Source organism: Erinaceus europaeus, chromosome 15, assembly GCF_950295315.1.
Source record: "Erinaceus europaeus chromosome 15, mEriEur2.1, whole genome shotgun sequence".
Lineage (NCBI taxonomy): Eukaryota > Metazoa > Chordata > Mammalia > Eulipotyphla > Erinaceidae > Erinaceus > Erinaceus europaeus.
This window is the reverse complement of record NC_080176.1, coordinates 78,569,802-78,641,890: the sequence shown is the minus strand read 5'-3', so window position 1 is coordinate 78,641,890 and position 72,089 is coordinate 78,569,802. Positions and strand designations below refer to the sequence as shown.

Genomic DNA, 72,089 nt, shown 5'->3' with positions numbered 1-72,089 from the left:
TGAAATATATTTAACCAGTTAGGTACCAGTATGGTTCTGTTGCCTTGTGCACACAACTAGGACTATTATGTAAATGATGACAGAGTAGGAAAGGATCAGATCAGTTCAAGAAAATAGAAGTAGAGAGGCCAGGTTGTGGCACACCTGGTTGAGCACATATGTTACAGTGCACATGGACCTGAGTTCAAGGCCCCCTACAGGGGGAAGACTTTGCAGGTGGTGAAGCAGTACTGCAGGTGTCCCTCTTTCCCATTACTATTCAATATAGTGTTGGAATTGCTCGCCATAGCAATGTCAAGAAAGTAATTAAAGGGTACAGACTGGAAGAGAGGTGAAGCTATCACTATTTGTAGACAATGTAATAGTATACACAGGGAAAAACTAAAGAGTCTGAGAGGAAGCTCCTGGAAATTATCAAGAAATAAAATAAGGTGTCAGTCTATAAAATTAATATACAAATTCAGTGGCATTCCTTTATTCAAAAACTAAGTCAGAAGAAGAAATCCAGAAATTTGTTCCACTCATTAAAGCAACAAAAACAATAAAAGATCTAGGAATAAATCTAACAAAAGGAATGTAAGACTTGTATACTGAAAATTATGAATCACTATTCAAGGAAATAGAAAAGCATACAAAGAAGTGGAGAGACATCCCATGTTCATGGACTGGAAGAATTAACATCATCAAAATGAATGTTCTGCCCAGAGTCATATACAATTTCAGTGAAATCAGTACCAAGTTCCCCCCATTTTTTAAAAAGAGAACAAAATTCTGTAACCAAAAAATACCTAGAATTTCCAAAGAAATCTTGAGAAAAGAATAGAACTTGAGTTATCATACTCCCAAATCCCAAACTGTATTATAGGCCCATTGCAATCAAAACTGCTTGGTACTGGAACAAAAAATAGACACATGGACCAGTAGAATCAAACTGAGATCCCATAAATAAGCCCCCACACTTATGGACATCTAATTTTTGACAAGGAGACCAAAACTATTAAATGGAGAAAGAGTTTCTTCAACAAATGGTTTTGAGTAAGTTTAGCTGAAACATTCAGAAGAACGAAACTGAACTACTAAATTTTTCCACACAAAAAATAAACTCCAAATGGATCAAAAAGTTGGATGTTGGACCAGACACTATGAAATACTTACAGAAAAATATTAGCAGATTCTTGTTCATCTAAGTTTTACAGTCATCTTCAGTAACAAATATCCAATTACAAGGGAGACAAAAACAAATATAAACCAATGGGACTATGTAAAATTGAAATGCTTCAACACAGCAAAATAAACCACTACCCAAAAAAAGAAATTCCTTACAGACTAGAATGGGAGGAAATATTTATATGCTGTCTATCAGACAAAAGGCTAATAACAAAAATATATAAAGAGCTCACCAAACTCAGCAAAAAAAAAAAAGTGGAAAGAGTATGAATAGTATATGAAAAATGCTCCAAGTCACTGGTTGTCAGAGAAATGCAAATAAAGACAACAATGAGACACTATTTCATCCCTGTGAGAATGTCATACATTAGAAAAGATAGTAACAATAAATACTGGAGAGGTTGTAGGGGTAAGGGAGTCCTCCTGCACTGCTGTTGGCAATGAAAATCGGTCCAACCTCTGTGGAGAGCAATCTAGAGAACTCTTAGGAGGCCAGAAATGGACCTACTCTAAGACCCTGCAATTTCTCTCCTGGGGAATATATCCTAAGGTATCAAACATACCAACTCAAAAAGATGTGTGTCTATCTGTATTCATAGCAGTACAATTCATAGTAGCCAAAACCTGGAAGCAGCCTAGGTGTCCAACAACATGAGTGGCTAATAAAGTTGTGGTCTATATACACAATGGCATACTACTCAGCTATTAATAATTATGAATTTACCTTCTTCATCTGATCTTGCACAGAGTTTGAAGAAATCATGTTAAGTGAGATAAGCCAGAAAAAGGAGAATGAATATAGGATAATCTCACTCATGAACAGAAGTTGAGAAATAACAACAAAATTGGGAAACATAAAGCAGAACTTGTACTAGGTTTGGTATATAACACCAAAGCAAAAGACTCTGAGGGCAAGGGGAATTTCAGGTCCTGGTGCATGATGGTAGAGGAGGATCTAGGTGGTGGTGGTGGGAGGGAATTGAGAGTTTTTGTTTTTCAGTAAACTATTAAATTCTACACGTTTCAACAACTGTGTTTATTATAAACCACAAATTTCCCCGATAAAAAAAGGGGCAAAATTTAATGCCTGACAGGGCTGTTGTGCTCGTCAGTGTGACCTTAATAAAAAAAACTTCTGAGTAGAAACATTATTCAGTTATATTATCCCCTTTCTTCCTTCCAGAGAATATAGATCTGACTCAATGAAAAGTGAGAGATTTGAGAAGAAAAGTGCCAAGTCTTCAATTAACTCAGCAAGTGGGGAGGCTGAAAAGTGACCTTTCAAGGATTAGAACATTTTATTCAGGTTCACATAGTTAGAAAGTACCTAGTACACAAGGAAACTCCAGTTTCTCAGATTGCCTAGTCATCACCTATCCCTCTTATTTCCATATACGTAACCATTAAAAAAAACCTACATTTTTATATCACATTTTATAATTTCTTCTTAGGTAATTATAGACATTTATAAGCAAATTTCTCACTCAGTCTCAGGTCACCATCATTAGTCTGCCAATAAAAATTGATAATAGGAATAGCTTTCTACAGTCTTGGAAACCATGAAAGTCTCAGTCAAGGAGTCGGGCGGTAGCACAGCGGGTTAAGCGCACGTGGAGCAAAGCACAAGGACCAGCATAAGGATCCCTGTTCAAGCCCCCAGCTCCCCACCTGTAGGGGAGTTGCTTCACAGGTGGTGAAGCAGGTCTGCAGGTGTCTATCTTTCTCTCCCCCTCTCTGTCTTCCCCTCCTTTCTCCATTTCTCTCTGTCCTATCCAACAACGACGACATCAATAACAACAACAATAATAACTACACAATGAAAAACAACAAGGGCAGCAAAAGGGAAAATAAATAAATAAATAAACATTAAAAAAATACTTATAAAAAAAGAAAGTCTCAGTCAATGATATGAATACAGAAAAGAACCACACTGCCTTGTTTTAAGTGTGTACCTTTTTACCTCCAGCCCCAAAGCAAACACCTTTCACCGTTGTTTTCTTTGGTTAAGATTAAATAATTCCCCTTCACATTCTGATAAAACCCATCCAATTACATACAGGCAAGTCAAAGAAGGTCCAGTTCAGTATTTGTACATTTACCCTTTCTTCTGTTTAGTCAAAGTTCTACTTGGTAAGCCCAGAGCTATGTCTGTTCTCATAGACAAGTACAGCACTCAGCATAGTCCTCCAGTCTTTTCAGAATTTGGTTGCACAAGTCATTTTTCTTTGCACTGTGAGTTGACTGAAAGTGGTTTTACAGGGAGATAAAGCACGAATCTCCTGACATGTTCATTATCAAATAGACCACATCCTTAGGTCAACAAAATGACCAAAACACACAGAAAAAAAATTAAGAGACACTTAATGCCATAAGTTTTGTATAGTAAAGTGAGTGATCTTTTATAGCTACAAAATATATTAAACATTTGCAAACCAAATTCAATATATAGTATATATTACATACCTTCTCTGGCTATGACAAAAAGTTACTGATGTTTACTGAAAAAAAATAGAGTGGAGGAACTTGTCTTGGGAACTGGTAGCCGGTTGCTTTTCCTGACTTCTGAGATAAGACATGGTGAGTGGAATGTTCTTCTCTCTGACAGATATCTCTCAGAGAGATAGCAAAGTACGCTGAGTAAGAATTTCAAACATGTCTCATGGCAAATGCAGGCAGGGTTTCCACACAAGCAAAAGACAGAACTGTAGCCTCAACTTAAAGAGAGAACCATACTTTGTCTTATAATATTTTGAAATGAAGAAAGGAAGGATTTTCAACCCCAATGAGGAGCACCCTTTACACTATGATCCAGAATGTACTCAAAGCTGAAATCTGAGCTTCATAAAAGCTACTTAGCTTTACTACACAAGATGCTTTCTGCTATTTTTTTCTACTTTCTCTTTTATTTTTCAACTACCAAAGACAATTTACTAAATTGCTTTACAACCCATTGAGTCCCACCTCACAGTTAGCAAACATCAGTCTGAGAATGATTTAGATTCAAAAAAGAAAAGGGGAGAAGTATTCAATATGAAAAAAAAAAAGCTAACTTTATGGACCTTTTGATTCATAAAATAATGTTGTTCCCAGAGACTCAAAGAATAGTTAATCATTCACTGAAGTGCTATTCACGGATCCAGGTAGCTATTTGCAATGAGATGGTTAAGTATGCTTAATGATTGCCATGCTATAGCTAGAAGCATTCTATTAACAAAAGAACATTTACTGGTTTCTTTCATGCATGGATTCTCTAGTCTATAAAGTCTCTGATTAATAGCTAGGAGTGAGGGTGTGTCTCCCTGTCTATTGTCCTAGATGTTTCAAGTACTAGGTCATTGCATGTGAATACACCTTAAAGCCCTAGTTCCATAGAAATTATACCCATCTAGTGGCTCATGGTGGTGGCACTTGATTTCCTTTGTGCTACAATGCAGAGTTTTCATTCAGCATACTCTCACTTCGGTATAAAAGCAAGATTATTTTTTCCTGTGTTTATTGAGGAAGTGATGGCTTACAGTACCATGGTTGGCACATGGGTACAGTTTCTTGTCTCACCATGGTCCATGTCTACAAGACACTGTCACTCCCAAATTAGGTCCATTATTCTCTACCAGGACTTGAAAGCACACCATCCCTTCTTCACTAGAGTTCTTTGTCTTGGTATACTACACCAGTCCAAAGTTTACTTAGTGTTTTCATTTTCTGTTCTTGTATCTTAAATTCTGCCCATGTAAGATCATCCCATATATTTTTTTCTCCTTCCAGCTTACCTTACTTAACATGATTTCTTCAAGCTCTATCCAAGTTAAGGTGAAAAAAGGTGATTTCATCATTCTTAATAGCTGAACAGCATTCCACTATGTTTATGTACCACAACTTCCTCAGATACTAATCTGTTGTTGGACACCTAGGTTGTTTCCAAGTTTGGGATGTTCTAAGAAGACAAAAAATGGAGCTACTCTATGACCTGGCAATTCCTCTCCTGGGAATATATCCTAAGGAAGCAAGCACAACTATCCAGAGATCTACGTATACATAAGTTCATAGCATCACAATATATAATAGCAAACATTTTTAACCTGGTGAACCTAGGGATGAAAGTCAAGATAACTTTGAGTAGATGTGTGTGTGTGTGTGTGTGTGTGTGTGTGTGTGTGTGTGTGTGTGTGTGTTTGTGTGTGTGTGTGTGTGTGTGTGTGTGTGTATGTGTGTATATGCTTTGCTAAGGTTAGTTTTGGAGTGAGTGAGAGAACTGTAATAGGAAGTAGGTGAGTAGGGTATCTAAGTCTAATTAGATACTATTTCATTAGGAACTTTATACTGACTCACTGCAGACTACTGTGTCTGCATATGACCATGTTTTGAACCTCTTAAATCTGTCAAAGACAGTACTTATTTCAAAAAGTAAAAAAAAAAAAAAAAACTGCAATAAAAGCTCTCTGTGGATCCAAGTTATTTTCTGGGGAGATGATGTCATGACTGGAAAAGGAAGAGAAAGCTGAGTTGAGAAGAGAGTAGCTCCCTAATATGGAAAAGGGGTATAAATATTGTTGACTGTAAACCCCATAAATTTGATTTGGTCTAGGGGCCCATATTCAGCGTAGGAGCCTATGTGACCTCTGCATCCCTGTAGCTCTGAACTCACATTCTGTGGTCATGAGTAAAAAGAAACATTCCAAGCTGCCCCAGTATTGACCCATCTTCCTCAGGTGTAGCATAGAGTATATTGTCCATCCTCCCTTCGGAGGATGGAGCATTCTCTACCATTGTTGAACCAAGTTGAGGGCAAGGTCCTATGGGGGTCCCACAAAGGGGTCTATTTTGTTGTTCCTGATAGAGATTACCAGTAACAATGGAGAGAGGGATTTGTTTGAGGTCTAGGCCCATCATGTCTGTTTGGGAATCTCAGGACTCCCCTAATAGGGACCCAGCTGGTGGGGTGGCCTGATAGTGAGTAAAGAGTCATCGTTAAAGTATGCCAGTCTCTTGCCCTTATTCAGCTTTTGCAGCCCTTTCTTTGCTAAGGTTAGTTTTGGAGTGAGTGAGAGAACTGTAATAGGAAGTAGGTGAGTAGGGTATCTAAGTCTAATTAGATACTATTTCATTAGGAACTTTATACTGACTCACTGCAGACTATTGTATACTTTTGCTTTCAGATAATTTCAGGCTCAGGGAAAAAAAATAAAAAAACTAATATAGCCACAGGCCCTTTGGAATATAACTAAAATATGCCTACTAGCTATCTACAAAATGGAGAACCCCCCCCCCAACTCTTCATCTGCACTATTCCAGCCTTTAGGCCCATGATTTTTCCACAATTTGTTTGGCTTTGCATGTTAACTCTTTCCAGCCACCATATTCCAGATGCTAGCATGATGCAGACCAGACTTCTCTGGACAGATGACCCCACCAAATGTGTCCTGGAGCTCAGATTCCCCAGAGTCCCAACCTACTAGAGAAAGAGAGAGGCAGGCTGGGAGTATGGACAGACCAGTCAACACCCATTACAGAAACCAGACCTTCTACCTTCTGCATCTCACAATGGTCCATACTCCCAGAGGGATAAAGAATAGGAAAGCTATCAGGGGAGGGGATGGGATAAGGAGATCTGGTGGTGAGAATTTTGTGGAGTTGTACCCCTCTTATCCTATGGCTTTGTCAATGCTTCCTTTTTATAAATAAAAGATTAAATAAAATAAAAAATTTAAAAAGCAGTCTATCTTACATATTCTTGAAACTCAACTTCTACTTTTCTCTGACATGCTCTCTCTTTGCTCTGCTTATATTACTGCCATTTAAAGATTGCTAAGTTGGGCTAAGAGATAGTTCACCCAGTAGAGCACACAGCTTAGCAGGTGCAAGGCCCTGGAGTTCAGCCTCTGTACATATGGCACCATAGGTGATCCAGATGTATCTTCATACATGGTGTAGTTCTCTCTTTCTCTCTTCTGTTTGCTTCTCTCTCTCTCTCTCTCTCTCTCTCTCTCTCTTTTGTGTGCATGCGCTTTCAAAAAAACTAGGTTGGTTGAAGAGGCAACCCAAAGATGAATAAATGTTAAATGCTGCTAATTCGAAGTAATTGTGCTATGTGAAATAGTCAAGAAGTGAAAGGTTATTATCAGATGGCTTCATTCATGCATAGACTATAAATAACCCAAATGGCAATACACACACATACACATACATAAGACTCAATAAATTCAGCAAGCAAGTAGAAAGACCTAGAGAAGACACCATGAAGTTACTAATAAAATATTTACTACTTAGATCTAGAAATCCTCCTCTCCTACCCCCTACTTCACTTCTCTCAATCACTTGAAGTCTAATCTTGTCAGATAAAATAGGGACTATAAAGCTGGGTAAAGGCAAGTGACTGGTACATTTTAAAGATGGCCTTTTTGGTCAATATCAGACACTCACTCCATTATCTAGACCTCTAATCAGTGAATATTTGATTTCCCACAGAGATATGATGGGCCTAGACCTCTAATAGATCTCTCTCTCCACCTCACTGGTCAATTCCATTAGGAATATCAATATAAGCGATACTGTGGACCTCTCTAGGACCCTGCCCTCATAGCAGAGCAGCAATGGTAGGGACGTCCCCACTCTCTGAAGGCAGGCTCAATCAACCTTCTGTGCCACTTGAAGAAGACTGGTTCTGAAATGAGTGCATCCTAGAATGTTCCCAGCTGTGACCATGGACTGTGAGCTTAGACTGACAGCGACTCAGAGGTCACACAGTCTCCTGTACTAAATATGAATAGACATGGGCCTTAGGTCAGGTTGATAGGGGTTAACAATTAATGGTAGTTATCTTATATTTGGGAGCTACTCTCTGCTCTTATCCAGGATTTTAGTCCTGCTGTCAATTCTGACACCATTTTTCCAGACAACAATTTTAGTCTACCTGCATGCTAGCTTAACAGGCTCAATCTAAAATTACTAAAGTCATGAGCCACATGGAATATACCTAAAATAGACTTCACAGCTTCTTTCCACAGGAAGACCCCCTAGTTTCATTTGTTCTTCTCCTAACTTTGGGTTCCTGCTTACTGAAAAATTTGCTTTATATATTATTACCTTTCTGTCAACAAATTGCTGACACTGCCATGACACCATCCTGACCTTCCCAAGCAGACGGCCTCAACAATGTGTCCCAGAACATCACCTCTCCAGAGCCCTACCCCCATACGGAAAGATATAAATAGGCTGGGGGCATGTATTGAGCTGCCAAAGTCCATGTCCAGCAAAGAAGTAATTATAGAAGCCAGATCTTCCACCTTCAGCGCCCCAATAAAGAGTTTGGAGTCAGGGGTGCAGGTGGTAGTGCACCAAGTTAAGCTCAGATGGCATGAAGCACAAGGATGGGTGTAGGGATCCTGGTTGTAGCCCCTGGCTCTCCACCTGCAGAAGGGTCACTTCACAGGTGGTGAAGCATGTCTTCAAGTGTCTTTCTCCCCCACCTCTGTCTTCCTTTCCTCTCTCGATTTCTCTCTGTCCTATCCAGCAACAGCAATGGTAACAAGGGCAACACAATAAGGAAAATGACCACCCGGAGCAGTGGATTTATAATACAGGCACCGAGCCCCAGCAATAACCCTGGAGGCCAAAAAAAAAAAAAAAAAAAAGAATTTCGGTTCATACCCACAGAGAGGGATAAAGAATAGGAAAACTTCCAATGCAGAGGATGGGACTTGGAACTCTAGTGGTGGGAATTGTTTGAAATTGTACCCCTGTTATCTTACAATCTTGTTTTTCACTATTAATTCACCAAAAAAAGAGTAAAACAACAAAAAAAAAGAGGTTGAGGTAATAATTACGAATGTAATCTTTAGCGATGATCTCACTCACAGGCAGAAGTTGAAAAACAAGATCAGAAGAGAAAATACTAAGTGAAACTTGAGCTGGAGTTAGCGTATTGCACTAAAATAAAGGATTCTGGGGTGGGGGTGGGGGTTCAGGTCCTGGAACAGGATGGCAGAGGGCCTAGTGGAGGTTGTATTGGTATATGGAAAACTGGGAAATGTTATGCATGTACAAATTATTGTATTTACTGTCGACTGTAAAACATTAATCCTTCAGTAAAAAATAAATTTAAAAATAGTGTAATCTTTAAGTAAAACATAAGAGAGAGAATCAGAATCACTTGGATGCATGTAATATAGGAGATCAAAACTCAAGACCAAAGCACCACCTCCTGGATCATAAGGAATAATCTTAAGAGCTTTGTGTTTCTCCAGATCAAATGACAATGAATTCCCTAAACTCTTTATGGTATGGCTGTCATTGGAACTTTGCTAATGGATATGGTAAGGCTTATACATTTTAGAGGTATAGATCTGTATTCTGAAATTTAATAGTACTATAGACTAATATTTTGTTTGTTTGTTTGTTTTAATACTGCAATGACAAGATAACTTACCTGTTACTATGCCTGCTTAGTCATGAGCATGACTCTTGTTCAAGTTTTGCCCTTCCAAGATGAAGGAATCTTTGTGCTATAGTATCTTTCCCTTTCTTCCTCCATCTCTCTGCTTCTTTTTATTTATTTATTTATAAAATGGAAATGTTGACATGACTATAGGATAAGAGGGGTACATTGTGGGACCTGGTCTATATCTAGGTTTTGGGACTTTGTTAGGAAGTGAACAACCTGAAATGAAATTAGAGAACCTATGAAAGGAAAGGTCTCACCCGAGTAATGAGGCTGAAGGGTTGACATTCCATGGCTGATGTCTCTGGACACAGTCTGAAGTGAAGCATGCTGAGGTGGTACTCGTTGCATTGATTAGGCTGGGATCGGCGGATGCACTATCATTTGGTATGAACTGAGAGAGGCATGTAGCAAAGCAAGCCCCACCCTAGAGGATCTAGGACCTGTGGAGATATAGGCTCTGTAGGGGAAGTAGGGGGTTCCTGCTGTCTTAGGGTTTAAGAAGGCAATAGATAGTTATTGCTGCAATCAGATTATTTGGCAATTAGGTTAACTTTGAAAATCCCTTTGTTAGGGTTTGCTGTATCATACACAACATCACCATAATTTATGTCCTTTGACATTATTTGTATATAGCTGTGTCTTATAGAGTAATGCCACCAGTTTCTTCTGTTTTCCCTGGTCTATCCTTTTAAGAGAGTCAACATTTTAAAGACTCAGCCTATGGTCTGTGCATTAAAAAGTTTAAGACATTCAATCAAATTTTCCCCTCTCGTATTAATTAAATAGTGATTTATATGACTATAAGTTAATAGGAGTTTACATAAACACCATTTTCACCACCAAAAGACTGTCCCATCCCATCCTCCCCCTCAAATAGATGGGGTTTACAATCAACAATATTTATGCACTTTCCCATATTTGGGAGCTACTCTCTTTGCTGATCCAGCTTTTTTTGTCCCTTTTCCAGCCATTACATCATCTCCCCAGACAATAACTTGGATCCACCTGCATATCAGATGTCAGGCTCAGGAAAAAAAAAAGTAGTATAGTCATGAGCCCTTTGGACTATAACTAAAATAAGCGTACTAACCATCTACAAAATGGAGACCCCCAACTCTTCATCTGAACTACTTCAGCCTTTAGGTTTATGATTAGTCAACAATGATTTTGACTTTATATGTTAACTCTTTTTTTCAGCCACAAGGTTCCAGATGATACCGTGATGCCAATCAGACGCATTGTGGGCAGATGACCCTACCAATGTGTCCAGGAGCCCCACTTCCCCAGAGCCCTGCCTCACTAAGGAAAGAGAGAGATAGGCTGGGAGCATGGATCGACCTGCCAACGCCTATGTTCAGTGGGGAAGCAATTACAGAAGCCAGACCTTCTACCTTCTGCGCCCCATAATGACCCTGGGTCCATACTCCCAGAGCGCTAAAGAATAGGAAAGCTATCAGGGGAGGGGATGGGATACAGAGTTCTGGTGGTGAGTATTGTGTGAAGTTGTACCCCTCTTATCCTTTGTTTTTTTGGCCGTGCTTCCTTTTTATAAATAAAAATTTAAAAATATAATAATAATAATAACACTGCATACCAGTCAATTTCACTCTTAGAGAAAGTGTCTGACAGGCATAGCAATTATTTCAGATGAGGCAGGTGAGTGCTTATACTATTTTGTCAGGAGCTTTTCTACATCTTTCAAAGCATGTCATGCTATCTCATCCATATGCTATTCATGGAATTCACATTGAGTGTTTAAAATAAAGTTTTTGCCAGATCTAGAGTAATGACCACCACCACACATTACAGTTCAATTCTGACTTAACTAGTTGTTACTCAGGCAAAAGTCTTTTGTGATAAAAAACAATTTGGGCCAGGATATAGCTCACCTGGTAGAGTGCAGAACATCTATGAAGACTTGTGTTTGAGCCCTGCCTGGCACTACGTGGGGGGACAATGTAAGGCACTACCATCTCCATGGTAGATCTGTGCTGTGTCCTCTCTCTCTCTCTCTCTCCTTTCTTCCCTCCCTCTCCCTCTCCCTCTATGCCCCTTACTATCAGAAAATAAAAGGAAGGAAAATTGTAGGGTACAGTGGAAACATACAGACCCAAAGGGGCAAAAGCAAAAAAATAAATAAACACACAGAATTCAAAAGGATGTTGCTGTTTATAAAATGCTACTTCCATGGTTCATAGTCTACTCATTTTCAATCTGTTTTGTAAAGTCACATCTGGCGTATAGTATAAATACTCAGATTTGCTATTTAACAAGCATTCTTTCTTTTCATTGCTTACTAATTCAGCCTAGAAAATAAAGGACATTCCAGTAGGCTTACAATTTATCAGAGAAGAATCACACTCTACAGACACATTTTATTTATTCATTTATTCTTATAAGTAGAGAAAACACTTTAAAACTACACAGCTTCAGAAAGAATATGCTTTCAGGAGCACCTGGAAATTGGGCCTAAAAATTTGAAAACTATGTACATACTGAGTTCTCTATTCAGGAAAAGCCATCAGACATAAACTGAAAATTTATTCATGGAATGTACTGACTGGTTCCCAATTCCAGAACTTTATTTTTAGTATCTACATTCGACACTAATTTTAAGTCAGTAGAGTTAGTCTCACGCAGCTGCCGAAGTCAGCAAGAGAGATGTATCTTTTATTCCTGTTTCCAGGCATCAGAGCTTACTTCCCAGGTAGGTCAGTTACAGTGAAGCTAGAGTATTGGTGGTAAATTTAGAATAGCAGGGAAAATTCCCAGGGCTGCTGTTACATTCCCACTGCCCTGGATCTGTGCAAGTGACTATGGGAAGACTGTTGGGGATAGATAATGGATTTAGAAGTGACAAGATTTTGTTGAGGGTCTTTGCAATTATGTTTGTTCATCAGGGATATTTTCTATTTTTTTCTTGATCTAGGCTTGAGAAGTAATACAATTTCAAGCTTTTCTGTTTCTTCAAGATGTGCTAGTTTAGTAGTGTAGTGGTATTCATAGCAGTTGTATAATTCTTTGTATTTCTATGGTATCTGTTCTAATTTCTCCTCTTTTATTAATGATACCATTTAATAGGTTTCACTCTCTCTTTTTTCCTTATTGTGTCTGGCTAAGGATTTCTCAATTCTGTTTCCCCTTTCAGTAATTAACTCTTAAATTCATTGATCTTTTGTATTTTTTGTTGTTGTTTTTAATTTCATTTACTACTATTCATGCTCTAATTTTTTTTTACTATTTCCCTCCTTCTACTCACTTTGGGTCTGACTGACTGCTCTTTGTCTAGTTTCTTTAGGTGTGCTGTTAGGTTGTTTATTTGAGAAATGTCTTATTTCCTGATATAGGCCTTTACTATATGATCCTGTGATTCTTCTAGGTGTCTATCCAAAGAGCATGGAAGTATTTATTTACAGTGATACATGTTCACCGACATTCATGACAGTACTATATGTAATAGTCAAGATATAGAAAAACCAAATAGTAGATGCCCAACAGTAGATGCATAGATAAGGATGCCATGGTACACACACACACACACACACACACACACACACACACACACACACACATACACTCAGTAAGAAAAGATGAGACCTTTCCTTTTGCTACAAGGATGGAGTTGGAGGGAATCTTGTTAAGTGAAATCAGCCAAAAGTAGAAATACACACATTTGATGACATCACTTACATGTAGGATTTAAGAAATAAAGCAAGGGAGACAGAAAAAAACAGAACAAGGTAAAATGTTAATAATCCCATGGTTTATGTAAGGGGCAGGCAAAGTGGGAATGGGCTGAACGAAGGCAAATGGACCTTTGCTGGCAGGTAAACATACACCAGGGAGAAGTGGAGTTCTACCTCAGAGACAACATGGTCTGTAAATGGCATTTCCTTAATAAAACATTTGAAACACATGGGTGAAGTATATAGTGGTGTAAATGCTAAGACTAGGAGGTAGCTGACTAAGCTCAAACCCCACCACTACTATGGGGACAATGGAAGTGCCTAAGCTGTCTCTCCTTCTTTTTATGCTTCTCTTCTGTCTCTCCTTTATGTCTTTCTCTACCTGAATGAGAATACAAATGGTCCAAGAGCAATGCAACCCCAACTCCGCAAGAAAAGAAGGAACTGTGAAGAGCAGGGTCAGCAGAATCATCCAGGGTCTCAGAAAGGTCAAGCTATGAAAACATCCTCTGATCAACATTAGAAGGAAGTCAATGCAAAGGAAACCTCACGTACATGGTGATTCTTTGATGTGACATTTCAGGAGCCTCCATGATAGAAAACAATGGGATTGTCAAGGACAGGACACTTTGCCACTGAACAAAATTATGTCATCCTTCCTGATGACAAAGAGGAACGGGTGATCAGCTCTGAACACCATGGACTCAGGAAGCTGTTTTTCCACAATGTTACTTCCTGTAGCAGCAGCTGCCTCTGTGCCCTCCTCTGAAACTTCTATGTAGGACTTGTGCATGAGTTTGGATATATAGAGACGGCCTCCAGCTGCTATGCCAGAGAGATCCGCTCTGGACTCATCAAAGATGTCTTTCAGCCCAAGGGCTCTCAAACTGTTCTTGACTTCATAGTTCTTCTCTATCTTAAACGGAGGCAAAAACACCTCAACATACTGTGACTTCATTTTCTTTGGATTGGTCCAGTCCATCAGATTCTGAAAGGACAGTTTGTTTTCAATCTGTAGGAATGTTCAAAAGGCAATTTAGAACCATATGGTTAAGAAGCAATGAAATAGCAACTACAAATTATAAGCTCCCCTATGAACATATTAAAAATAGGTTTCCAATATTCCTATTCTTATCATCTATATTCCTATTTTTTTTGGTTCCTGCTCATTAATCATTTTGTCCTGCTTTATATATTACCACCTTTCAGTCACCGAGTTGCAGATACTACCGATTCCATACTGAATTCCCTGAACTCGTGGCTTCACCAGTGTGCTCCGAAGTCTCATCTTTCCAGAGCCTTCACCCACTAGGGAAAGATAGAAAAAGACTGGGGTATGGATTGACCTGTCAATGCACATGTCCAGTAGAGAAGCAATTAGAAGCCAGACCTCCCACCTTCTGCACCCTATAAAGAACTGTTGCCCATATTCCCCGAGTGTGGAAAAATGTTAGGGGAAGGTGACTAGGGGCTGTGAACTCCAACTCCATCAGGGCCCAGAAGAGAAGAGAAAAAAAGGAAGAGTATTTGGAAGTAGTATTAGGTATAGGTGTGACTTAGAAAGAAAGAGAAGGCAAGGACCATGGGAAAAAAAGTGGGCAAATACCTATAAATATAGACAGATAGTTATAGAAATAATAGTAAACCCATATCTGCAACCTTGGAAGGACTACTGTAGTCTCCCACAGAATGAATGAGGATTTAGAACCATAGTGGTGAGAATGGTCCATAATTATATCCCTGTTATCTTATAATTTTGTAAATCAGTATTAAGTCACTAATAAAATGTAAAGAATAAAATAAAGAGGGGAAATTTCATGAGTAGCAAAATATATAAAATTTCCCATAGTCATTTTCTTCTCGATATTCCTGGGTCAGTGTGCGAATGGCTTGGCAGGTGTCTGGAAATGGGAAATCATTAAAACAGGTAGTTCAGCCATGTGTGTTCTCTGCCCATATTTGAACATACATAGCAAAAGTTGTACATGCCAGTGGATATTTCTTATTAAGTTCAGATGTAATCCTAAATATACGTCCACAGCTGTTAAACTTTGTACTTTTTCAAAGTCCTAAATTTATAGAATCAATTAATCTAAGTAATTTTTGTATGTGCATTATCCAGTTTGTGTTTAATCTGCAGTAACTATTCTGAGTAATTTTGAAATATTAATATTTCGTATGGCTACAGTTCATGGTATCATCTTCCTATTTGTGTCCAATGAAAAAAATGTAAATGAAATAAAGCACATATGTCTTGAATCCAGTAAGCGCTCAGTAAGTATTCACATGAACTGAAATAAAGAGAAGTGAGACCCAGGCCTCTGAGACTGCAGATTTCAGACCAAGGAAAGTAAATTTTTAGAAAGAGGAACAAGGTCGGAAAAAAAGCTGGGGGTCTGAGCCAATGATAATGTTGAATCAAAGAACCTCGTTTTCACTGGGTATTGTGCCAATCTGTTGCTCCTGTTACATCAGTCACAGAGAAGCCTTCAACCTTGCTTTTTCTAGAGACTCAGTACAAAGTGAATCTCATAAGCCTAGGACTTCAACATGCCATCATGTCACTTTGTCTAAAGATAGCAAGCCAACCAGAATCTCAGTACTATATGGAAGGATTTTTCACAGTCAAGGGCAACAAAGATCTACATTTATGTCTCTTCCTTCCCAAAGTTGAGATTTGAGAAGATTCAACTTTAAAGCTAGTCAACTAACACTCTCCTAACTTAGGTAAATTACTCTCAAGTCTTATAGTGAGGACTGACATACAGTTAGTGTCCTTCAAATGTTTTTTGGCACACCAATTGAGAGAAGATACACCTGGTAGAGCACACACACTACCATGCACACATTATCAAGGACCTGAGTTCAAGCCCCCAGTTCCCACCTGCAGGAGACAAGCTTCATGAGTGATGAAGCAGTGCTGCAGATGTCATTTTTTTCTCTCATTCTCTGTCTCCTCTTTCCTTCTCAATTTCTCTCTACCTCTATCAAAAAGTAAAAGAGTAAGAAAAACAAAAAGTAAAAACAAAAAAAAATGTTTCTCACACAAATGGGTAAGCCTATAAGTTTCTAACATTCCGAAAACCTGAAATTTCAAAATTTGTAAGCACAACTAACAGTCTGCTAAAAAGAATCCCACAACAGTGGAGAGGACAGTGGTGACTTACTTGGGACAGGTCATTCTCAGGCAGCATGATGTACATGCTAATGCCACCAAGATACCTGAGTTCAAGAACCTGCATGGGCGGTTCTCTAATGACAGACATATTGAACCTCCGTTCTTGGTGCATCATGGAGACTGGTTTCCCAGGACACTGAAAATCAAGTCACAAAACATTTCATTTTATTACCACCATGGTTATCATTAGGGACAACAAATCCACCACTCCCAGTAGTCATTTTTTTCTCCCCACCCCACCCTTTATTTCTTATTAGATAGGACAAAGAAATATTGAGAGGGGGGAGAGAAATAGAAAGGGAGAAAGAAAGAAAGAAAGAAAGAAAGAAAGAAAGAAAGAAAGAAAGACACCTGCATACCTGCTTCAGCATTTGTGAAGCTTCCTCCCTGTAGGTGGGGATCAGGGGTTCGAACCTGGGACCTTATGCACCACAGAGTATAAGCTTATCGAGGCACACCTCCACCAGCTACCCAAAATAATGTTAACTTATTCAATTTTTAGATAAAGACTGAGAGAGACTGAAAGGGAAGGGGACAGAGACAGAAAGAAATGTGAAGTTTCCTCAGGTAGGAGTAGCCCAGGTAGCTTGAATTTGGGTCCCTTAATATTATGATGTGTATCTCTACCAAGTGCACCACCACCACCTGGCACCCACAAAATGATTTATATAAGCTCAAACTAATTTCACGGACCTATTGTGTACAACTAGAGTAGTGCTACAAGTCCAGCTCAGTTGATCCTGTAGAACTTTCTGGCACTTCCTGGCACATTGCTATTAGATTTTCTTCACAGATGACTCTATCTAAACTGCCTGAAAATACACTCAAGAGGGTGGTTGAAAGTCAACTCACCTGGTGCAGCATCACTACCCAGATTTAAGCCCCAACGTGGCATGGGAGTACCATGGACAGCACCAAGCCTATGTTCCACGGGTAATGAAGCAATGTGATGGTGTTTCTCTTCTCTCTGTCTCTTTCCCCAACCCCCTCTCTGAAATTTGGAAAATAAATAAAATTTGTCCAGAAGCAATGAAATTGTACATGCTTTAGGCTCCCAGCTCCAAAAAAAAAAGAAAGAAAAAAGAAGAAAAAAAAATGAAAAGAAAGAAGGGCATGTAGGGCCAGGCGGTGGTGCACCTGATTAAGCAAACAGACTGCAGTGTGCAAAGACCTTGGTTCCAGTCCCTGGTCCCCACCTGCAGGAGGAAAGCTTCAAGAATGGTAAAGTAGGGCTGAAGGAATCTCTCTGCCTCTTTTCCTCTCTGCCTCTCCCTCCTCTCTATAGCTATTAAGTAAATAAATAAATAAATAAGAAGCACATGTCAACTTATGAGAGGACTGCTTTCATACAAAAACAAGAATTTGTCTTGTAAGCAATTGATCCAGCATTTGTCTACATGCCACAAATTCTACAAAAGAATACTATGGATCAATAAAAGATGTATTAGAGTAATTTGATCCTCATACCTTGGGAGATCTGAAACGACAGTTCAGGGTTTTACTCTTGGTGAAGGCTGACTCCCACTTGCCTTTGAAGTACACGGCATTCGCCAGCACCATGACAGCTGATGAGCTAATGCTTCCTTCATGAAAGATGTTCTTGATTTTACCTATACAAAATTTAATTGACAAAAAAAAAAGTTGATTTTCATGTAAACCTTAAGAAATTTTCTTTAGGATGACAGAGGACCTAAAGGGGGTTGTATTGTTATATGGAAAACTGAGAAATGTTATGCATGTACAAACTATTGTATTTACTGTCAAATGTAAAACATTAAATCCCCAATAAAGAAAATTTTAAAAAAGAAATTTTCTTAAAAGCCAAGTAGGTAAGCAGGAGGATTTTTTTCTATTGCATATAATAATCATTCTAGCACTCATCATCTGTGAGCAGCGATAATAATTAACGTAAATATGCCCTAGAAACAATGACTGTACCCAGAAATTTCAGAGGCCTGCATATGTAACCTTTGGTTTAATCTTCAAAAACTCCCCGTGAGGTCAGCACTATGACTGATTCTATTTCTGTTTCCGGTTTAGGGAAATAGGTCAAGGAGAGATTAAATGGCTAATGCAAAGTGGAGCAACAAGGAAGTTATGAAAACAGAATCAAATCCAGGAAGAGAAATCCCAGAGCCTTTCCTTTTTTTAGACACCATGCTGCTACCTTCATAGAAGAGGCCACAACGCAAGTGAAATTTCATTATGGTTAAAGCAGGAATGGCTTCCTTCATTCTGCACTTATGAGTTTTATTGACTGCCAAGCACTATTCTGGAAACTTGACTCACAACAATGAGACACAGTTCTTGCATCACTAGCTCACAGTCCAAGACATAAGAGGCAACAACTAGAGACCGCTGTTTCACACTGCATCATTGCATGTGCTTTGGCAGCTTAGATTAGAAGGGCTCAACCAGAATTGGATCTTCCACTTAGACAGAAAGAAGAGTGAGGGGGTGGCTTGAATGTTCACAAATCTTGAAGAGCAACACGTTTGGGGAAACTCACTCATTTCAATGTACTGGAATTGGTAAGAGTAGGGTTTAAAGTTTTGAATGTCTAGTATGAAGCACAAGGACCCACACAAGGGACCCAGTTCGAGCCCCTGGCTCCTCACCTGTCACAAGTGGTGAAGCAGGTCTACAGGTGTCTATCTTTCTCTCCCCCTCTCTATCTGCCCCTATTCTCTCAATTTCTCTCTGTCCTATCTAATAAAAAAGGACGAAATGGCCTCAAGGAGTAGTGAACTTGTAGTGCAGGCACCAAGCCCCAGTAATGACCCTGGAGAAAAAAAAAGTTTTGAATGTCTGGTGATAATTTAGGGTTACCCTGGAGGTGATAGGAAATGATCATTTAGGATAAATGAACAACAAGAAAACATGCTCATAACAGGCTATATTACATTTTCAAAATGTTGGCTTTCTGCTGTGTGGAGAGTGAGAGACAGGAGATATGGGTGGGTTTGTCAAAATGTCTGAAGCATTCTGAAGTGTTCTCCCAAATATATACTCAGAAGCTATGCTTGTCAAAATTGGAACAATTAGACATAGATTTGCATGAGAAAGAAAAGAAGAGAAATAACTGGTTCAAATGAATAAAGGTATTACCAGTCCGGTATCCAAATTCTACATACTAACTAGAATCCCACCCCATTACTAGAAAAGTAATTGCATATTTTTTTATTTATAAGTAGTGCATTTGAAACATACAGTGGTTAATGGTACAATTGAATGGAATGATGAATGAATAAATGAATGAATATAAAGAAAATTGAAATGCTGTACTTTTTTTATTCTTAAAGAAAATGACTCCTTTTAATGACAGCAGAATTTCCATGATACATCTTGAAATAAACTTATGTCAAAGCGAAAATGTACAAGACATCAAAAAAAAAAAAAAAACCTCGAGGTATAATTGATATATAAGATTACATTCAGTTTGGGAATACAGCATAATGATTTGATACTTGTAGATACTGTAAAATGATCACCATAAATCTACTTAACCTAAAGTAACTCAGTGGGATTCTTGCCCAAGTTGGTGGCCAAAGCTGAAGTGTAATCCAGATGAGAGCTCAGCTAAGACTGACTAAAGTTGATCAAGGAGCGTTTTTGTGTCAACTACTATCATTTTTATAATTATTATTTTAAACTGTTAAGTAACATACAATTAGTTCTTGGAATAAGAGTACAATATTTCTTGGCCAGAAAAATAAATACTGTATTCTTATTCCAAGAACTAATTGTATGTTGCTTGACAGTTTAAAAGAATGCAAGTCACATATCCTATGTTTGAGAGAAAACTATAGTAGCAAATAGATATGTGTTGTCCACAGTAGCAACCAAAATTAAATCTTAGGTGAAGAAACCACATAGATTTGTAATCATCTAATTAACAAACTATTTGTCTGAATAACAGACTATTCGTTGAAATAAAATTTCCATATTTGTTTTGTTCTACATCAGAACATTATCCAGAATTCAGTTTTAGTTGTGAAAGAGACTTAACAATAAAAAGATGTACTGGGGTGGAGGAGCAGCTAGTGGTGGCTCATTTGGAAAAGCCCACATGTAGCATGCGGGCAGATCTTTTGATAAGACACCACATGGAGGTGTCTGCAGGAGGGAAGCTTCACAGGAGTGAAGCAGCAGTGCTGCAGTGTCTTGCTTCTGTCTTCCTGTCTCCTCTCTCCTCTCTTTCTCTCTCCCCCCTCCTTCCCTCTCCTTCTCCTATCTTTGTCACATGCTATAAAAAAGAAGTAAAGGAAGGAAAGAAGAAGGGAGAAAGGGACAAAGGAAGGGAAGCAGGGAGGGTGGGAAATGGCTGGTGCTAGGAGAAGAGTATCTGTGCAGGTACTGAGTACCAGTGACAACCCTGGCTGATAATTAAATATATATATATATAATTAAAATAAAATAAAATGAATTCTGGAAAGGTACTGTCTTTGTCACATATGTTATTTTGATAAATGAATTTTAAAAATATGCATTCTTGATAAGTAAAGATATGAACATATTTTTTCACAGAAGATATCATAAGTTTAGTAAGAGTATTCAAGTCAAAAAGGAATAGTCAAACATTGGATTGATCTTCAGAATGAAAATAATGCCCTATAAGATACTCTTAGTCCTTCTAAGGCAAGCATAAACCTATGGGACTACACCAAATTAAAAAGCTTCTATCCAGCAAAAGAAACCACTACCCAAACTAAGACACCCCCTCACAGAATGGAAGAAAATCTTTACATTCCACATATCAGACAAGAAGCTAATAACTAAAATATATAAAGAGCTTGCTGAACTCAACAACAAGAAAACAAATAACCCCATCTAAAATTGGGGAGAGGACATGGACAGAATATTCACCAAAAAAGATATCTAAAAGGCTGAAAAACACATGAAAAAATGCTGCGTCTTTGATTGCCAGAGAAATGCAAATAAAGACAACAATTAGATACCATTTCACTCCTGTGAGAATGACATACATCAGAAAAAGTAACAGCAGAAAATGCTGGAAGGTCAAAGGAACCCTCCTACACTGCTGGTGGGAATGTCAATTGGTCCAATCTCTGTGGAGAACAGTCTGGAGAACTCTCAGAAGTCTAGAAATGGACCTACCCTATGATCCTGCAATTCCTCTCCTGGAGACATATCCTAAGGAACCCAAGACACACATCCAAAAAGATCTGTGTACACATATGTTCTTAGCAGCACAGTGTGTAATAGTCAAAACCTGGAAGCAACCCAGGTGTCCAACAACAGATGAGTGGCTGAGCAAGTTGTGGTCTATATACACAATGGAATATTACTCAGCTACAAAAAAAAAGGTGACTTGACCGTTTTCAGCCGATCTTGGATGGACCTTAAAAAAAATCATGTTAAGTGAAATAAGTCAGAAACAGGAGAATGAATATGGGATGATTTCACTCTCAGGCAGAAGCTGGAAAACAAGATCAGAAGAGAAAACACAAGTAGAACCTGAACTGGAGTTGGCGTATTGCACCAAAGCAAAAGACTCTGTGGTGGGTGGAGGGAGAATACATGTCCAAAAAAGATAACAGAGGACCTAGTGGGGTTTGTATTGTTATATGGAAACCTGGGAAATGTTATGTATGTACAAACTATTATATTTATGGTTGAATGTAAAACATTAATTCTCCAATAAAGAAAAAAAAAGAAATTAAGCAATAAAAAAAGACACCCTTATTCCTTGTTTTTTAGGTCTAAGTTATTAAATAGGGGCCAGGAGGTGGCACACCTGGTAGAGGACACATGCTACCATTCATGAGGATCCAGGTTTAAGCCCCCATCATCACAAGCAGAGAAGAGGGAGATACTAGAAGTGTCTTTCTTTGTATCTCTTTCCCTATCCCTCCTTCAGTTCCTCTCTCTATTTTTCTCTATCATTTAAAAAAAAACTGCCAACAGAAATGGTGTTGTGCAAGCACCAAATACCAATGTTAACCCTGGTGGCAAAAAGTAAAATAAGATATGTTTAAGTTGCTATCACAAATTGCTTGTTACTGATTTATGAATTTGTCATAATAAAATTAATGTGTCTCACTGCACTGCTTCCAATGAAAATGAGATCATATCATGTGCAAGGTTTCTGGAAATTATAAAGCATATAAATCAAGTATGACTTAAAAACTACATTTCAGACAAAAACCTAAGCAATTTTAAGTAATAACCATCACGTGAGATTAGAAGGGGTTGTTTCCTCTGAGATTTAAAGATAAACCTTCTCACTAACTACATACAACAGACACACTCTGTACAAAACTAGGCAGTGCACTCACCGTGTGTTTCATAATTGATCCATTTATTGATTTTATACCGGGTGTCTTCTACATCATTTGTAAAGTCTACATGTTCCACTTTGGCATTGTACAATTTTTCAGCACACCTAATAAAGTCCTACAAATATGAATAAAAGATAGACAGTTTTTGTATTTATAAACCACCCAGTAGGCACATAAGAAAAAATAGTTTTGAGCCCATGCTCAGCCGAGAAACAGCTACAGAAGTCAGAAGTCCTACCTTCTTCTCTCCATAAACAACCTTGATCCGTACTCCCAGCGGGGGAAAAGTGATAGGATGAAGATAAAGGAACTCTGCACTCCAGCTCCATCAGGAGAGAGAGAGAGAGAGAGAGAGAGAGAGAGAGAGAGAGAGAGAGAAAGGAGAGGGATATATGGAGGTAGTTATGATGCTATATGTGGTGTGGTTTAGAGGGAGAGTGAAGATTGAATAAGGAAAAGAAGGGGCAACTATGTATAAATGTGGACAGATAGCTGTAGAGAAGATGGTCAGCCCATGTCTACAACCTTAGGGGAACTGTGGTGGATTGCAGTGGGGAGAGTGGAGATTCAGAACTCTAGTGGTGGGAATGGTGTGGATTCAAACCCCTGTCGACATGTAATTCTGTAATGCAAAAATATAAAATAAAATAAAAAAGGAAAACAGTTATGAACTTCTCCCTTCCCTCCATCTCCTTAATGTAAGGATTCCTTCCTGTCTCAGAGAGGATGGTAGAGGGTCAGGGACTCAGCTCAGCCTGTGAGAGCACCAATTTGTCTCATGAAATTCCAAATGTCACTGGCTCCATCCCTGGCACTACCTTATGCCAGAGCTGAGCGAAGTACCGATCCTTTCTCTTTCTCTCTGCATCTTCTCTCATAAAATATTACGTAAGTATTTTGAAAGATGTAAATATATATATATGTACATGCATAATACACACCATTCCAGTAGATACTTAAGTTATTTCTACATCTTAGCTAGTATGAATTAATGCTTCTGTGAATATAGGGCTACACATATCTTGTTGACTTTTTTGCTTTTGTATTTAGATAAATAAGCAGAAGCAAAATTTGTGGATCATGTATGAAGGAAATATGCCGAGGCCTGACCCCCACCGTCATAGAAAGAACTTATCTAACTGAAACAGACGGGAGGGGAAGACCTCTTACCACACTGGAAAACCTACTCCTGCCCTACAACCAACACATCCAGCCAGAAATATTTCTGAATGGAACATAAATCTAAGACCACCAAGCCAGAAATAGCCCTGAGTTAAGACCCTATGTAACACACACCAAGGTGTCCCAGGGCAGGCTCCTCAGCTCCCCCTGGCTGGGTTCTCTTGATCCAGAGAGATTTGAAGCAACAGTAAGAGTTTCACTCTTGGAGAAGGCTGACTCTCACTTACCTTTAAAGTACACAGTGCTCACCAGCACCATGACAAGCTGAGGAACGAATGCTTCCTTCAGGAAAGGGGTTCCTATGCTGCCCCTGGCTCGGGTCTCTCACTTTCCCAGCCAGGGCTCCTAAAGTAGGCAGGAGCTCCCTTTTCTTCACATCCTCACCAACCTTTGTTTCAGGGCTTCTTGATAACTGTGTTCTAAAATCTATGTGGCAATGGCCCATTGTGGTGTTGTGATTTGCTTTTCTCTGATGGCAAGTGATAAGTTCCTCTTGTTCAAGTGCTTGTTAGCTACCTATATATCTCCTTTCTTTCTTGACTTTTCTTTCTTTCTTAAGCATTCTTTCTTTTTCTCTCTCTTGCATTGTTCCTTTTTTGAGTCTATTCTAATCGTACCTTTGAAAACAAAGCTTCAGGACTCTGAGGGGACATTTCCTCCACTCATACCTCACTCTTTCATGTATGTCTTCCTTAGTGAAATGCAAATTGATTTTTTATTTTTTGGCATCCAGGGTTATTGCTGGGGCTTGATGCCTGCACCATGAATCCACTACTCCTGGAGGCTATTTTCTTCCCCTTTGGTTGCCCTTGTTGTTTTAGCCTTATTATGGTTATTGTTATTGATGATGTCATTGTTGGATAAGACAAAGAGAAATCGAGAGAGGAGAGGAGACAGAGAGGGGGAGAGAGAGACACCTACAGACCTGCTTCACTGCCTGTGAAGCAACTCCCCTGCAGGTGGGGAGCCAGGGGCTCAAACTGGGTTCCTTATACTGGTCCTTGCACTTTGCACCACGTGCGCTTAAGCCGCTGCACTACTGCCTGACTACCGCAAAATATTTTTTATCTATGTTTTCTTTTAATAATTTTATGATTTCATGTCTTACGTTTAAATATTTATTCCATTTGGGTTAACTTGGTGCATGTCATATTAGTCCAGCTTTACTTTTTCACGTGTGACTGTCAGTCTTTTTTTTTTTTTTTTTTACCAGAGCACTTATCAGCTCTGGTTTTTGGTGGTGTGGGGGACTGAACCTAGGACTTTGCAGCCTCAGCCACGAGACTTTCTTTGCATAACCATTATGCTACCTACCCCACCCCTGTTCAATCTTCAAACATTATTCATCAATGCTACCTTGCTTTACTCATTGTATGATCTTGCCTTCCTTGTCATAAATTAATAAGTTTACCATAGGCTTATTTGTTGACAGTCTTTGTTCCTGTGAGCTCTGTATCTGTTTCTGTCAATATCATATTGTTTTGATCACTACAATTTTGAAATGTCAGTATAATTTGAAATCAAGAAATGGCATACCTCCTGTTTTGTTCTTTCTTTGCAAGACTGCTATGAAAAAGAACTTGTTAAAAAAAACAGATCAAATTGATGGGGTTTACAGTCAACGATATTTATATACTTTTCCCATATTTGAGAGCTACTCTCTTCCCTGATCCAGCTTTCTAGCCCTTTTTCCAGTCATGACATCATATCCCCAGACAATAATTTGGGTCAACCTGCATATCAGAGGTCAGGCTCAGGGGGAAAGAAACTAGTATAGTCATAGGTTCTTTTAAATATAACTAAAATAGGCCTACTAACTATATACAAAACAGACACACACACCCCCAATTCTTCATCTGAACTATTCCAGCCTTTAGGTTCATGATCAGTCAACAATGAGTTTGGCTTTATATGTTAACTCTTTTTTCAGCCACCAGGTTCCAGATGCTAATATGATGCCAACCAGACTTCCCTGGGCAGACAACCTCACCAATGTGGCTTGGAGCCCCACTTCCTCAGAGCCCTGCCCCACTAGGGAAAGAGAGAGAGACAGGCTTGGAGTGTGGATCAACCTACCAAGCCCATGTTCAGTGGGGAAGCAATTACAGAAGCCAGACCTTCCACCTTCAGTACCCCATAATGACCCTGGGTTCGTACTCCCAGAGGACTAAAGAAAAGGAAAGCTATCAGGGGAGGGGATGGGGTACGGAGTTCTGGTGGTGGGAATTGTGTGGAGTTGTACCCCTCTTATCCTATGGTTTTTGTCAGTGTTTCCTTTTTATAAGTAAAAATTAAAAAAAAAAAAAAAGAAAATCCAAATAGTAACCAAACTGTGTCTTGGACTTTGTGGTAACTATGATGGTTATCCTCGTGGGGTGGCACAAGACTTTGGTGGTGGGTGTCACGCCTAACATACACATATATATGTGTGTAACACTTTATTCCTGAACCCTCCAGAGTAATATGCACAGAAACATTAAAACTTCCCTGGACTGACGACCCCACCAATGTTTCCTGGAGCTCCGCTTCCCCAGAGACCCACCCTACTAGGGAAAGAGAGAGTCAGACTGGGAGTATGGATCGACCAGTCAACGCCCATGTTCAGCGGAGAAGCAATTACAGAAGCCAGATCTTCCACCTTCTGCAACTCACAATGATCCTGGATCCATACACCCAGAGGGATAGAGAATGGGAAGGCTATTGGGGGAGGGGATGGGATATGGAGATCAGGTTGTGGGAATTGTGTGGAGCTGTATCCCTCTTATCCTACGGTTTTGTTAATGTCTCCTTTCTTAAATAAATAAATAAATCCTCTTCTTGGCATCAGAAGAATATTTTACAAAGAATTTTGTCTGTAGCAAATTCACTTTCTAGATTGTCAGAGTTTTATTTTATACGCCAACTGGACTAATAGTAAGTTCTTTCTCCATTAATCTCTCGATGTAAGAATTCCATTTATTGATTTTTTTTTCCAGTGTTAACATTGATCTCTGTTATCATTTCTTTTCGTCACCCCCATCATACATTACATGGAATTTTTTTCCTGACCAGTGAAGACATAGTTGTTGGATACTGGATGAAAATGGTATATTAATGATCTTTTAGTCTCTATTATTGCCACAACAATACCATCGATAAGTTATTTTACTTCTACCTTTCATCTACCCTCCAACTCCCATCTCTCTGGAAACCAATAGCTTTCTCTCTGTAACTGAGCTTGGGCTTTTTGTTTACCTTTTTGATAATTTTGTATCTTCATATCCCACATATAAATTGAAACACAGTGTTTGCGGAAATCTACTTGATTTCTGTCACTCAGCATAATGCCTTCAAGTTCCTTCCATGTTGTTTTACAAAAGACAAGACTCCATGATTAATATAGCTGAGTGTTCCAGGACTGTGTGTGCATGTGTGTGTGCATGTATGTGCTTATAACCTCTTATCCATTGATTGTGATTTTGAGCAATCTCCAGAACTTCACCTCTACAGGATAACTTTTTCAGAGAGAAAGAGACACAACAGGAGAAAAAGAAAAAGACACTGAAGCACTGAAGCTTTTTTCCAGTGCAATGGGGCCTGGGTTCAGACTTGGGAGGCAGCCAGAGCACAGCAGACACCTAATGAGTGAGCTAGATTGCAGGCTCCTGTTCATCTTTTGATAATTACTTTGCTATTTTATAAATTATGATATACTGAACATGAGTAGCATTTTTATTTTTGAATTATTGTTGTTTAATTTATTTAATCTTTATTTACTTATTACAGGCAGAAATCAAGAGGGAAGGGCTGATAGGGAGAAAGACAGAGAGACACCTGCAGGCCTGCTTCACCACTTGCAGAACTTTCTCCCTGCAGATGGGGACTGGGGGCTTGAATCTGGGTCCTTGCACATTGTAACATATGCGCTCAACCAGGTGCACCACCACTGGGCCCCTCAAATTATTGTTTTGTATGATACATATAAATACTTAGAATTGAATTTTTGTATCATGTGATAATTCTCTGCTTAGCATTTAAGAGAATTTTATGCTGTGCCACACAATGGCATCACAAGTTTACACTCCCAACAATGATGGACAAGGGTTATCTTTTCTCCACATCCTTGTCATGTTTTCTTTTTCTTTTTTCTTGGCAAAAGCCATTCTAGCAGGTGTGTGATGACATCACATTGTGGTTTTGATTAACATTTTCCTGGTAACTGATGATGTACATCTTTTCCTAGGGTTCTTAGCTATCTGGATGACTTCTTCTTCATCCAGATAGCTCCTCTTCCCAGTTTTTTCATCAGGAATCTATTTGTATTGTGTTGTATGTTTATCTGTCTATTTATATAATTGGGTTCCTGACTCCTTATCAGAGGTATGATTCAACAGTATCTTCTCCCATTTAGTAGGTTGCCTTTTCATTCTGGTGACAGTTTAATTTACTGTTAAAAAGTGTTTTCATTTCATGTAGTTCATTTGTTCATTTTTGCTTCTGTTTCCCTTCTCTTTGGAGCCTCCTCCAGGGCATCCCCAAGACCAGTGACAAAACACTTTCAACCTACTTTTTTTTTTCTTGCATATGATCTACCGTTTCAAATCTTACATCAACTCTTTACCTAATATGAATTGATTGAGTGTGTGTGTGTGTGTGTGTGTGTGTGTGTGTGTGTAGTATAAAATAGTGGGCTAGTTCCATTTATTTGCAAGTGACAATCTAGTGTGTCAACATTAGCCCACCTGCATGTTAGTTGTTAGTTTCAGGCAAAATTAATAAGGATTTCTTAGCTTCTCCCAACTTGAAGACACCAAATCTCACCCACTATATTCTGACCTTTAGGTTCCTGATTATTAAACAAGTTTTTTTCTGCTTTATATCTTAATGCTTTTCAGCCACCAAGTTTCAGATGCTACCATGATACCAACCTAACGTCTCTGGACAGAGGACCTCACCAATGTGTCCTGAAACCCCACATCCCCAGAGCACTACCCCACTAGGGAAAGATAGAAACAGGCTGGGAGCATGGATCAACCTATCATTACCCATGTCCAGGGGAGAAGCAATTGCAGAAGCCAGACCTCCCACCTTCTGCACCTCATAAAGATCTTGGGTCCATACTCCCAGAGGGATAAAGAATAGGAAAGCTTCCAAAGGAAGGGATGGAATATGGAACTCTGGTGCTGGGAATTTTATGGCATTGTACCCCTCTTATCCCACAATCTTGTTGTTGATCATTATTAAATCACTAGTGAAAAAAAAAGGGTCTTTACATCCTTCCTCTTAGTATATTCTTGATTCCTTTCTCATAATTTACTTGTTCACACCTGTGTGTAATTATTCCAAGACTCTCAGTTCTGTTCTACTGAATTCTGTGTCTCTTAATTCAGATATCCCATTGTTTTAATATAATTTGGCAGTCTAGTCTGCTATTAGGGAGCAAGATGAGCCCAGTTTTGTCCTTTTTTCCTCAAGACTGTCTTGGCTATTTAGAATTTTTGTGGTCCCACACAAATTCTAGAATTTTGGGTCTATTTCTGCAAGAATGTGTCACCAATCAAATCAAGCTCACCTTTATCATACTTCCATGTGCATTGCATTGAGTGCCGGAACAAGAACTTGGAGACCTGTTATAAATAGTAGCAATGTGATCCAGCTTTCTAGTCCTGTTTCCAAGTCTGACACCATCTCCCCAGGCAATACCTTTAGCCCACCTGCATGTTTGCTGTTGGCTCAGGCAAAAATTAGTAAATTCATGGGCCCCTTGGAATATACCCAAAATAGACCTACTAGCCTTTTCCAAAATGGAGACCCCAAATGTCATCTGCTATAGCCTTACTTTTAAATTCCTGATTATTAAACAATTTTTTCTGCTTTATATCTTAATGCTTTTTCAGCCACCAAGCTACAGATGCTATCAATACCAGCCTGACTTCCCTGAACAGATGGCCTCACCAATATGTCCTGGAACCTTACCTCTCCAGACCACTGCCCCACTAGGGAAAGATATAAAGAGGCTGGAAGTATGGATCAATCTTCCAATGCCCAGGACCAGCAGAGAAGCAATTACAGAAGACAGACCTCCCACCTTCTGCACCTCATAATGATCCTGGGCTGTTGGTCTGCTTCTAAGACCCCTTCTGTTACATTGCTTGAGGCTGTAGTCTATTTACATAATCATTGTTTTCATTGGTTTAATCCCCACTGGTTCACTCGCTATTTTTCTTCTCCCCACCCCCTATCCTACTTACTTCCTCTTCCTGACACTTCCACCTCAGGAGACATAAAAGACAGGGCTTTCTAATGAAGAGAGATTTAGAAGAGATTAGATTGTTGAACTGCCTCCCCGCTCATCAATAAAGACTCAACTGCATTCCCAGCTCAGCAATGAGTCCCTGGTCGTCTCTCAACCGCCCATGAAGCTAGCCCAGCCCTGCACTGGGCCCATGCTCCTAGAGGGATAAAGAATAGGAAAGCTTTCAAGGAAGGGGTTGGGATGCAGAACTCTAGTGGTGCGAATTGTGTGGAATTGTACTCCTCTTACCCTGTGGTCTTGTCAATCACTATTAAATCAATCAATAAAAAAAATAGCAACATAAGTACATCAAGTCCCACTTTAAAAGGGTGGCTGACACCCAGGGACACAGAACCATCACTGGAAAAACACAAAATGTGGAGCTAAACAAGGAGGATATATATATATATATATATATATATATATATATATATGATTCTTTTCAGGAGACTGAGAAACAAAGTGACCCAATCTGACATAATTGTCTGATTACCAAAGGATTTGGGAGTGGTGCTGAAGGGGCAAAGAATATGAGTGGGTGACAGATGAAACAGTGACGATTGGGTGGAACACAGAGAGCTGGCAAACATACAAGTGGAGATTAACCCAGTGATGCCACAGAAAATCTTAAGGTTTCTAGAGTAGATCACTTAAAGAGAACAAGTATGCATAGAGAATTACGACCACTGTTGTCTACTTAAATGGGAATAACCAGTTTCTGACTGCTATAGCAAGGATGATTGATTGAGTTTGGATTTTCAAGTGTGACCATTGTCACACAAAGAGCATTCTGGGTCTCAGTGGTCTGGAGTGAGCAAGATGTTATGATCTGTGGACTGATACTACAAAAGCCATATAATATCACTAACATGAGTCTGTTGGCTTCAAGAGCACCCCCCAGCTCTGTGTTGAGTTTGAACTTCTCTGTAATTACCTAGCTTTTTCTAGCTTTGTCTTTTACCAGAAACTCTTTTATAAGTGATATTAATGGGAAAAGAAAATAGCAAGTAGTTCTTGGAAGGAGAGACAGAAGCAAATAACTGGAAAAAGGGAGTAAGCAGAGATAATTGAGATAACTTAGCTCTGAGAATGCAAAACTCTCCCACTAAATAGACCAAAAGCTCAAATTAAAAAAGAAGCAACCTCCTTGGCTACCAACACACAACCCTAAATGGGCCACCTGCTCCTCCCATCCCAATGACAGCTCCACATCACTGCCCAGTGAGAAGTATTCTTCGGCTTTGGAGTCTGTCAGTCCAGTGACCCTGAACATATAAATCATTAAGTGAAGTAGATTTATTTTGGAAACAGCATAATGCCATTTTGAAGGCACCTGGGAATGTACATAGTAGTGACAAGAAAATAAATCAATTTTGTGTGGCTATGCAGAAAGATCCAATCCTTTCTTTAGGTGACCTGTTAACTGAGAGACACAGATTCAGAATGCAGATAACCCCCTAACACAGAAGTATGCACATACCTTGCGAATGTCAAACACTTTTTCTGCAAAAAGACCATTGGAAATGCTGAGGTCATAATCCTTGCGGGATATGTTTATATCAGAGAGAACACTTTTCAGTTGAGATTGAAGTTCTGTCTGTAATTTAAAAGTTTTATAGGAATTTATTCTTGGACTACACATGGATGCTCTTATTTACAAGTAAAATAGCACGTATGGTCTATACCATAAAAGGTCCTTTGGAATATAACTAAAATAGGCCTACTAGCTATCTTCACAATGGAGACCCCCAAATCTTCATCTGCAATATTCCAGCCTTTAGGTTCATAATCAGTCAACAATAAGTTTGGCTTTATATGTTAACTCTTTTTTCAGCCACCAGGTTCCAGATGCTAACGTGATGCCAACCAGACTTCCTTGGGCAGACTAACCCACCAATGTGTCCTAAAGCCCCTCTTCCCCAGACCCCTGCCTTACTAGGGAAAGAGAGAGAGACAGGCTGGGAGTATGGATCGACCTGCCAATGTCCATGTTCAGTGGGGAAGCACTTAACAGAAGCCAGACCTTCCACCTTCTGAACTCCATAATGACTTCATACTCCCAGAGGGCTAAAGAATAGGAAAGCTATCAGGGGAGGGGATGGGAGATGGAGTTCTGGTGGTGGGAATTGTGTGGAGCTGTACTCCTCTTACCCTGTGGTTTTTGTCAGTGTTACCTTTTTATAAACAAAAATAATATTTAAAAAAAGGCTTGGGGACAAAAATAGCAGTACTTGTAAATAAACATGGCTAAATTTTAACTTCTTAGCCTTTCTTTTGGTAGCGATTATAATAAGAGTTAAAGAAACTACTGAAATACTCTTAAAACTATCAACAGAAGATAATCAATTTATCTAGTATATGTATTAACTAATTCATTTACCTATGTAAGCTGACTGTAGATATAAAAGAATGAAAATGAAATTTTGTTTCAACATCAGCTTGCCAAACTTCTCAACCACAAGTGAAAACTGGTGAACTAAAAAGTTAACTATCAAGCATTGTATTTGAAATATCAATAATATATTAATATGAATAGGACATATGCCTTTTTAAAAAAAAAGGGTTAAGAGCACAATTAAATATATCATCAAGATAATCTTCTTCTAGATTTATTCTCACTTTCTAAAAGAATGTAATGGTCTTTACCTGAGAATTAGAAGGGCTTCCAGGTCCTGAAATGGCATTAAAGTGAAGTATCTACAAGCAAGGACAAGTAATTAGCAGACCATGCAGAAGAGGAAGGGACCTAGTAAAATAAAATTAGATGTTGAGACTTCAGTGTGCATACTGTGTGTGTTTGTTTATTAGCATATAAGAATGATGAACTGACTCATTCTGACTCGATTATTGATTAATTTTTACTGAGTTTGTCCCAACAGAGATTATTCAAGAAAATATTGTAAACAGAGAGAGTTGACAAATGTGCTTCTTTCAGTTTGATCCTCCTGGGAGGAAACTATACTAAATCCGGACAAGGATTTTAAAAATCAGACTTTATGATTACAATGGAAGTAAGGTTAAAGCTAGTTACCTAGGTACCAAGATATGAGGGAAAAGCAGTTACTGAATGTCTTGAAAATGTAAACTAAGTTTGGACCGGAGAGATCTTATTTATGATCCCATAATTGCTAGAAATTAAGCAGTCTCACCTTTTTTTTTCCTCCTAGCATATCTTTCACACCATTATTCTAGTAATGATTTCTATGTACAAGTCTGGATTTTCTTTTCTTTTTGATTTTGTTGTTGTTGTTGTTGTTGTTGCAACTAGAGTTAATTCTGGTTTCAGTGTCAACACAATGAATCCACCACTCCCGGAAACATTTTTTTTTAATGTGATAAGACAGAAATGAGAGGACAGAGTGAGGTAGAGAGGGAAAGAAAAAGAGAGATCTATGCAGAGCTGCTTCATTATTTGTGAAACTTTCCCCCTGCAGGTAGGGAGGGAGCAGGGACTTGAACCTGTAACCTTGAGCATGGAAATACGTGCACTAAACTGGGTACATCACTGCCTGGCCCTCTAAGTTTAGATGTTCTGCTGCTCTTTATCTGAATTTCCCTAGTCATTCATGTCTGAGAAACCTAAAACACACACACCTTCTCTACTAGGAAGTCACAAATTGTACTGTACATCAGATCATTGTTTGAATGAATTATACACAGAGGCAACCATGAAATCACTGTACATTTAGTTTTCTGACTCATTTGTCTGAAAGATCCAAATAGATGTCAGATAGTGTTAGATTTGTTCTTCCATTTTGGTTTGTGACACATAGTATTTCATGGATAGATTTTTCCATAAAAGAAGTCATAGAGACTTGTCTTAAGGGCTATAGAAGGACAAAATCTGATTCCACTAAAATCTTTTTCGTGGGAAATAATTAATTTGATAGGAAGGGCCCCAGGCAGTAGGATGATGATTAACTTTAAAACAGAGTCCTAGGGAGGGTGCTATCAGTGAAGACAGAAGAGCATCAATCACTGTCCTGCAGAGTTTCCCTCCAGCCTTCTGGTTCAAATCTCCCTAGAAACTGGGAAATGGAATGAGATTACCAGGAGCCTTGAGGTTCCTGTGCTCTCCTTTCTCCTACTGGAGAAAATGTAAATGTCTTCTCCTGTTCTTCTTCCCAGTATTCCTTGTGCTAAGAGTCAATTTAAACCAGTAACTGTGACCACACGGAGAAACATTCTCAGAGTGTGTGAGACTCCCAGGTGTACAGAGAGCACTCTCGTTAACTTTCCCTTATTAATCTGTCCATGCTTGTTCAGTTATTTGCCAGCCTTCATGAACCTGGAGGGGTATGCAATTTCTTTCATCCCCACAGGGTTATCTGCATTGTCATGTATGAGAGAGTGGAGATAAGAGGATGGACATTCTGAAACTGGGTAGAAAATTTCCTATAAGAATTTATTTTAAATTATTTGTAAATATATAAGTATATATGTGTGTGTCTCACTACTTGGCCTTCTGGCTAAAATCAAGTGTATTTAAAATATAAAACAGCAAGGTTGATCTTGTGATTCAGTAAGATAGTTTAGTCCTTGACTTCAGACCATTTTTAATTGAGAACGTCATCTTAAGGTGGCAAAATGTCAATAGCTCACCAGGATAGCATCATTGTCTTTACATGCATGCAACCCAGGTCTGAATCCAGCCCAAACTGTGCTTCATGAACCTTTGATGATGGGATAGTCTATCAACTCTTTATCCACCTATCTATCCATTTATCCCTGTCTCTATCTCTGTCTCTATCACTCTTTCTATCTGAAAAAGTCAGCCCAAAGCAATGAAATCTTGGTGAGGAAATACAAAAACTATCTTATTAAGACCTTCTGTTAATTGCCACATAGAATTGGCACCTAGATCCTCTTAACCTGGAATAACAACTAATGTGAGCTGCAATGAGGCCTAAGATGATGGCAAAAGGGTAATTCCAGTAGTTAATGATGTTCTGTTTTTATTTTTTATTCTCATTCCATGGGGAACCTGGGTCTCTTACATGTGAAATTTTACCACCAACACCTCAGGCTGTTCTTTCAGAGAAAAAGACCAGAGCACCAGAGTTTCATCTCTTCACTCTTCACACACACACACACACACACACACACACACACACACACACACACACACACATACACACACCCTGTGGTGTCAGGTTTCAACCAGGTTCACACCTGGCAAGGTACATGCCCTTCCTGGTGAGAAAGTTCTTCATCCCCTCTTCCATTTTCCCTCTGTGTGGATGCCATAGTGAAGATAAAGCCTAGCACCTCACTTATGTAAGACAGGTGCTCTGCTGCTGAGCAACCTCTCCTGCTTCCTTTATAGACTAAAGTAACCGAATGAATTACTATGCAAAAGAAAAAAAAAATGACAGCGACCTTCACATGCGGCTTGGGCATGGTAGCTCACCTGCAACTGAGTTACAAATTCCTGGGAGAAGGGAGGGAACCTGTGACAATTTCACTTGCCTGCATAGCGTGGCTTGGGGTTGTATACAGAGTGAGTTAATAAGCACTTTCTAAAGGTGGTGGTGGTGACACTGGAATGAACATTCTGGCAGGCTGCTGTCACCTGGAATTTGCTATTACATCATCTGTGCCCAGGTCACTGGTGCTTAAACTAGGGCTTACTTGGTTTCATTTTCAAGTTCTAGTTTCTCATCCATATTTGATTAGGCTGTGATTCCCCACTGTTGGTGCATATTTGAACAACTGACTAAAACACAGACTGCTGGTACCTGTCCATGATGACATGGATTCAGTTGGTCTAGAGGGGAGTTCAAACCTTTGTATTCCTAGTAAATTCTCCAGAGACTGCTGCTTTGGAGAACACATTTGGAGAGTCACTGCAGAGTTGACCCCTGAACAATTTGGGCACCTGGGGAGCCATCCCAACACAGTGGGAAGTCCCAGCAAACATCTGGAGTCTGACTCAACATCCGTAGTTATCTATGTCCATGGGCTCCCTATCTGGGGGTTCTCCCTCCATAATCTCAACCTACTGGTTGACTGAATCTGTGAATGCAGAATCCACTTTGGGTTTGAACCTATAAAGTACAAACCCACCTTGTACAAAGGTTCACTGTGTTAAAGGAAAGAATCCAGGATGCAGTGGTGGGAGTTTTTCTGCCACCTTTCAGCTCAAAAATAAGTGTTATGAGCTGTGATCTAGAAGAGCTGATTAAGATACTTTTACTTCCATGGCAAACATTCTGGAGTTGAAGAGAGACATTGAGGACTAAAAGCCATGGGAGAGGCACTGAAACTGACCTTATCAATCTGAGCTGCACAGTCACCTCTTGCACCCAGACGGACCAACGCCAGCGCTGTGAAGATGCTCAGAGAGGAGAAGAACACATTCCCAGTTCCTTGGTTGTTATCCATCTCTTGGAAGAGATTGAAGCAAAACTCTGCATTTGCTACAGCAAGGGAGGCCATTGTGGGATGGAACGCAGGCTGGAGGAGGAGAAAACACAAGAGACAGGGCTTTCCTGTTTACCTGTTTTCAAATATGAAGCTTCAGTTCACCTGCCTTCGATTCAGCCATCAAATAACTCAGAACAAAAAGAAAAGGTTCCTTTGGCTCCAGACCCTTGGAGCAATAGTATTATGATTCATGTATTTGTTTCAATGACATTCTGAGCACACTGGTGCTCTGTGATTTGCCCTGTGGTTCACTCAGACAAAGTCCCATTTCTCTCTGAAGCTACATGTTTGCCTTCCTTCCTCACCCTAAAAGATCTGTTTTCAATTACAAAGCAGATGCATTTGTGTGTCAGCTATTAGTGATATGCATTATTGCTACTATAGATTATTATCAAGTATCATGTTATTTAAATATATAGTAGATATTCTTTAGATAGTGCACATGAAAAATATTACTGCTTACACTATGAAAACTATTATATGTTACATATACTATGTATGTAAATACTAATGCTCAGTATTTGTCAAGTAACGCCAGATTTCTAAGTTATACTAGAGCAGAAGAGCTTTTTTTTTTAAATTTCTTTATTGGATAATTAATGTTTTACATTCCACAGTAAATACAATAGTTTGTATATGCATAAAATTTCCCAGTTTTCTATATAACAATACAACCCCCACTTGTTGTTAAAATTCGGAGGCTCTGGCCGGGCTGGCTGGCTTCACAGGCGGGTAACAGAGACGCGGAGACAACGGCTGGGCAGGGAAGCTGTATTTCTTTATTCAGGAACAATGATTCATAAACTAAGACAAACTAATCACCAAACAGAACTCTGCTGTCTCTTTGCGGCGGCACAAGCACTCTCCCTTACTCTCGAACTCAGGAACCATCTCTTACTCTGGAACCCAGGAACTCTGTCTCTCTGGCACTCTCTCTTACTCTGAAACCCTGAAACTCTCGAACTCAGGAACTCAGGAACTCTGGCACTCTCGAACTCAGGAACCCTCTCCCTTACTCTCGAACTCAGGAACTCTCTGACTCAGGAACCACTCTCTCTGGGTTCCTTGGGGCGGGGCCAAGCAAGCCCGTGAAATTAACAGGACTGATCCAATTCTCTTGGCGGGGGGAGGGCTAGAACAAACCAATGTAAAGCATACGACACCCACTAGGTCCTCTGTCATTCTTTTTGGACCTGTATTCTCCCCCCACCCCCACCCCACCCCAGAGTCTTTTACTTGCAACATGCCAATTCCAGTTCAGGTTCTACTTGTGTTTTCTCTTCTGATCTTGTTTTTCAACTTCTGCCTAAGAGTAAGATCATCCCATATTCATCCTTCTGTTTCTGACTTATTTCACTTAACCTGATTTTTTCAAGGCCCATCCAAGATCTGCTGAAAATGGTGAAGTCACCATTTTTAATAGCTGAGTAGTATTCCATTATGTATATAGACTACAACTTGCTCAGCCACTCATTTGTTGTTGAACACCTGGGTTGCTTCCAGGTCTTGGCTATAACAAATTGTGTTGCTAAGAACATATATGTACACAGATCTTTTTGGATGTGTGTATTGGGTTCCTTAGGATATATCCCCAGGAGAGGAATTGCAGGATCATAGAGTAGGTCCATTTCTAGACTTCTGAGAGTTCTCCAGACTGTTCTCCACAGAGGTTGGACCAATTGACATTCCCACCAGCAGAGTAGGAGGGTTCCTTTGACCCCCTTTGACAACTTCTCCAGCATTTTCTGCTGTTACCTTTTCAGATGTATGCCATTTTCACAGGAGTGAAATGGTGTTTCATTGTTATCTATTTGTTATCTATGTTATTTATTTGCATTTCTCTGACAATCAAAGACTTGGAGTATTTTTTTCATGTGTTTCTTGGCCTTTTTGATCTCTTCTGTGGTAAATATTCTGTCGATGTCCTCTCCCCATTTTTGGATGGAGTTATTTGTTTTTTGTTGTTGTTGTTAAGTTTGGCAAGCTCTTTATATATTTTGGTTATTAAACTCTTGCCTGATGTATGGCATATAAAGATATTCTTCCAATCTGTGAGGGGTCTCTTGGTTTGGGTAGTGGTTTCTTTTGCTGTACAAAGCTTTTTAATTTGATGTAGTCCCATAGGTTTATACTTGCCTTAGTCTTCTTTGTAATTGGATTTGTTTCACTGATGATGTCTTTAAAATTTATGCTAAAAAGAGTTCTGCCAACATTTTCCTCTAAGTATCTGATAGTTTCTGGTCTAACATCCAAGTCCTTGATCCACTTGGAATTTACTTTTGTATCTGGTGAAATATCATGGTTCAGTTTTATTCTTCTGCATGTTTCAATCCATTTTTTCCAACACCATTTGTTGAAGAGACTCTGATTTCCCTATTTAATAGTCTGGGCAACTTTGTCAAAGATTAGATGTCCATATGTGTGGGGGCTTACTTCTGGGTTCTCAATTCTGTTCCACTGGTCAGTGTGACTATTCATATTCCAGTACCAAGCAGTTTTGATGACAATGGCTGTATAATACAACTAGAGATCTGGAAGTGTGATGCCTGCAGTTATGGTTTCTCATTGGGTGCATAGATGTTAATAATTGTTAAGTTCTCTTGATTGACTGATCCTCTGAGCATTAATGTCTATCCCTATATTTTTTATTTTAATTATTTTAAAGTAGATCATGTCACATATGAGAATAGCTGTTCCTGCCCTTTTTTGTGGGCCATTGCCTTGTATTATAGTTTTACATCCTTTCACTTTGAGTCTGTGTTTGTCTTGTTGAGTCAGGTGGGTTTCATGTAGATAGCATATTGTTAGGTTGTGTTTACTGATCCATTTTTCTACTCTGTGCCTTTTAATCAATGAATTCATGCCATTTACATTTATTGATATCAAAGATTGAAGATATTTTAATGCCATTATTGTAGATTTTTAGAATGTTCTGATCAATGGCATATTTATGACTTTTTACGAGACCTTTCAGAACTTCTTTCAGGGAAGTGTTGTTGATAGTTGATTCTTTCAACTGTTGTTTGTCTGAGAAGGTTTTTATGCCTCCATCTAGTCTGAATGGCAGTCTAGCAGGATACAGTAGCCTTCGTTGAAAGCCTTTCTCATTGAGTACTTGATAGATATCTTGCCATTTTCTTCTGGCCTCTAGTGTTTGTGTGGAGAAGTCTGCTGCTAATCTTATGGGTTTTCCTCTGTAGGTGACTCTTTGTTTTTCTCTTGCAGCCTTCAGGATCCTTTCTTTATCCTCATTCCTTACCATTTTAAATATGATGTGTCTTGGTGTCTTTAAGTTTGGGTTAATTCTGTTTGGGACCCTCTGGGCTTCTTGAACCTTTATGTCTTTTATGCTGTCTAGACTAGAGAAGTTCTCAGCTATTATGTGCTGAAGAATGCTTTCTTCCCCTCCCTCTCTTTCTTCCTCTGGTAAGCCAATAATGCATATATTATTTCCTTTGAAGTCATCCCATATGTCTCTGTTGTTGTTTTCAGCATCTCTTAATCTCCTTTTGAGATCTCTTACTTTTTTAGTTGTCTCTAATTCATCCTTGATCTTGCTAATTCTGTCTTCAGCCTCATTTATTCTATTGTCTCTCCCCCCTACTGTTTTCTGGAGTTCATCATTTTGTTACCCTGTTCTAATACTGTTTTAGCTTGTTCAGCTACTTGTGTTCTTAGCTCAGTTTTTTCAGCTTTCAGTTCACTAATAACCTTGAGATAGTGTTTTCTTCCAGGGTCTCATTTGTTGTGTTTGCATTTCTGATGACAATTCTTTCAAACTCTTTACTCACTCCTGTGATTATTTCCTTAACTAGTGTTTGGATGTTGACCTCATTATTTTGTGCTTCAACCTTCAGGGGACTTTTACTGGACTCTTGTTCTGCTAATATTGTCTTTCTCCAATATTTCTTCTTGTTGGTTTAACCATTCTATATAGTATCTTATGAGGTCCCTCTCTCAGTACTTTTCAAATTACTGATCACCCTGGCCTGCATTGACTTGTGTCTAAGGAACTTACTGAAAGGGCTCACAGTTGTGGAAATTGACAGTTGTTTCAATATTATTTTAATCCCTGAGTTGGATCACAGTGGTTTAAAAGCCTTTTTTTTTCTTTTTCTTCCCTGTAGACTATGGGAGCCTGAGGACTTTTTACCCATAAGTAGGTTTCTTAGCTTAATCCCTCACTCTTGAACAAGAGATAAAGCAGGGTGGGGCAAAGATAGTACAGTGGTTATGCAATGAGACTCTCACAGGCCCATTGCTAGGCCACCAAGGTATAGATTTTCTCCTGAATTTCCTGGTTAGTTCTCTGGTGTCAACACAGAGCCTCCCCCCTGCTGTTGCAGCTTCTGAGAGAAGTAGCAATAGAGACTCACATTTGCATTTGTTGAGTCTTTGGGGAGTCCTCTCCTCCCTTCAGTGGTCTTTCTGTTGATGAAACAGACTGGAGGTGGTGCCTCAGCTGGTAAACTGCAGGATTGTTACCAGCTGCTTAATCTCTCCCTAGGCTCCTCTCTGACCACCAGCCACACATGTTTGCACTCACCAGTGATTTGGTGTGTTCCTGAAGTCGTTCTAGTCCTGTCTTGTTGCAGTCCCAGTTGGTCTCCTCTGGTATACCTAGTTGACTAGGGAGAGGAGAGGAGAGAAACGCAGCTGCTGCTGCTCTGAAGCCCTGCCTTCCTACAACAGAAGAGCTTTTATGGCAAAATAAGAGCTACAACATTTCTCTCTCCAAAGGGTGGTGTCCTTGCTTTTCAAATAACCTCTATTTTAATAATCCACACGTTTTCATAAATTATTTCAAGAATTATTTTATAAATTCAAAATAGATATTTTTTAAAAGAATCTATCTATGGGAAGGGAAGCTGTGTAGTAAAGGCTCTCTCTCTGATTTCCAAGGCTTTGTGTTGATTGCTGAAAATCACTGTGAGCCACTCATTGGAAAGTTATGGCAAGAATAGGACCATACTAACCCTTTGCAAGTCTTTATTGCAAAAATGTGTCCTTCATTAAAGACTGTGGGCATATCTTAACATGCTGATATTAATGTGAGCTTGGATCATTAAGTTAGGAGCTGAAAGATTATTTATTTATTTATTTATTTTTTACTTATTTGGAGACTTGTCTGCTTATTCCAAAGGAGTGTGGAAGGTAGTTGTTACTATCCTATCCCAAAGTACCAACAGGGTTTTTGTTGAATTACCTCCTGTCAAACCACCACTTTTCTTGTTGCTTTAAAATGTGTGTCTTGCTATTTTATTCTCTGAAAAGGATGAACAAAAGGACTTTTGTGTTTTGAAAAATCATTCCTTAAATCTCAAATTTTCCATTTCCTAATATTTGAGTCATCCTGTTCACTTTTTACAAAGCTCTTATTATATTCACTAGGAGAGACACTACAGGGAATTTGTTCTTTCAGGCAATCAAGAACTTGTTCTTGTGACTTAAGTAAATTTTATGATAGAAAAGTGATTCTAGATAAATAATCAGTAGAGAGAAACACAAGCCTAGACAATTGTAAATTCCCAAAAACTGACACGTAAAATGACAAATGGAGCTAGGCAATGTATCCTTAAACATTCTTGTAAACACACTTTACTTCACTTTCATGGTAAATACCACTTCACATAATTTTTTTTTATTCTCTTTCCCTTTCCAGCTGTAGGCTCCATAGCTGAAAGAGAGCTCCTTTCCAGCTCACGTGACATGCAGCCTATGAGCCACACGCAAATAGTTAAGGCAGGATTATTTGTTTTATAGTCCAACGTCTAATTGGGTGAGGATAATTTAATACTAGCCTGGCATCCAAACTGTAAAATTGCCTTCTGGAACCATTTTTAACACCAACATTAAAAATAAGCAGACACCAACAAAAAAATTAACTAGATTTAAGTAAGCCATCAATAAATACTCAGTGATTAGAGTCACAGTTAACTAAGGGAAATTGAAAAGAAAAATGATCATGTCAAATTACAGAGGATATTAGTATGGGACTGATCTATTTGCCAGTGTTCAGATAAACGCTAAAGATAGTTTTTTTCCAAATCATAAATGAAATGAGTTTTAATTGTATTTTTCATTTCACTAAAAATACAAAATCTTCACATTGCAAAAAATATTTCAGTTTAGTAGTCATATATTTAATCAATTCGTAATTTTCCAGTTAACACGTCAACAAATACTCAGGAAGATTTATAAATCCCTAGAATAAAACTTAAGAATCTAAAAGTCCCCAGAAAATTAAAGCCTTTTTATTTACTTATGTTACCTTTCAATCAGAAATTGTTTACACCTTTCTTCTGTCAGTCAACCTACTGTTTGTGTCAAAAAAAATGAAAATGTGTTTCAAAGGACTAGTACAAAATAAGCAAAAATATTTTAAATGATGCATAAAAGAAAACAAAGTATGGTCAATAAATCATGAAACTATATGATAATATTTCACGGACCTGAACATACTGTGTTAAGTGATACACTATGAGGCTTACTTATTTAATAGAAATAATATCTAATCTTTATATAATTTCATCTGCACAAGGGAACATAATCACAAATTATGGTGCACTATTTGAAGCCTTTATTTACTACAATAAAACATACATATTCAGGACTATGAATACCTTTTAAAATGCTAATTTTTATTCTCACCTCATAAGTCAAACATAATACTATAATTGGTTACACCTCTACGGAAATATTTTCAGCTCTTTCCATGTCACTTAAAAACATGGCACTAAATTTTGATAAGTCCTGATTAGACAAGCATCATATTACATTACACAATTCCCCCAATTTCTGTTTGTCTACTGTAACAAGGAAGCCCTGCGACCCCACAGGGTTCCCAGTATACCATGGGAAGTCAGCCTTAGATAAGTCAAGAGAGAGAAGCTAAGAACAGAACACAAGCATCTGATTTTGTTTCATGAGGCTAGATTCGCAGTTACAGAGACTCAGGCATGAACTAACTCTCTCTCCATCTCTCTCTCTCTCTCTCTCTCTCTCTCTAACTCCAGCTCTGTCCATTCATACTTTTATCTGTGTGCTTCAGAAATATTTACCTTACTCTCTTCATAGAGGAAGTTAGCAGCGGGCTGGGTGAGTCTGGAAGAGTTCCTTGCATTACCCTGAAATATAAAGCCTCTGACTCAGACACTCCCTATCACTTTTGTGATGACCATGGTGGTTTTAAATAATGTCATTAAAATGGAATTATATCCTAACATTTTAGAGAGAAAACTGAAAGAAATACACAGGGATCCACTACAGATGTGATTTTAAGTCATAATGACTATTTTTAATTAATCAGTTTTTTCATGAGTTTTTGGGTTTTTTTTTTTTTTTTTTTTTTTTTAGTTTGTTGTTAGCATCTCATAGAACTTTCACATAATCTCTGTAGTTACATGTTGTGGTTCAACTGACATTTTTTAACGTGGAAAGGGGTGCTTTTCAAACTCAGTCACTGAATACTGATCACTATGTGTTCCTTTCTCTTCCCCCAGTCGTGGAATGTAATGAGAACAACACAGAACCTCATCTTCCAGGACACATATTTCAGAGTGTCTAAATGGAAGTGATGTGGAGGACAGTCACTGCAGCCCTGAAAGGCAAAGGAAACCCAGGTCTAGAGAGAGAACAGGGGGAGAAATTGTTTCCATAGCTCGCACTCTTAGGCTTGAGGGAGGAGGGTAAGCTGAGTCATTCAGGAGTACAGTGGTTCTGAATTTACCCTCATAATATTCCTATGGGCCAACGTCTCTTCTTTTCAACGTCTCTTCTTTTAATGCTGCCGTGAATTATTCTGACTGTGAAATTCCCTAAGGTAAACACCCTCTCAGACAACAGATACATTTTTAACATTTTGAACAAGCAGAGAGATAACTACCTCACTCAGAAGAATACATTAGTTATAGAAATACTGAGCATTAAGCATGCAACAAAATTATTTTTAAAAAAAAAAAGCAAACCAGCCATAATCTCGTCCTTCTTCCCCAACACTCACTGTGCCTTCACTGTCCTCTCTACTTCCAGTCTCTCTCTGCTAGAGTTCTCTGCTTTGCTGCAATACACCACACCCAGTCTAGGTTTCACTCTGTATTTTTCCTCTCTTCTGGTGTCTTAAGTTCCACTTCTAAGTAAAGTCATCTAGTATTCACCCTTCTCTTATTTCACTTGAACGTGCAGAGTGGTGGAGAAGGACTTTAGTGATGGAGGTGGTGTACAGACACCCCGAGGGGAAATAAAAAACTGTACTCATGTGCCAACAAGTATCCACAATAAAATGATTTCTTAAACAAATTTAAAGAAAATCACAGTTAATAACTCTAGAGAAAACAAAGATTACTCAATGAAATGCATATTACACTGCACTCAGTTTGAACAGTGGTCTCTGATATTAATGATGTAAATTAATTAATTAAGGTGAATTACAAGGTACTGAGTGAAGCAAGACACGATCTATCTCTATAGGGAATTATAAGGAGATGATAGGGATGAGGCAGGAAAAGGGCATCAAAGAGACACATGGTCCGTCCATAATAATAAAATCTATAAACAGTCTCTTAAAGGAAAAAAAAATTCATGGACCTAAGCAGTGTCCTCTCTCCTTCTCTCTCTCTCACGCACACACACACACACACACACACACACACACACACACACACACACACACACACAGAGAGACACTTTTTAAAAATAAGCTAACGTAAAATGCAAAACGAGCAACATGTTATTGAAATGTCTGGAAAAGAAACAAGAAGCAACATTGACAGTGTTGATCGGGAGATAAGTCTACACCTGTGACGCCCTCACCACCATCACTCATATGTCAAAGAAATACTTTAAAAGTCAAGTAGCTGGGAGTTTCTGTTTCTGTTGGATAAGGAGCAGAGTGGGAGGGGAGGAGGAGATGGCTGCTTCACATGCTGGCTTTTCTGTCTCATTTTAACTGTTCACTGTTTAGATCTGTTACAAAGTAAATGAATAGATAGCTCTCAGGTTAAAGACCCAGTTTGACAGCTCTATTGTGAGTCCTTGAACAAGTCATTTAATTTCTCCAAGTCCCTATTTTATTCTCTATAAAGTAAGCAGTCAGGTCACTTATCTGTAGATTTGTATTTTCATTAAAATGTATGTGTATGCGCTGGGGAGATAGACAGTGGTTGTCTTTGCACACGGTGGCACGTTCACTCCACAAGGTGCACAACTGCTTAACTCCACTGAAAATATTCTATTAAATTCAATCATCAGAATGGCACTTGATAGTGGTCCAGGGGGTGATGCAGTGGATAAAGCATTGGATTCTCAGTCATAAGGTCCTGAGTTCAATCCTCAGCAGCACATGTACCAGAGGGATGTCTGGTTCTTGCTCTCTTATCTTTCAAATAAATAAAATAAAATAAAATAAAATAAAATAAAATAAAATAAAATAAAGAATGGCACTTGATACACAGTAGATCCACAGTCATTTTAACTCCCTCTACCTGTCTTCTCCCCCCACTTGGCCTTCTGGAAATGTATCCTATACTATTAGCAGGCAACACAAGACACCAGGTCACTTCAGTCACCTTTTCAATTGCCACACTGGGAAATGAACCAGGGGCCTAGGTATATGTACTACTTCATAGGAGCCTCCCTGAACTAATTTTCTGTTTCATTTTGGGGCTTGACAGCAGATCCCCCAACATGACATGGCATGCGTTCTACCGGGCGTTCTGTCTCCTGCTCACTTCAGCCATCTTTCCGTCATGTTTTACCTGCTGACATCAGAAGTCTTAACTGCTCTCATGCCTCTGAGTCAAATAGTAAAGCACCTTCTTCCTATTGATGTTTTTATTTTCCTTACTGATTTTATGTTTGTCCACAAAGCTGTAAGATGTTGGGAATATGGCTCCACCCTTCTCTATTTATACTTGCACCCTAGTGGACCCACCGTCACAATTCCAGTGTCAACTCATTATCCATATCATTCCCTACGGGATTTTATTTTAGTGAGAATCAAGAGGGGACTTGAGGATACTGAAGAGCCAGAGTGAAAGCTCACTGCTAAACAACATCAAGAAGAGAAGCTGACAGCATGGAGGCGGTGTGGGAGGAATAACCAAGGTGATAAGCAAGTCCCAGGGCATTGGAACTTTTCCAGTTTTGTCTTCAATGTCCCATATCGTGGAGGCTCTAGTGGGACGTTGCCCAGACACACACTCTCCTAATTGGTCTGGTAGCCCCCAAAACTGTTCTCCACACTAGAATGTGGTCATTGAATTCTCTCTCTCTCTCTCTCTCCCCTTCCCTCCCTCCTTCCCTCCCTCCCTCAGCACTGATGGTGGTGCAGGAGATTGGAGCCTCAAAAATGAGAATCTATTTGCTTAACCATTATGTTATCTACCCCTGCCCATTGAATTTTCATCATTTTAAGAGACAAAATATCACTGACAACCAAACAGTGCTTCCATCTTCTCAATAAAACCTCCAACCACCAGGCAAAGGACAGGACACCTTTCCAGTTAGAAAGCAAGTGAGAGGGGGTCGGGTGGTGGCGCAGTGGGTTACGCGCATGCAGCGAAAAGCACAAGGACAGCTGTGGGGATCCCGATTCGAGCCCCTGGCTCCCCACCTGCAGGGGTGAAGCAGGTCTGCAGGTGTCTATCTTTCTCTCCCCCTCTCTTTCTTCCCCTCCTCTCTCCTTTCCTATCCAACAACGATGACATCAACAACAATAAAAACAAGGGCAACAAAGAAGGAAATAAACAAATATTTTTTTTTAAAAAAGGAGTATCAAAATTTCTTTCCATGTTCTCTTTGTTGACCCATGGGTATATATCAAGTCTGCTTTTCTGGATCCAAGTTATATTTCATAATTTTACATGTCAAACAAAAATATAAACAGAAGTTGAGAAAGAAGAACAGGAAGGGAAACTCAAAGCAGATTGGAGGAGGGCACCAAAGTAAAAATCTCTGGAGGGAGGGATGGGTAAATGTTCAGCTTCATAGGGAAGGGGAAGACACAGACCTTTGATGGTGGGAATGGTATTAATATACACTCCTGTTAACTTACAGTCTTACAAATAACTATTTAATTAATATGAGGGGTAATGTACTGAATGTCTCAAACTAATAAAAAAATTTAAGGCAAGGGTTGATAGCGTAATGGTTATGCAAAGAGACTCCTGAGGCTCCAAAGTCCCAGGTTCAATCCCCTGCACCTCCATAAGCCAGAGCTAAACAGAGCTCTGGTAAATAAATAAATAAATAAATAAACAAATGGGAGTCGGCAGTAGCGCAGCGGGTTAAATAAGCACACGTGGCACAAAGCACAAGGACCAGCATAAGGTTCCCGGTTCCCCCGGCTCCCCACTTACAGGGGCATCACTTCACAGGGGGTGAAGCAGGTCTGCAGGTGTCTATCTTTCTCTCCCCCCTCTATCTTCCCCTCCTCTCTCCATTTCTCTCAGTCCTCTAGCAACAACGACATCAATAACAGCAATAAGAGCTACAACAACAACAACAAAAAGACAACAAGGGCAAAAAAAGGAAAATAAATAAATATTTTAAAAAGTTAAAAAAATAAATAAATTTTAAATACAAATAGGGTATTGGAGATATCTCATTGGATGAAACATGCATCTAGCTATACATGAGGTCCTAGGTTCAAGTCTCATCACAGCATGGGTATATCAGCAAAGTTTCACTGAGTCTAAGGTATTTCTTCTCTCTTTATGCCTCTCTCTGTTTCTATTTCTCTCTCATTGAAATATTATTTTATTTTTATTAGTGATTTAATATTGATTTATAAAACTGTAAAAGGTATAATTGTAATAGGGGTATAATTCCATAGAGTTCCCACCACCAGAGCTCTGTGTCCCATCCCTCCATTGCAAAATTGCCTACTGATAATTCCTCTTGGAGTATGAACCAAAATTCCTTATAGGGTGCAGAAGGAAAGAGTTCTGGATTCTGTAATTGTTTCTCCGCTGGACATAGTCATAGGCAGGTCCATACCCCCTCTAGCCTGTGAAACAGGATTTATAAAAATGGACCAAAGAGACTACTCAGACTACTTGTATCAAGCACATACAAGGCCCTGTTTCATTCACTTTTGGTTCATTAAAAATATCAATAATGAGAAATAAAATACCTCAGAGATAATATCTCGGCGCATTGTATATAACTGAAAGTTGACTTACATTGGAAGCAAGGTTTTTCAGGGACGATAGGCTGGAATAATGAGCAGGGGACAAACACAGAGGTAATGCTGTGAATGGAATGGGAGGTTGGTAAGCAGTGTCCCCTCCAGAGGCACCAATCTAAGGTAGCAGCACAGGCTATCTCCACAAGAGGATAATCCTTCCAGAGGAAGACTCTGGGGAGGCTACAGGCCTGTATGTGCCATCACTGCCCCTGTGCATCTTCCTAGAGACTCAGTGGGGAGCTTACCCCTCACTTGCTGCCGGTGGGAACAAGAGCCCCTTATTCTAACTTGCTGCAGGTGCATCCCACTAGCATTGATACACTCCAGCAGCTATGAGAACCACATCTCTTTTTCCAAAGTGAAAGACTCTATCCTCATTCGCAGAAGCCCTGCACAAACCACATAAGCCCTTGATATCTCCCACACACACTTGGAAAAATTCACAAAGAATCAGCAAGGTGGCAGACCAACCCTCTAAGGAAGCAAAGCAGACATTTCTAAATGGGACTTTTAACTCTAAATCTTAGAATCAGGTTCTAAAGATTTCCTACAGGTGCAGTCTACACCCTACCCAAGCATCTGCCTGTTGCTATACAGACCCAGCTTATGGGATAGTTCCCTCTGACTCAGAACAAGTATTGTCCTGAAGGAAGCTTATATGCATTTATTCTGTGGACTGGGTTTCAAAATCCTATCTGACTAAAGAAATCATTGTGGAGTTCATTTGGTTTATGTGTGAATCAGATTGGACCATGGTAATTTGCCCATCTCTGTCCTTCAGAATGCCAGTGGTTTCAGTGTGCTCAGTCAAATGAATATCGGTGTGCTCAGTCAAATGAATATCAGGCTCAGCCACACTTATTAGCCTATCTCAACACATATCAGACCCTCTCTGGTAAGGAATATCACTAGACTAAATTAAGACAGTAGAGATTCTGTCAGTGCACACAATTTCATTGTCGAGTGTGTGTGTGTGTGTGTGTGTGTGTGTGTGTGAGTGTGCGGGTGCGCGCGCGCGTGTGTGTGTGTGTGTGTGTGTGATCAGTCTTATTGTGGCTTCTTGTAGTCAGGTTCCTCCCAACCTCATGCTATATAAAGGGATTTGGCATAAAACCTAAAACGGATTAATGTGATGATTTCATGATCTGTTGAACTCAAGAGTCCAAGTCCCATGTTAGGTGGTTTCTTCTCTTTGCACTCTTCATACTTCATCACCTCCCTGCCTTCCTCCATCAGGTCCTCTTCCTCCCTGTTTTCTTGAGCTGGAAATTTTCCAGAGTCATATCTGTCAGGTCAGTAACTTCATCTGGCTTCTCTTGATGCTTCCCTGAACTCAGAAGCTTCAGATAGGAGCAGCAATTCAGGTGTTGGTTCATTCTTGTCACCCAGCCAGTTCCTTCTCCACCCTTCTGATCTAGCAGTGGAAAACCACATAAGCACCACCCAGACCCTCCCTATTATTACCATATTAGAGTTCACTGAAGAGGATTTGCCCCTTGATAAGTAGTCAGTCAGATGGGAGTAATGGGGCATAGCTCACCCAGCAGCATACACACTTTGTCATGTATGAGGACCTGAGTTCAAGCCCCAGCCACTACATGGGTGCACCATGCAAAGGAGGGAGCTACAGACACTAAAGCCGTGCAGCTGTACTCCTCCTCAACTTCTCCCTCACGATGTACCAAAGAGAGAGAGAGAGAAAGGAGAGCAAGGCGTCATTTCCACTGAGAGTGGTGAAATCATACAGGCAATGAAAACCCTGATGAAAAAAAAAAAGAAAAAGAAAGAAAGGTGTTCATGTGTAAGGACAGGTAGGTTCAGATAAATCGGCCACTAACATCATTGCCATCTGAACATGCCACACAGGGTCATGCTTTCCAGTCTAGCTCCTTCTAGAATCTCTCCTTCTCCTAAAGGACTGGCAAACTTGCCTCTTCTCTCAGGATGATTCCCAAAGCTTAGTTAACCTTTACCCAAAAAGAGATCCTGGAATAAAAAGAATCATTATCTTACAGCTACTCTTCAGTTTAGTCTTGTGTTACCTCTTTTACAAGAAGAAGGGAATCCTGTGAAGCGACTCCCCTGCTGGTAGGGAGCCGGGGGCTAGAACCGGGATGCTTACACTGGTCCTTGTGCTTTGCATCACCTGCGTTTAACTTGCTGTGCTACCATCGACTCCCTGAGCATTGATTTTATGAAAGGCTACTTTATTGAATTTATTGATGATTTTCCATACTTTTTCTGGTAGAGTTTTTGGGGTCTTCTAGGTATAAAAATATATCATCTTCAAATAATCATAATCTACCTTCACCTTTTCCGATCTGAATTCCTTTGCTGTCTCTTTGTTGCCTTATTGCAATGTTTGCAATGGCAAATATAACTATTGTTAACAGAGTTCACTTTATGCCAGGTCCTGCGACAAGTTCTCTATAACCTATTTGATAATTAGTTACTAGAACTCATTTGAGCTTCCTGGTAATTCTATTCTTATTCTCATTTCACAGATGAAGCACCTTAAGCTTGGGCCCAAGTTCACACAGTCAACAAGGGACAAAGATTTGATCTCCTGTAATGTGGTGTCAAGTCTACATTTTATGACTAACCCTTAACTTCCCAGCTGTTTGATTAAAGTTGAGCATTCTCTTAACCATTCTTCTAAGATCTTACTTATAAGTACTCAACAGAGATGTTGCTTCACATACCTTTTCCAGACCATGTCATCTAAACAATACTTCTGACTGATGTTTAACCATCAGGCCACATATATAACAGATTCTTCTGTCTTCATTTATGCACCATTATACCCATAGATATCTGTGCATAGGCATTTTCCTTTTTCTTTTCTTTCTTTTGGAAAATATATTTTTTAAACTTAATTTATTTAATTGTATAGGACAGAGAGAAACTAAAGAAGGAAAAGGGATGGAGAAGCAAAGACAGAGATGCCTGTAGCACTGCTTTGCCACTCATGAAGCATCCCCCCTCCAACTCCCTGGGACTTGAGCCAGGTTTTTATACGTAGTAACACATGCACTCAACTAAGTGTACCACTGCCTAGCCCCCATAGGCATTTTTCTGATAAGGTTTCTTGCCTCAATAAAGTTACGATGTTCTGCAGGAGCTGGACCATGATATGACCCAAGTTCACCTGTATTTTCTCTACAATACCACTGAAATTCCTATCCTTAACATTGGTGATGAAGACTTTTTAAAAATATGTATCTTTTATTTATTTTCCCTTTTGTTGCCCTTGGTTTTATTGTTGTTGTAGTTATTACTGTTGTTGTTGCTGTCATTGTTGTTGGATAGGACAGAGAGAAATGGAGAGAGGAGGGGAAGACAGAGAGGAGAAGAGAAAGATAGACACCTGCAGACCTGCTTCACTGCCTGTGAAGCGACTCCCCTGCAGGTGTGGAGCCAGGGGCTCGAACCGGGATCCTTAAGCCAGTCCTTGTGCTTTGCACCACATGCGCTGAACCCGCTGTGCTACCGCCCAACTCCCAAAAATAAGCACTTTTTAAATACTATTTTCTTTTGTCTGCAATCAGAGTTATTGTTGGGGCTTGGTGCCAGCACTACAAATCTACCATTCCTGGTGGCCATATTTCCTTCTTATTTATTTATCAGAGAGATACAGAGAGAAATAGAGAGGGAAAGGAAAAGGTAAAGAGGAAGAGAGACACTTGCAGCCATGCTCCACCACTTGCAAAATGTTCTCCCTATGGTTGGAGGCCAGGGACTTGAACCTGGGTTCTTGAGCATTATGACAGGTGTATTCAATCAGATGAGCCATTAGTTGGCCCCTTGATGAAAGCTTCATGAGAAGTATATCCTCCAGCTATTATCTTCAAGTAGATTTCTAGCCTTAACTTCTCTTTAATGACACATGCAAAGTACATTTTAAAAGTCTACATTCTCAATAGAAAGCAGGAAATAAAGCAAATTAGTCTTTCTCTGCACTAAATCACAGGTGTTTTACATACCTAGGGAGTCCTTTGTGAGTAAGCGGAGGAAACCCCAGTGTCTGGCTTGGAAGTGAATGGTTTACAACACAATTGTCTACACATGGGCTCCATTTCCCAGATCCACATCATGAGTGTCTGCAACACATTCTCACCACCAACCTAGAACTCCAACCCTCTTCTAAGCTCCCCTCTTCTGCTCCTTCCCCCAGAGTTCCTTGATTTGGTGCAGTCCAAGTCTCACCTGGTGTTCTCCCTTTCTGAATCTGTCTCCAGAGGAGTTTCAGCTAAGTGTATAGTCAGCTTGCATTCCTCCCTCCCTTCTTGACTCATCCCACACAACATTTTTCCTTCAGGTTCTGAGCAAGGTGATGCCAAGACTAGGATTCTTCACCATGTATAGTGTAATACCTGGCAGTAAATCTAGTATTCATAGGTGTCATTGGGTAAATGAAAGACCTAGAGTAAAATGAATGTGATGACAGAAAGACAAGCAAGTCAGAGGACAAAGGAGGAAGTAACTAATTGAAATGGGATGGGTTCTTTAATAGGTTACAAGCGAGAAACCATTTTATCTAAACTATGGGAAATGAAGAAGATTAAGTATCCCAGGGAGAGAGAAGGAAATGAGTAAAGCGTTCTGAGAAGCAAGGCACACAGAAAATTTAGGGAATAGCCCGCAGTACCTGATCAGGGAGCATAATGGTTGTAGACTCCTTAGAATCTGCTTCTGGGACGGTTGATGGTGTCGTTGACAAAGAGAAGTTGACAGGAATTATCATGACAGAGAAATAAGAATTTGTTCTGAACAGGATATGTTGAATTTGCAATATTATGGGATGTTCACGTAGTAAAATGTTAGAAAATTCAGGTCTGATAGGGAAAAATTGTGATATAGATATTAATTTTGAGAGAAATTGACATGTAAGTGATAATTAAAAGCATAGGTGCAATTCCCAGACAAAGACTATAGAACAAGAAGAGAAACTCATTGGGAAAACCCCTGGGTGGGAAATTACTGCACTTCAATCTAATATGAATCTAAAGTACAACAGAGACAGAAATAACAGCAACTGACTGTGACTAGAAATTAAATGTTAGCAAAGGAACTAAGTGGCATGTTTACATGACTTTTCTGAAATAGTAGCTGAAAGGTCAAGAGGAAGGCAAAGGAAATGAGTGGTTGGGTGTTGAACTATAATTGCAAGTGAGGTAAAGTCAGATTTAGTGTTATTGTGAGTATATTTGAAATGGATGGCCATAAAGACCTGTTTAGCCTTAACACAGGAAAGAGAGAATATGCCCTTCTACACAATTTCCCTTGTATAGATTGTTTTAAGACCATAGATAATACGGGCCTGGTCCTCCCTACCCCCAATTCACACCTGTGGTGAGCTTGGTGAGCCTGTTTAACTATAAGATTGTGAATTTTTTTTAATTTTTTTAATTTATTTATTATTGGCTAGAGGTAGAGATAAATTGAGAGGTGGGGAGAAGAGAGAGGGAGAGAGACAGAGAGATGCCTGCAGCTCTATTTCACCACTGGTGAAGCTTTTTTCTCCCTGGTAGTGTGTGGGCCACCACCTGGCCCCTAAGACTGTGGGTATCACTAAGTTGGAAGACAAGATGTTATTGAGGATGCTTTATGGAAATGTTTATTACACAAAAATCAGTATGCTGTGATTGAGGTAGAGGTCAAAATATTAAAAAAGGACCATTTTTCTAAAGACAGTAAGGTCCAAGTGTGGTCAGAGGGAAGAACCGGGAGGGGGCTACATATTAGATGATACACCAAAGTAGGTGTTCAAGTCAGGGATAAGTTGGAAGAAAAAGCAAAACCTAGAAGCCAGACCTTCTACCTTCTGCATCCCACAATGACCTTGAGTCCATATTCCCAGAGGGTTAAAGAATAGGAAAGCTATCAGAGGAGGGGATGGGATATGGAGGTCTGGTGGTGAGAATTGTGCAAAGTTGTACCCCTCTTATCCTATGGTTTTGTCAATGTTTCCTTTTTATAAATAAAAAAATTTTTAAAAAGAAAGAAAAACCAAGGAACAGCTGCCAAAATCCTCATGAATTCTGAAGGACTAACAGAATAGTCACGGCAGAGGGGCATGACCAGATTTGAAAAGACAGGATTAGTATAGGTAGTTAGAGCTCCAACGGAGGAAGGTCATTAAAGGTCGAATTTGGTTGTTCTGTTTTTGTTGCTGAAGCCTTGTGCCTACCATACCTCCACGGCTCCCAGAATAGCACAGGGCACCACAGCACCATTTCCTCACGGAGCCTCCCTGTGTGCCCCGGATGATGCTCCTATGTGCTTCCAGGGGCCCGAACCCACTTTGAAAAACAATGAATCCACCTTACATCATTTTTGTCTTTTTTTAAGTAACACCAGTCTAAGAAGCAATGACTAAAAGACATGAAGAAAAGCAATTATAAGATGTTATTTAAGAGAAATGTGCTGCTTGCCTTAAAGTAGACTAAGGTATTATCTAGAAGTTGAAGTCATTTATATTCCATAGCTTTTTTGTGTGTGTGTACTTTCTTTATCTAAACTGCAGACATAGAAATTTTGATAGGTGCTGTGTGTATCATGTCTAAGCCTTCTGATTGTTCTAAGTTAACTCTTTAAATAAAATCATGTCACAACAAGTCCTGTGGCTATATGGCAGATTGTGTCATGGCTAATCCATTCTCAGTGTTTTGCATGATTGGTCTATTTTTGTTTTTGTGGATATTCCTGTTATTTTCTCTGAAAATAGCACAGAAGAATTCAATTAGTCTACATCTTTAACTCACATGTGAATATTTAGCCTATTTTCTCCTCCTCCATTTTCTTTCTATTTATCTTTTACTTTTCAAATGAATAATCTTCACTTTCACTATCTAGTAAACACTACAGTATACATAGTATTAGACTTCAATGAATGAAATCATTGGGATGTCTATGACTTCTCATCAGAACTCCAAATACCAGACATCTTACTGATTTCTAGTTAAATGTGGTAAAGTATTTTATCATATAGTATCCTCAACAAGGTAATATTGGATCACTAATACTACTTAGTAATAAACTTTCCTATTTGAACCCTTCTGTGATTATGACTGAGACATGGAGATCTCCCAAATAAAATTCAGTTCTAATATCTTTTTTTCCAACCTTTCTTCTTGTTTTCATTTAACTTCTTTTCCACTTGTGTTAGTGAATTTTACTGAATTATCATTGAATTATAACATTATACAGGTTTCAGCTACACAGCTTGAAAAGTCAATATAGACTGTTTGGAGGTCTGACGGTGGCACATCTGGTTAAGCACATATAGTGCTGAACACAAGGACAATTTCAAGGATCCGGATTCAAGATCCTGTCTCCCCTCCTGCGGGAAGGATGCTTAACAAGTGGTGAAGCAGGCCTGCAGAGGTTTATCTTTCCCTCTTCTTCTTTATATCCTCCTCCTCTCTCAATTTCTCTCTGTCCTAGCCAATAAAAAAATGGAAAAAGGAAAAAAAAAAAAGTGCCACCAGGAGCAATGGATTCATAGTGCCAGCATTGAGCCCTGGAGGAAAAAAATAAAAAATAAAAAAGACTGTTTTCAAATAAATAAATACACGTAGCCCACAGACATATAAAAAAGTGCTCCAACTCACTTGTCATTAGAGAAATGCAAATAAAAACCACTTTGAGTCTCCACCTTCCTCCAGTGAGAGTGACCTACATCAACAAAACAAGAAATAGTGTTGGTGAGAATGTGAAGGAACTGAAACACTTATGCAGTTGGTGAGAATTCGACCTGGTGCAATTCCTATATAAAACAGTAGAAAAGAGTCTTCAGATAAATAAAAATGGAAATATCTATTTTCCAGCAATTCTATTCCTACATATCTATCCAAAGGACGTTAAATCACTAATTGAAAAGGATATATGCCCTTCTCTATTCATAGCTGTGTTTTTCACAATAGCCAAGGGGTAGAGGCAATCTAAATGCCCATAAAGAGACGTCTGGGCAAAGAAATTATGGGACACAAACTCAGTGGAGTACTACACTACAAGTTCAAAAGATGATTTTCTGTCCTTTTGGAGCAATTGGGTAAAAGTAGAAGTGATTGCACTTAGTGAAGACAGGAGGTAAAAGAAAACCAATTCATGATTTCATTCATTTGTGGAATATAGGGGATTGAAACATAGGCTTGCAAAAAAAAAAAAAAAGTATTGTCTCCAAGATTTTTGTGAACTATGGTTGTTATTCTTGGGAAGTAGGGAGAAACAAACTGGAGTAAAGTGTGTGGTGTTATTAAACCATACTCCTAGGGGGCCTGGCAATGGCATACCTGGTTAAGCAGACATATCACAGGGTGTAAGGACCCAGGTCCAAACCCCAGATCCCCACCTGCAGGGGGAAAGCTTCAGGAGTGGTGAAGCAGTGTTGCAGGTGTCTCTCTGTCTGTCTGTGTCTCTATCTTTCTCCCTCTCTCTGTCTCCCCTCTCCCTTTCAACTTCTCTCTGTCTATATCCAATAATATATAAATAAATAAATATACCAAAAAATTAAAACTATACCTTTAAAGAAGAAACTATATTCCTATAATCTTTGAATTGTATACCATCATTAAATGACTAATAATTTTTTAAAATACTGTTCAGAGTCACTCATGAATGTTGGTTCAAAAATTCTAAACAAAAATATTAGTAGATTTATTGCATAAGGGTAAATTTAGTTCAACAGCAAGAACATCATTATTGGGCTGGGATAGATAACATAATGGTTATGCAAAAAGATTCTCATGCCCGAGGCTCCAAAATCCCATGTTCACTCCCCTGCACCACCATAAGCCAGAACTGAACAGTGCTCTGATAAAAAAAAAACAAACAGATGATTGGTTTCCGGAGATGGGGCTATGAAGCAGCAGCAGCTGTGTTTCTCTCCTCTCCTCTCCCTGCTCAAATAGGAATACCAAAGGAGATCATCTGGAACCACAACAAGACAGGACTAGAATGACTTCAGGAACACAACAAATCACCACTGAGTACAAATACGTGTGGCTCATGGACAGAGTGGAGCCTATGGAGAGATTAAAAGTCTGGTAACAGTCCGAAAATTTACCCGTTGAGATACCAGCTCAGGTCTGTTTCACCAACAAGGGATTAGCTGAAGGGAGGAGAGGACTCCCCTAAGACTCAACAAATAGAACTGTGAATCTCCATTGCTACTGCTTTCAGAAGATGGAGCAGCAGGGAGGAGGCCCTGTGCTGACAACAGGGGACAGAGAACTAACCAGGAAACTCAGGAGAAGATCTATACCTTGATGGCTGTGAGAGTCTCTTCATAACCACTGGATTATCTCTGAGCCACCCTGCTTTATCTCTTGGTTAGGAGTGAGGGATTAAGATAAGAATCCTACTTATAGGTAAAAAGCCCATAGGCTCCCATAGCCTACAGTAGAAAAAGAACAAGAGAGGTTTTTAAACCACTGTGTTCCAACTCAGGGATTAAAATAATATTGAAACAACTGACAATTTCCACAACTGTGAACCTTTTAATTACCCTACTTAGACACAAGTCAATCCAGGCAAGAGTGATCAGTAATTTGAAAAGTACTGAGAGAGGGACCTCATAACATACTATATAGAATGGTTAAACTAACAAGAAGAAATATTGGAGAAATGAACGAGGATTAGAGTCCAGCTAAAAGCCCCCAAAAGGTTGAAGCACAAAATAATGATGTCAACATCCAAACACTGGTTAAGGAAATAATCACAGGAGTGAGTTAAGAGTTGTAAACAATTGTCATCAGAAATGCAGAAACAACAAATGAGACTCTGGAAGAAAACACTAATTATCTCAAGGTTATTAGCGAGCTGAAAGCTGAAATAGCTGAGCTAAGAACACAACTAGCTGAACAAGCTAAAACAGTATCAGAACAGGGTCACAAAATAGATGAACTCCAGAAGTAGAAGGGAGAAAGAATAGAATAAATGAGGTGAAGATAGAATTAGCAAGATCAAGGACGAATTAGAGAAAACTAAAAAAGAGATCTCAAAAGAAGATGAAGAGATACTGAAAACAATAACAGAGACATATGGGATGACTTCAAAGGAAATAATATATGCATTATTGGCTTACCAGAGGAATAAAGAGAGGGAAGGGAAGAAAGCATTCTTCAAGACATAATAGCTGAGAACTTCTCTAGTCTAGGCAGCATAAAAGACATAAAGGTTCAAGAAGCCCGGAGGGTCCCAAATAGAATTAACCCAGACTTAAAGACACCAAGACACATCATATTTAAAATGGAAAGGAATGAGGGTAAAAAAAGGATCCTGAAGGGGGCAAGAGAAAAACAGAGTCACCTACAGAGGAGAGGAAAACCCATAAGATTAGAAGAAGACTTCTCCAAATAAACACTACAGGCCAGAAGAGAATGGCAAGATATCTATCGTATGCTTAATGAGAAAGGCTTTCAGTCAAGACTACTGTATCCTTCTAGACTGTCATTCAGACTAGATGGAGGCATAAAAACCTTCTCAGACAAGCAACAGTTGAAAGAATCAACTATCAACAATACTTCCCTGAAAGAAGTTCTAAAAGGTCTCCTATAAACAGTCAGACCACCATAAATAGGCCATATATCAGAACACTCTAAAATGCTACAAGAATGGTGTTAAAATATCTTCAATCTTTGACAAAGGTTGCCCAGACTGTTAAACAGGGAAATCAGAGTCTCTTCAACAATAGTGTTGGAAAAAAACTGGGTTGAAACATGCAGAAGAATGAAACTGAACCACTATATTTCACAAAATACAAAAGTAAATTCCAAGTGGATCAAGACTTGGATGTTAGACCAGAGACTATCAAATACTTAGAGGATAATATTGGCAGAACTCTTTTCTGTATAACTTTTAAACACATCTTCAGTGAAACAAATCCAATTACAAAGAATACTAAGGCAAGCATAAACCTATGGGACTACACCAAATTTAAAAGCTTCTGCACAGCAAAAGAAAACACTACCTAAAACAAGAGATCCCTCATAGAGTAGAAGAAGATCTTTCATGCCATACATCAGACAAGAGGCTAATAACCAAAATATATAAAGAACTTGCCAACATCAATAACAAGAAAACAAATAACTCCATCCAAAATGGGGAGAGGACATGGACAGAAGATTCAGCACAGAAGAGATCCAAAATGCAGAGAAACACATGAAAAAATGCTCTAAGTCTTTGACTGTCAGAGAAATGCAAATAAAGACAACAATGAGATACCATTTCACTCCTGTGAAAATGTCATACATCTGAATGAGATTTACAAATTTGGGAGAGAGTTTAAATACATAATAGTGGAATAATAGATTTAGTAGTAGTAGTAGTAGTAGTAGTAGTAGTAGTAGTAGTAATAGTAGTAGTACATATTTTCACTTCATACCAACAAATTATAGAATACAACAAAATATGGTTACTAAGGTATTGAATTTAAGATCAGAAAGGTACTTCCAAATCTGAGAGTAGTAAAAGAGGATATATATATATATATATTTACATAACATTTAAAATAGGATTGATTAGGAAGCGTTGCTGATAGGCAGTGTTAGTTATGTACCTGCAGAGGTAAATGTAAATGGGGATTCTCTACCTTCCACTCAGTTTTGTGGTGAATAAGTCTGTTAAATAAAATGTGTGTGTCTCTCTGTGTGTGAATTATCTGTTCATGTTTTCTATATATTTCCATCAAATTTTGTCCCTTGTGCTTCATGGTTAAAGTTCTGTGTTAGAATTACCAGTCTTTGTATGATAGTGGTATGATGTTATTTGTCTCCAGTTTCAATTGTTATTTGATATGAACAAGTTTTACTTCTTATTCTGTCAGATTTATCAAAACTTTCATTTGATGTCTTAAAAGCTTACTACAAAGAGAAGTAGTAGGAGTGCAGATGAGTTTTCATGTGTGTGTTTAAAGTTTTAAATTATCAATGGGTATTTTCATTAATTATATCAACAACTAACTAACACTGCCTATCAGCAACGCTCCCCACTAGAATACACTCACATTCTGCCAGTATACAATGACACATCATTTTCATCCAAAGTCCATAGTTTACATTAGAATAATTCTTGCTATAATATATTTTACAGGATTAGACAAATGCATGAATTGTATGCTCAAGTATAGCATCACTGGAAGCCTTTTCTTTTTTTTTTTTTTTTGCTTTTTTAATTTATTTTTTATTTAAGAAAGGATAAATTAACAAAACCATAGGGTAGGAGGGGTACAACTTCACACAATTCCCACCACCCAATCTCCATATCCCACCCCCTCTCCTGATATCTTTCCCATTCTCTAGCCCTCTGTGAGCATGGACCCAGGGTCATTGAGGGTTGCAGAAGGTGGAAGGTCTGGCTTCTGTAATTGCTTCCCCGCTGAACATGGGTGTTGACTGGTAGGTCCATACCCCAGTCTGCCTCTCTCTTTCCCTAGTAGGGTGGGTCTCTGGGGAAGCCTTCTCACTGCTCTTAAAATCTTTGAACTCCACATACTCTTCCCGCTTCCTAATCAATCCTATTTTAAATGTTATGTAAATATATATATCCTCTTTTACTACTCTCAGATTTGGAAGTATCTTTCTGATCTCAAATTCAATACCTTAGTAACCATATTTTGTTGTATTCTATAATTTTTGGTATGAAGTGAAAATATTTAATACTACTACTACTAATAATAATAATAATAAATCTATTATTCCACTATTATGTATTTAAACTCTCTCCCAAATTTGTAAATCTCATTCAACACAAATTAAATTTAAATTATGTTACTGATTATATCTAAGATAAATTCTGTACTATTCGTTTGTTCATTTATGCTTTCTTAGTTAAGTACTATTTGATATATAGTTAATGTACAATAAATTAATATAAAAAGGAATTTATTTAATGAGAAGCTAGTTCAATTCTGGGAAGGCTGAATTCTTCAAAATAGATCCTCATTTTCAAATTATTCTGAACTATTATATTTTTAATATTTTTAATCAGAGAACTACTCAGCTCTGGTTCATGGTGTTATAGAGTATTGAACCTGGGACTTATGGAGCAACAGGTATGAGAGCCTCTTTGCATAACTATTATGATATCTACCCCTGCCCTAAACTATTATATTTTCACTCATTAAAATTTTTCCACAGGAATTCCAGATTTATTTTTTTAAAAAAAAACTCTACTGCAGAATAAAATGAAATTAATACCTGTTGTCCGAAAACAAAAAATATGGAGTCACATGATAAAACTGAGAAGTTGACTGATCTTTCTTTTATAAATAATGAAATCAAAACATCATTTTAAAAATAGATATGCACAGGGGCCAGGCAATGCACACCTGATTGAGAGCACTTATCACAATGTGCAAGGAGCTGTGTTCAAGCCCCAAGTTCCCACCTGCAAGAGAAAGCTTTGCATGCAATGAAACAATATTGCAGGTCTGTCTGTCTATCTATCTATCTATCTATCTATCTATATTCCCCTCTTCTCTCTCAACTTCTGTTTCTATCCAAAATAAATAAATAAAATATTTAAAAATATATATGTACCTATCTACTGAATCATGTTTTCCTCATTGAAAATAGACTTGGTGCTCTAAGACAACTCTCCCCTCCCCCCACACACAGAAGACACTGCCATCTACCACCACTCCTGTAGACCAGCAGTAAGATTCTCAGAACTTCCGATAATAGTCTCCTGAAAGAAGCAGGACATAGAAATGAATAGAAAAAGCCAGTACTCAAACACGCAGAGACCTGACTTACATCAAAAAAGAATCAGACCATTTAGTCATCCAATGTTTACTTGAATATGAATCAGGCCGACAGACAACCAATTTGGCATTGAAGTTCCCAAACACAGAGTAATTTGGGTGTGAGCTACGGAAGAGTACAGTGGTAGACATCATAAATTAGCTAGTCAAATTATTGCTGCCTCCACATTATTCTACTACAGATAGTTGCAGGACTGTTATTGAGAAAATTCTGACAAACTTATCAGATCAGAATAGTCTAAGTCTTGGAAGAATTATTTTCTTTTACCTTCGAGGTTGTGCTAGTTTCACTCTTGGACCTGCCTTCCATTTAGTTCATGCTATTTAAATGGCATGCAGAGTTTCTGTTTTCCTAACTCGAGAAATACTACACAATTGTAATCATATTGTCATGCAACTTTTTATACTGACCCATTTAGAATCGCAGGTCAAACAAGTTCTTTTCTGGATTCCTTGGCCTGGAATTCACTCCCAAGTTGTGGAATTCTCAAAGATTGGCATGGTGAGAGGTTTGGATGTAAGTCATCAAAAACCAGTTCTTAGTTTAACAAAATAATTCATTAAGTATATGTTCAAGGCATCATCTTTAATAAAGAAAGGTAGTCACAGTATACTTTGCCCAATGACCAATTTTATCTACCTCCCTAAATCCAAAGCCAAATTCAAGAAACTGCTGAGAGATATAACTGACCTGTGTTATGGTTCCTTTGCCCTTAATCTGCTTCTCTGACCTTCTGTTATTTAAATTGCTCTTCCTGAGACCCTCAGTGGCTCACCCAACTAGTTGAGTACACGTATTACTATGCACAAGGACCCAGGTTAGAGACTCTGTTCCCCACCAGCAGGGGGGAAGCTTTATGAGTGGTAAAAGAGGTCTGTATATATAGAGATATATTTCTCTCTCCTGCACCACCCACTCCACTCTCAATTTCTCTCTGTCCTATAAAATAAAATAGAAAGGAAAAAAAATGAAAAAATGGTCACCGGGAGTGGTGGATTCACAAAGAAGACTAAAGCAAATCTTTTACTAACTATAGTCCACTCAATTACAAAGTGATAGAAACCGGTTAACACTAGTCTGTAGTAGCTGGACCACATCTCTGGGATTTTTTTGTTTATTTGTTTATTACTTTTGTTTTTGTTTGAGTGTTTGTATGTCTTTCTCATGTAATCTGAAAATAATGCCCTACCTTAAGCAAACCTCCTCTACTTCTTAATTCACAATCATCTTTTTACATTACAGAAATGAAGACGATTGAATGTTTCATTTAACCGTCCTTTTGTATGTATAGAACTCTGTGGTCAAAAACATGATCATTAGAAATAATGTATCCGTTGACAGAATGTGCTGACCAATGTATGGAATCATGTCTTCACATTAAGTGATTTCTCCTCAAGGAGCCAAGCAGTAGCGCAGTGGTTTAAGCATACATGCTTATTGTGTCACCCATGTTAGGGGTCCCGTTTCTCTTCCCACTCCCATTCCAGAAGACATCACCCATCAAAATCATTTCCCAAACCACCCAACACTAAGGACTCTCAGTTTTCTATTTATAGACCTACGTTCTTTGTAGACTTCTGCATTTCACAAACATGAAATTTCTCACTCTAAAGTCGCCGGTATGATGTTTCTTCCAAATGTTTCCTTTCTGACCTTTGCCATCTCATCTCATCTCTGGAATGCCCAGCATCCCAGTAGTTCAAGTATGAAATATGACAGCGATCTTTAACTTTTCTGTTCCCCCCTTCGCACTTTCCATACCAATGATTATCAATTCCTCTTTCAAAATATATCTCAAGTTTATCCACTTTTCATCACAAACCTCTTTAGTCTAAACCAATAGCTCTTCCATTTCCCATTGCTCTCATTTCTTCCACTCTTGCCCTCTACAATCTGTTCCCTAAAATCATCCAGGATAATCTTATGGATCATGTTACTTCCCTGCTGAGACCTAAAGATTTTCTAGGTTTGGGTTGTTGCTTCAAATCCCTGCATAATCCCTACTACTCACTCTGCTTTTCCAAACTGCTTGCCTCATTCTTGTAGAGGTTGAATTGAATATCCATCCCATCCCCAATATATGTAACATTTAATTTCCAATGTATGTAAACATAACCTTAATTAGAAATAGTGCAAGTGTAGGTTTAATTAAAGATATTGAGATAATGTTGTCCTGAATTGTACAAGTGCACCTGAAGTCAATAGCTAATGTTCTCATAAGATGTTTAAAAATGGGGTTTTCAGGCATATACTCATTTTAAAATTATTTTTAAATTATATCTGATTTCACAGAGACACAGGGAAGAAGATGTAAATTGAAATTATACAGAAAGAAGTATAAATTCATAAGAACCTAGAAAAAAATTTTTTAAAAAAATGGTGGCCTTGCTGGCCCTGATTGCAGAATCCTGATCCTCAGAAGTTAGAAGGGAACATTTGTGTTGTTTGTCAATTTGTCACAGCAGTCCTAGTCCTCTGTTACAGTACCTAAGCTCCAGTAGTTGGGTGGTAGCACAGCGGTTAAGTGCACATGGCACAAAGCACAAGGACTTGTGTAAGGATCCCAGTTCAAGCTCCGGCTCCCCACCTGCAGGGGAGTCACTTCCCAAGTGGTGAAGCAAGTCTGCAAATGTTAATCTTTCTCTCCCCCCTCTGTCTTCCCCTCCTCTCTCCATTTCTCTCTGTCCTATCCAACAACAACAACAATAATAACTACAACAATAAAACAACAAGGGCAACAAAATAAAATAAATAAATAAATATTTAAAAAAAAACACCTAAGCTCCAGTCTAATGTCCTTACACTTAGTCACATGCCAACCAACTGCTTTCTCCTCAGAGACTGTATACAGGTTTCCACCATTAGCTGTGGACATCAGAAAAACCAGATAAAGTCACTTTTTCCAAGAGGCTCCTCCAGAACTTCCTAGGTTCAAGGTCCTTACCTCCAGCATGTACAAGTCTATCATGGGGTGTGTGTGTGTGTGTGTGTGTGTGTGTGTGTGTGTGTGTTGACTGGCTCTCCTTCAAATGGCACATTCCACAAAACCATTCTCTGTATTCACCATATTGCTACAATAATCTCTAATCTTGCAGACACCAAAAAATGTTCTCTAACAAAGAAAATCACACAGATATAGGAAAATAAGGCAATTTCTCCTGATTGGTGGCTTCTCTGAAAAATGGCTGGAATTCATCTACCAGATCAGAGTCAAATGATAACTGCATATTAAATAAATAATCACTATTAAAATAGTAAACACATTATAATCCATAGATAATTAGTCCAATTAAATCAACATGATTTGGAATGAAAAGGGAAATGCTTCCTCCTGGACATTTGATCTGCTGGAGAATAAAACTAATTGTTAGCAGGCACAATCTGTGACATGGACTGGCAGAGACAGCAGAGAAAACCATGCCAGGGAACACCATGCAAATCCAGTTCTTGACACATACAAGTTTTCACGAATGTGCCTGAAGCTAGAATCCGCAAAATGTATAATCTCATTACCTTTCAGTCTGAACGCTTATCTAGGAGGCCAGAGTCTCCTAGCACTGATACACACAGCAATCTATAAATCAAATTCAGAAATAGTGGTGTGTCTTGGCTGAGGTCCAAATCAAGATATAAAGGGACTGTCACAAGAGATATTTTAAAGAAGTGTCACAATCTTATTTCAGAGGAAAATTCCAAGGACATTTGTGCATTGTACCAAAAGTCAAAGAAAAGTATTAGCAATAATAGAACACACTTTCGTAAGTTTGCCCATTCAAATCCTTCATAAATGACTTTTTCTTTGTTTAATCAGCAACTTCATTCACCCATTCACAGATTCAACTCATTTTCAATGAGGGTTTAGCAAGTGTTGGACCTTGTACCATTCCAGAGGCATACAGAGGTAAGACTCAACTCTTATTTATTTTTAAACTCTTATTTATTTTTCAACTCTTATTTATTTTAGTGAGAAATGTAGAGGTGGAGAGACTAGAGCACTACTCAACTCTGGCTTATGGTGTTGCAGGAGACTGAACTTCAGACCTCAAGCATGAACGTCTTTTGCAGAATCATTATGCTGTCTCCCCAGCCCCAAAGGAGATCAATTAGGATCAATTTCAATGTGCATGAGGAGTGTTATTTAAAGGATCAGAAAATAAAATTCAGAGAACATTTATGTGTCTGCGGTTTGGTGTGGTGTGGTGTGGTGTGGTGTGGTGTGGTGTGGTGTGGTGTGGTGTGGTGTGGTGTGGTGTGGTTGATGCAGTGTGATGTTTGACCAAAGTTCCACTCAACTCTGGCTATTTGTAGCACCAGGAATTAAACTTGGAACCTCTTGCACACAAATCCTGCATGCTACTGTTAAATTTTCTCACCAGCTTCAAGTATCTCTTAATGCTATTTGATCCATGGTGGATGACATATTGGATAATAGTCCCAGTAGACAATGCCATTTAGCCTAGGTGTATAGACATGTGGAGCGATATAGGTACACACTACAACATTTACTCTACTAATGAAATCAACTAACAGGTGGATCAGAAGATTCCCTGGTTGTTCAGAGATACCTGGCTATTCTATATCAAGTAGAAGCTATTTATAAGATAAACCTGGGCCTATATGGTAAATTGGAATCTGTCACATCTAGAGGGGAATACAGTAGTCCTTCTGTTACTAATGAAGCAAATGGTTAAAGGTGAATGAAAAGATACAGTGGAGGATGAAATGGAATAAGGATAAAGAAAGGATCCTGAAGGCTGCAAGAGAAAAACAAAGAGTCACTTACAGAGGAAACCCATAAGATTAGCAGCAGACTTCTCTACACAAACTCTAAGGTCAGAAGAGAATGGCAAGAAAAAAAAGAAAGAACAGAAAAGATACAATGGGAGAAAAAGGAAAAAAAATACCTCTTGAAACTGAAAAGAAGCCAGAATTTTAAAATAATCCACTGCAGGAGAAAATATTGTATGACCAGAAAGCCATGTCCCTAGGTCCCTATGTTTCTGTGTGAAGGGGAGTAAATTTTTTCCCAGCAGTTGATTCTGATGGTTTGGACACATAAGTGTCAGGTGTCAGATTACCTCAGACGGTGTTTTACAAAATGCAGATTTCAGTTTACTGGAGAAAATAAAAGTTATTAATTAGGAAGTGGTGCCAGCATTTTATTTATTTTAATTACAACTAATGATTTAGCAGTAGTTCACAAAATTCTAAGGTTTTAGGGGTTTAGTTTCACACTCACACATATTGTGTATTAATCGCACACAGGACCCTCCTCCAAAATTCTATGCCCCAGACTCTGATAAAAGAATAGCATAGTTCCCACAACATCTAAGAGACAATTTGGACACTATTTTTCAAGTATTTACTATTTATGGGGCCAGGCAGTGGACCAGGTTAAGCAGTCACATAACATTGTTCAAGGACCCAGGCTCATGCCCCTGGTCCCCACCTCCAGGGAGAAGCTTCACAAGTGATGAAATAGAACTGCAAGTATCTCTCTTCCTCTCTATCTCCTCTTCCCCTCTCAATTTGTCTCTGGTCAATAATAAATAAATTAAAATATTTTTAAAATAAATATTTATTATTTTGAATGTGATATTTATGTTGGGGTGGGAGAGAGAGAAGAGAGAGAAGCATTCTGGCATATATGGTCAAGAATGGAGCATAGAACCAGAAGCTTATGATAAGTTTTCTTTCACATATTTTATAGTTACAGGTCTTACATCCAAGTTTGCCAGAGACACCAAAGGCCCTAAGTTTGATCCTTGGCAACACCATATGCCATAAGTGGGAAGTACTCTGGTCTCCATGTCTACCTCATTCTCACATTCACAATAATGAATAATTCCTAAAACAGAAAGTAGGACTTTGGGGGACAAGAAGGCATTCTTGTCTTTCTGTAAAGCACATGTCTTTCTGCACCTGAAGTTCTGGGTGTGATACCCAGCACCCCATGAGCCAACCATGGAAAGCATTAGTGCAACTTCATGGAGGTGGATCAGTACTTTGATGTCTCTCTCCATTTCTTTGTTTCTACTTCTCTTTCTTTTGTTCTTTCTAAGCATGTGGATTTTTAAAATATTTTATTTGTTTTTATTTTATTGCATAGAGACAGAAAGAAGTTGATAAAGGAAAGGGAGATATAAAGGGGAAAAGATACCTGCAGCACTACCCCACCACTTATGAAGCTTTCTCCCTACAAGTGGGAAGGTTTTGCAAAAGAATTATCTATATATGAAACTCTGGGTTTAGTCACCAGAGACATAGAAGTGGGAGGAGAGAGGAGGCTAGGGGAAAGGGAGAAGACATTTTGCCAAAGCAAGGAGTGAAATTGTGGCATATTCATTCTTGTTGAGAAGGCAAGTCTCTGGGAGAGAGAAGACCATTTTCTTTTAAACTTCACATTTCTTAATTTTCACTTTTATTTATTTATTTTTTACATCTTATAGCTTGGAAATCCAGATAATAAGAGAATCTGATGAGACCCAAGAGAATTAGTTCCCAACACTATTGCCCAAGCAGTTCTCTGTTCACAGTTGATAACTCAATTTCTTTTTTCTTTTTGTTTTTTTCAATTAATTTTTTTATAAAATGGAAACACTGACAAGACCATAGGATAAGAGGAGTATAATTTCCACTACCAGAGCTGCATATTCCATCCCCTCCCCTGATAGTTTTCCTATTCTTTATCCCTCTGGGAGTATGGACCCATGGTCATTATGGGGTGCAGAAGGTAGAAGGTCTGGCTTCTGTAATTGCTTCCCCACTGAACATGGGCATTGACAGGGTGATCCATACTCCCAGCCTGTCTCTCTCTTTCCCTAGTGGGGAAGGGCTTTGGAGAAACAGAGCTCCAGGACACATTGGTGGGGTCATCTGTCCAGGGAAGTCTAGTTGGCATCCTGCTAGCATCTGAAACCAGGTGGTTGTTACAGCCTTTAGGTTCATTATTAATCAACAATTTCATAGCTTTATATGCTAACTCTTTTTCAGCCACCAGGAAGGAAGCTTCTGTGCTCTCACACTCTCTCTCTCTCTCTCTACTTCTGTCTCTTTCTCCATGTGTGTGCGCGCGTGCGTGTGTGTGTGTGTGTGGGTGTGTGTCTATCTTTAAAAAATAAAAGAAAAAAGACAGGAACTTAGACTACAATGTGAGAAGTAGTGGCCAGAGATATGTAAAAAGTACTTTGGGGAAAAAGGTGTTTCTGAAGACTCTCAAAAGATGATGTTCAGGGCTGGATCGTTGTACACATGATTGAGCACACATGTTATCATGTGCAAAGACCCAGGTTTAATCCCCTGTTTCCATCTATAGTGGGAAAGCTTCATGAGCAGTGAGGAAGGAGTCGGGTGTCCCTCTTCCTCCCTTTTCAGCTCTCCCTTGCCTATCAATTTCCCTCCGCCCTGTCAAATTAAAAATGTAAACGGAATAAAAGAAGAGATAAGACCATGTACATGCCTATTCGATTATTAGTCAGTCAACCTCATATTTACTCAGCTTTGTTCTATCACCTCAGGGATAGAGAATCCTAGCGCAAACATTAAATATCTTCTGGGTATAGTTTACAACATTTGGAACTTGCTTTTGGTAGTTATATCTCACAAAAGATCAAGAATAAAGCTGATGTTTCTGGGCCAGGTTGTGGCACACCTGATGAATTACACACATTGCAGTGCACAGGGACTCAGGTTCAAGTCCCTGGTCTCCACCTACAGGGAGAACACCTCACAATGAAACAAGGCTGCAGGTGTCTGTCTCTTTCCCCCTCTACCTCCCCCTTCCTTCTCAATTTCTCTCTGTTTCTATCCAATAAAAGCTATTAAAAAATAAATACATATGATGCTTTAAAATTTTGATTTCCCTGCATCCAATATGTTGACCATTATTTTCACTGCTACTGTCTATTCTCACCCTAACCTCACAAATTCTCTACACGGCAGCCCTATAAAAAAATAGAGCTTGGATACAGTTGATTAGGATGCCTTCAGGGAAATTGGGAGACATAGTCTTGCAAAATAGAGATGCCTGACTTTCTCACCTCCTGAATCCCAGATGTTAGAGAAGCTGTAATTTTGAAGGCAGACTCATGCTCAGCACAGACACATTCTCAGACTCCAGGAATTCCCCATCCATTTCAGTGAGCCTGAAGACACTTAGACGCCTAGAATAGCCATACTTAGGAGGGACACTTACCTCTTCCCACTGCAGCTCTGCAGCCTCACAGCTGGCCTCCAGTTGTAAGACTCCTCACTCCTCCCATGTGCAGCCTCTGCTAAGGCTAGGAAAAATTCCCCAGACTTCCCCATTGGCTCAATCCCAATGGGAGAGGCTGGTGACAGAAACAGCAATTGCAGCAATGAATGAAAGGCCCTCCCATTTCCAAATGGCACTAAATGAAAAATCAAAGAAGGGGACATCAAGAAGGGCTTGATTAGTCAGTGAAGGTACATGGCATCTCTCTGCTCAATAGGAAGCAAAGAGCAATGCCATGGTGTCTGATATCCATCCAACTTTGTAGTCTTAAACAAGTAAACAGAAAAAACTCTAGAAACACGGCAACCTGGAGATTACCCTTTTCACATTCTCCTCTAAAACATGGTCACCAGAACATAAAGCAGGTTCTATGTTGAGAGTTGGGGGAAAGGAACAAATTGAAACAGAGACAAGGTACAGACATGGGGGGGGGGGGTATCCAGATGATGGTGCACCTGATTAAACGCACAAGCTACAGTGCTCAAAGAACCTGGATTCAAGCCCCTGCTGGTCCCCACCTGGAAGGGAGAGAGCTTCAGTAGTAGTGAAGTAGAGCTGCAGGTATCTCTCTATCTCTCTCCCTCTCTATACTCCCCTCCCCTCTCAAGTTCTTTTTGTCTCTATTCAATAATAAATAACTACTTAAAGAGAGAGACAGACAGACAGACAGAGGCAGAGTGTAGAGGGTATATAACTTAGACAATCTTATCTTTTATCCAGGACTAAGGCAAAATACCTAGGTTTTATCCATTCCCATGGCTGTCATTAGCTAGGGTTCAAATAGTTTCTCTAAAAGATGAAGTGACTCAAGTCCCAGATATCATGATAAGCTTTCAACATCTGGGTGGGTTTTGTCAATAGCAGATGGCAATATGCACCTCTGGAGCAATGCAGACAGGCTGCATATGCAAGAGAGACCTTAGGTTCTGAACCCCATGATGAGCTACCTCATGTAAGAAGTAATCTGTGGCCCACCAACATCCATGTCCAGCAGGGAATCAATTACAGAAGACAGAATTCCCACCTTCTGCACCCCAAAAAGAATTTTGTCCCATACTCCAGAGGGGGGAAATGATAGGGAGAGATAACCAGTGGGCTGTGAACCCTCATTCCACTGGTACCTGAAACAGGAAACTCCGTTTTTATATCATCAATGAAAGGGAAGCAAATATGGAAAACACCAGAGGAAGCTCTTATGTGAGCAAGAAAAGGAAAAAGAAAGGACAT

At 39.0% G+C, this 72,089-nt stretch overlaps 1 protein-coding gene across 10 annotated transcripts; it reads right to left on the bottom strand.

Annotated features, from left to right (window-relative positions):
• Positions 1-11,976: 11,976 nt before the first annotated feature.
• On the bottom strand, positions 11,977-71,321 carry SERPINB7 (serpin family B member 7). Of its 10 annotated transcripts, XM_060173997.1 has the most exons (12): positions 71,181-71,321; positions 70,803-70,998; positions 42,927-42,972; positions 41,862-41,921; positions 41,202-41,275; positions 36,500-36,685; positions 32,876-32,926; positions 31,710-31,826; positions 22,771-22,888; positions 17,939-18,081; positions 16,461-16,607; positions 11,977-14,305 (listed from the first exon to the last, which is right to left on the bottom strand). In XM_060173997.1, exons 6-12 carry the CDS (start codon positions 36,665-36,667, stop codon positions 13,907-13,909), a joined length of 1,143 nt encoding a protein of 380 aa, XP_060029980.1. In that variant the 5' UTR covers positions 36,668-36,685; positions 41,202-41,275; positions 41,862-41,921; positions 42,927-42,972; positions 70,803-70,998; positions 71,181-71,321; the 3' UTR covers positions 11,977-13,906. The 10 variants fall into 10 exon arrangements, with proteins under 10 accessions (XP_060029980.1, XP_060029976.1, XP_060029978.1 ...); XM_060173993.1 differs by lacking the exon at positions 41,862-41,921; XM_060173995.1 differs by lacking the exons at positions 41,862-41,921; positions 42,927-42,972.
• Positions 71,322-72,089: the final 768 nt, after the last annotated feature.

Bases quoted from the DNA above. Each gene is read 5' to 3' on its own strand.
- SERPINB7 (XM_060173997.1), bottom strand. From the start codon at position 36,667: ATGGCCTCCCTTGCTGTAGCAAATGCAGAGTTTTGCTTCAATCTCTTC. The intron at 31,827-32,875 runs GTAAAGACCATT...TTTAAATTACAG, and splicing joins GAAGCCCTTCTAATTCTCAG to ACAGAACTTCAATCTCAACT. The intron at 18,082-22,770 runs GTGAGTGCACTG...AATTTTGTATAG, and splicing joins GATCAATTATGAAACACACG to GTAAAATCAAGAACATCTTT.